Source organism: Danio rerio, chromosome 1 (genome assembly GCF_052040795.2).
Source record: "Danio rerio strain M-AB ecotype USA chromosome 1, GRCz13ab, whole genome shotgun sequence".
NCBI classification, from domain to species: domain Eukaryota; kingdom Metazoa; phylum Chordata; class Actinopteri; order Cypriniformes; family Danionidae; genus Danio; species Danio rerio.
In genome coordinates, this window is record NC_141021.1 from 61,605,035 (window position 1) to 61,667,500 (window position 62,466).

Here is a 62,466-nt window from a genome sequence, read left to right on the forward strand (position 1 = left end):
GGGGCTATCAGACATTTAGGGCAGAGCTATCAGACATTTAGGGCGGAGCTATCATTGATTAAGGGTGAGACTATCACACATTTAGGGCGGAGCTATCAGACATTTAGAGCGGGGCTATCAGACATTTAGAGCGGGGCTATCAGACATTTAGAGCGGGGCTATCAGACATTTAGGGAGGAGCTATCAGTCATTTAGGGCGGAGCTATCAGTGATTTAGGGCAGAGCTATTAGTGATTTAGGGCAGGACTATCACACATTTAGGGCGGAGATATCAATCACTTAGGGTAGGTCTATCAGTAATTTAGGGTGGGGCTATCAGACATTTAGGGCGGAGCTATCAGTGATTTAGGGTGGTATTATCACACATTTAGGGCGGAGCTATCAGTCATTTAGGGTGGGATTATCACACATTTAGGGCGGAGCTATCAGTCATTTAGGGTGTGGATATAAGACATTTACCACGGATCTATCAGTCATTTAGGGTGGAGCTATCAGTGATTTAGGGCAGAACTATCAGTGATTTAGGGCGGGACAATCACACATTTAGGGCAGAGCTATCAGTCATTTAGGGTTGGGCTATGAGTCATTTAGGGTGGGGCTATCAGACATTTAGAGTGGGGCAAGCTATTAGTCATTTAGGGCAGAGAGATTATTTATTTAAGGCGGGGCTATCATTCATTTAGGGTGGGGAAATTATTTATTTAGAGCGGGGCTATCAGACATTTAGAGCGGGGCTATCAGACATTTAGGGCGGAGCTATCAGTAATTTAGGGCAGAGCTATCAGACATTTAGGGCGAAGCTATCAGTCATTTAGGACGGAACTATCAGTCATTTAGGGCGGAGCTATCAGACATTTAGGGCGGAGCTATCAGTCATTTAGGGCAGAGCTATCAGACATTTAGGGCGAAGCTATCAGTCATTTAGGGCGGAGCTATCAGTCATTTAGGGCGGAGCTATCAGACATTTAGGGCGGAGCTATCAGTAATTTAGGGCGGGACTATCATTAATTTGTTGTGGGGCTATCAGTCATATAGGGTGGAGCTATCAGACATTGAGAGTAGGACTATAGTCAATATTCCATCAACTTTTGTTGTTAGCAACAATTCAGTTGATTTAAAGAATGAATCCACTGCTCTTCAGTTTTTCTGATTTCAGCTAAAAAAGGAAAATCTTAACTTCTTGATGGCAACTTTAAGTTGAATAATTAATCTGTGCAGCAATAAATGTTCTGCTCATCTTTAATTTTCAGCCTGAGAATCTGCTCCTGTGTTTGAATTGGCTATTTCTGTTAATGTTAACCTGAGGGTTTCCATAGCAACTGCATTATAATAACCCCTCTTCCTGATAGTTTGCTATGATGGGGTATGCATAATGATGCTCAAAGGTAAGCCCCGCCCCCTACTCAATATTCAGTTTCAGTTGTAAGTACTTCCACATCATGAGGACTACAACACCCCAGGGCAGATCTTCCAGCACTTGGTGAGTTTGTGTGGGCTACTGCTGATAAACACAGAGTGTCCCTCCACAGAGAGATGAGGGTCCGTCACGGCACTGACCCCGTTGCCCTTCGCTCCGTCTTCTCCAGAGGCTCCTCGGGCTCCTGCTGAGCCAGCAGCTCCGGGGGGTCCAGTGTCTCCTTTCTCCCCCTGCTCACCCTTCTCCCCCTGACAACACACACACACACACACACACACACTCACACATGCTGCAGTGGTGATACAGCAATAGATGAACCTCACACAGGAAGTTCAGGAAAGCAGGATGGACTCACTGCGCTGCCAGAAACACCAACTGCTCCAGGATCACCAGACTCGCCATCTTCCCCCTGTCAACCATCATCATCATCATCATCATCATCATCAGCTCATGCTAAACATGCTAACGTCTGGATCATCAGGTGACGTACCTTCTCACCGACTCCACCGGGCTGACCTCGCACTCCAGGACGTCCAGGAGGACCCTGAAACACACGTGTGTAAATGTGCTGTTGCTCACTGCTAGTGATTTACAGACCTCCACACAGCGGTCAGTGGACATGACTCCACCTCTACATTAATCTAATTTGCATATTTAAATTAGACATTTGTCTGATTCAGTCGACTATTAGCTCCTCATTCCCAGATCTGCGTAACTTAAACACAAGATGTGTGTGTTTACCTGTCCACCAGAGGGCCCCTGAGCTCCTCTAGGACCAAACTGACCAGGAGGACCCTGCAAACACACACACACACACACACACACACACACACACTGAAGCTGATATCCTCAACATGAGCTGATCAACACAGACCGATCAATCATGAACTCACCAGCAGACCAGAGTTCCCGCTCTCTCCTTTCTCTCCAGGAGGACCAGGCATTCCCTACACACACACACACACACACACACACACACACACACACACACACACACACACACACACACACACACACACAGGTGAGTTTAGTTTGAGTCTTTAATCAGACAGAGGATCAGTGTTTAGTGCTGGTGTACCTGCAGTCCCCCCGGGCCCCTGGAGCCCTTGAATCCTCGGGCCCCTTCGTCTCCTTTCTGTCCGTACATGCCCTGCTGTCCTGTAGGCCCGACCTCACCATCCACACCCTGACACACACACACACACACATACTTAATCACACACTCCAAACACACGGTGAGGAGATGAAGACGCCCAGTTTCCCCTTATTAAACCCACTCACCGGCGCTCCTGGCTGCCCCTCAGGCCCCTGAGAGCCGACTGGACCTGGAGGCCCCTGAGTGCAGATTCACATCATCAGTGACACTTGGACATGTGTGTGTGTGTGTGTGTGTGTGTGTTTTAGTTCAGTCACTCACTGATTCTCCTTTGTCTCCTTTGCTGCCTTTCTGTCCTGGAGCTCCAGTTTCCCCCTGACACACACACACACACACACACACACACACACACACACACACACACACACACACACAATTAAAAGAATTCAGAAGATCAACATGATCATCACAGCGGTCACCTATCATTGAGCTCGGAAAATATGCAAATATTTATACGGTAGAATCACATCCCTGAGGGTTAAAGGATTGAGGACACCAATATTAGCACTGGGACAAATGAGTTAATAAAACACTACAACAACACTGGATTACAGTAGACCGTCACCTTTCTTTAGGCTGTGTCCACACATATACAGGTCCTGTAATACACTGAGATTTCATCACCTTTGTTTTTAAAATAATCACTGTCCAGATGAAGACGCATGAGCGCACTGTAATGCATGTTAACCAACAGGGGGCGCTGCAACCCTTGTGTGCTGGGCTCACACCAAACGCGGATGCTAGTATGAGTTTGACGTGAGTAAATTGCACATGTCAGTGCAGACCTGAGTACAGAGGAGCATTACCACAACACAGAACACATGAGGTGTATTTCACTGCCGTGTTCTCCTCAATCCTGTCTTCTGTGTTTGCTTTCAGGCAACTTAAACTGCGATATCGTGTGGAGAATCTGTGTGGAAGACATGGGGGTGTTGAAATATGCCTTCATCACCTTGTCTCCATCCTCTCCTGGGGGTCCTGGAGGGCCGGCTGCTCCTGGTAGTCCCACAGGCCCCTGCTCACCATCCTGTCCTGCAGGTCCGATCAGACCTTTGTCTCCCTGACAACACACACACAGTTACACACACACACACACACATACAGGTCTTCAGGTGTGGAGGCGTGCCTTACTGGCTCTCCCTTCTCTCCCATTGGTCCGGGCCCTCCGCTGGTTCCAGGTCGACCAGGCTGACCAATGGCACCAGCCAATCCAGGGGGTCCTCGTTCACCTGTGGGCCCCTGGGAAGAAAAGCAGACCGATTATTTCAGGGAATATATCCATGAGTGTTGAGAGATTACTTAAGATACTGAGATCTGAACACATACAGCAGGTCCTGGGGGCCCGATTGGCCCCGTCCCTCCCTTTAATCCAACTGGCCCCTACACGAGAGAACACAGGTCACATGACAAACCTGGCCAATCAGAAAGCCTGACAGAGGACAGAAGGTGTTCTTAGGTTACCATGGCACCCGGTGCTCCACGACTGCCACGGAAGCCCTTCAGACCTGTGGGACCGTTCTTCCCGGGAGTGCCTTGACCTCCAGGATCCCCCTGATGACCGAACACACCGAAGTTATGACTGAAGGAAGTCATGAGTGCTAAAAAGGGAAGTTCTCAATGCTCAAAAGGATTTTCTCACCTTTGAACCCTCCTTCCCTGCGGCTCCAGGTAAACCTTGCTCTCCAGCAGGTCCTGGGGATCCCGGGTGTCCTCGTTCCCCCATCGGTCCAGTTTCTCCTGTATTACCCTGCAAAAATACAGAATAGAAAATCAGCTGAATAGAAACGAGTCCTAAACTGCACCTCAGACTGCAGCATACGGCTAAAGAGGAGGATGTGAACTGTGACGGCGAGCTCACCTGAGGACCAACGACACCGGTTGGCCCTGGAGGACCCGTCTTGCCTTGGAAACCCTGTTGGAAATCAATCCATCAGTACCGAACAGGTAAACAACAGATCATCAAGCAAACATCACACACTCTCTCAGTCACGGAAACCGTCTTCTGTAGTTTCTGTGTTAGACTCACCGGCTCCCCCCGCTGGCCTGGATGACCCGGCAGCCCGTCCTTCCCTGCGGGCCCCTGAGAAGAATAATGTGCTGAGGATGACCCAGAATATGCTCATATGTGTTGTTTCAGCATGTTCGATGGGTCACTTACATTCGGTCCTTTGGGGCCCATCTCTCCAACACGTCCCTGAGGCCCTTGTGGACCCTGCAGTTCACACGCATGTGCATTACTCACAGTATCAGACGCCTGAGTGAACACATTCCCTTACATCCATCTCATTACTCACAGTAAACAGCATCCTTAGTGTTTATTTCCAGGTTCAGGTGTTCAGTGTGGACTGGAATATGTGACCCTATGCGTCAGGTGTGTGTGTGCTTCAGTGTGAGTGTGTGTGTTGATGCTTCTGTCAGTCTATGTCTCTCCTGTCTCTGTTCATCTAGAACTCCACATCTATAATCCTCTTAGTCTATGCTGACATCATCTTCAGCAGCTCAAACACTCTAATGGCTAATGGACAGACGGCTGCTTCTCACTCAGGCCTGCTGGACATGCTAATGAGATGGAGACTAGTGGGCGGGGCTTTCCCCCTCTTAATGATGACACGTACAAAGGGAAAATGTCAATCACAGTGTTTCAGCATCAAGTCTGATCAGAACAAACTCAGTTCAGTACTGCTGAGCATTAGAGCTGCTGGAGAGACACCCGAGAGGCTGATGTGTGTGTGTCTGTGTGTGACACTTACTCTGTCTCCTGTGGACCCCGGAGGGCCATCGTGTCCTGAAGTCCCCTAAAAACACACACCGTTACCATCATCAGAACAGTAATATGAGGAACACACCGCTCACTGCCGCTCCAGCTCTGACCTTGTCTCCTGATTTACCGGTGGGTCCTCGTGCACCTCTGGCTCCTCGAGCACCCTGACCACACACACACACACACACATATAAGTGAGACTGGACAGGACTCGTGTGGGACTCCTCAGCAGTGTGGATGGAGACACTTACATTGGGGCCCCTCTGACCTGCGGCCCCTGCAGGACCCGGTGGACCCTGAGAAACACACACACACACACACACACACACACACACACACACACACACATCAGTGCACACTGGCAATGCATGCATTAAAGGTCCCGTGAGGAGCTCTGAAATGTGCATTGTTATTGGAAGTTTGACGTAATCTCCACGAATGAAGAGAGGGCGGGACATATAGTAGCTCCGCCCCCTTTTTAAGTTTTCTCACAGCTCTGCCAGTGAGAGAAATTGAGCCTAAGTGCATCAAATAAACAGCCAATGAGAAGAAGGGGGCGGGGCATGTCAGACACTAGAGAGCATTTGATTGGTCAGAAGACTTGATGAGAAACTAAGTATGAGGATATACAAAACAATTACTGCTCCATTTAGGCCAGGGGCGTTCAAACTCGGTCCTGGACGGCCGCCGTCCTGAAGTTTAGCTCCAACTTCCTTCAACACACCTGCCTGGAAGCTTCTAGTACACCTAGAAAGAGCTTGATTAGCTGCTTCAGGTGTGTTGAATTGGAGTTGGACTAAAATAAGCAGGACACCAGCCCTCCAGGACCGAGTTTGGATGCTTTCGTTTAGGCGGAAGAGACGAGCGGCACCCTGTAGATGTTTATATCAGGGGAGTTTTGCCTCCGTTTTGGAGACTCTAGATTAGAGATATCCTTAAGACTGACACACTGATACTAACATCTAAAATAAGAAGTTCACGAGACCTTTAGCACGAGTCCTCACAGTTCTGTGTTGTGTAATCGTGTCTTAATAATCACCTTCTTTCCTTTTTCTCCAGGAACTCCGACAGCTCCAGGAAAACCATCGCCACCCTGAGAGGAGAGCAGCGGTTATTCTCCTTTACTTTAATTAATGATGTCATCTATCATTCATTCCTTCATCGTCTGCTTTTCCTCATCTCACCTTCTGGCCCTGACGTCCTGGATAACCAGGCAGACCCGGGACCCCCAGCTTCCCCTGACAGGAGAGAAACACACAGGGTAAACCAGACAGAGAACACCAGGAGAACACAGAAATCATGCAGATATCCAAACATCCTGAAATCAACACGAGCAGAACATACAGTGCTGTTTCAGACATGAAGAGTCAACATGAAGAGAGATTCTCCATAAAACAACAAAACAATCTGACAAAACTGTGTGTGTGTGTGTGTGTGTGTGTTCAGTACAGGTCTCTTTACTCCTTTCTGTGGATTAATGCATGCTATATCGTCTCAGGTGGTTTCACCTTTTCTCCGGCGATGCCTGCGGGTCCAGGTTCACCCAGAGGGCCACTCTGGCCTTTGGGGCCCTCAGGACCGTCCTCACCACGCATGCCCTGGGCCCCCGCGTCCCCCTGATGGAGACACAGCAGACTCACAGCAACTCTTGTGTGTTTTATAAGTGTACTCTCGTGTGTGTGTGTGTGTGTGTGTCATTACATTGTCTCCTTTAGCTCCCATTTCTCCTTTGGCTCCAGGAAATCCGTCTTCACCCTGAACAACACACACACACACACACACACACACAAACACACACACACACACACACACACACACACACACACACACACACACACACACACACACACACACACATCAGTTGATGAAAGTGTTCTGCACAGTGGTGTTCACTGCACATGATGATCTCAGGGCTGAAACACACACACACACACATAAGCCAAACGGCGAACACTGACGAAACACAACTGTGTTCTCTCTTCGCGTCTGGACCAGAAGCTGCTCGTGAACACACCAGACGGAGGACAGCGCATGAGGAGAGGATCAGTCCTGCAGATCTGCCTGCTCATCTGCTCATCCTCTGCTGACGTCACGCTCGCGTACTGACTCGCTGCTGAATCGACCAATCATGTAGAAGACACCACACAGAATCACTGCACTGACGCTGAGCGATGAACCAGCAAAACTCACCGGTCGACCATCAGCTTATATGTGTGTGTGTGTCAGTAGATGCTACAGATGTGCTGCTGTTTGCAGATGATGACTGACCTTCTCTCCTTTACTGCCCTTCAGTCCTCTGAGCCCATCAGCACCCTACACACACACACACACACACACACACACACAGAGTCAGTGCAAGTACACGCACACACACACACACACACACACACATAACTTGCACAGTAAAAAGAAGTACACGCACACACACAAAGAGTACAGGTGCACACACACACACACACACACACACACACACACAGTGACAGAGCAATCAGTACTTTGACTCCTCTGGCTCCAGGATATCCCACAGGCCCTTGAACTCCTGCTGCACCCTTCAGGACACACACAGTAAGAGTCAGTGAGATGCACACACACACACACACACACACACACACTGACACTCACAAACACAGACTCACCGGCAGACCCTTTTCCCCTGGCGGCCCCTCTCGTCCTGGATGGCCCTGTGTGCAGTGCATGATGAGAACAGCAGAGGGCAGCAAACACACACACACACACACACATCAGCACAGCATGCATTCACACTCACCGGGGGCCCGTCCACTCCAGGCAGACCCTTCATTCCCTTCTTCCCCTGCGGCCCCTGTGGCACAAACACACCTGTATGAGTCTCACACACAAACACACACACACACACGCGCACACGCACACACACACACACACACACACACACACACACACACACGCACACGCACACGCACACGCACACACACACACACACAAACTGCTAGAAATGGATCTACAGGGCCTCTATTGAAGAAATCAAGAACCCAAACCTTTTCTCCTGGCACTCCGACTGGCCCTTGAGGTCCAGGAAATCCCTGCAGAGCAACAGCAAAACATCAGGAGTGTGTGTTTGTGTGTTTATGTGTATGTGTGTGTGTGTGTGTGTGTACCTGGAATCCTGGGTTCCCCTGCTGTCCTGGAGCTCCGGGTTCTCCAGGCGGCCCCTGTGTGAACACAAGAGGGTGATGATGATGTCATGAGTGTGATGATGCCATGAGTGTGATGATGTCATGATGTTGATAATGTTATGATGATGTCCTGAGTGTGATCATGATGATAATGATGATGCCATGATGATGGTTATGATGTCATAAGTGTGATGATGTCATAATGACGATGTCATGATGATGATGTCATAAGTGTGATTATATGATGATGATCTCATAAGTGTGATGATGATGATGTCATTATGATGATGTCATGAGTATGATGATGTCATGATGATGTCATGAGTGTGATGGTGTCATGATGATGATGTCTTAAGTGTGATTATATGATGATGATGTCATAAGTGTGATAAGTTCATTATGAAAATGTCATGAGTGTGATGATGTCATGAGTGTGATGGTGTCATGATGATGATGATGTCATAAGTGTGATGATGTCATGATGATGATGTCATGAGTGTGATGATGTCATGATTATGATGTCATAAGTGTGATGATGTCATGAGGATGATGTCATGTGTTATGGTGTCATGATGATGATGATGTCATGAGTGTGATGATGTAATGATTATGGTTATAATGCCATGAGTGTGATGATGTCATGATGATGTCATAAGTGTGATGATATGATGATGATGTCGTGAGTGATGATGATGTCATGATGATGATGTCATGAGTGTGATGATGTCATGAGGATGATGTCATGAGTGTTATGGTGTCATGATGATGATGATGTCATAAGTGTTATGATGCCATGATGATGAGGATGATGTCATGAGTGTGATGATGTCATGATGATGATGTCATTAGCTCCAGGTTCTCCAGCATCTGTTTGTACTCACCAGGTTCCCCTTTGAGCCCTGAACGCCATCAATCCCACGAATACCCTGACAAACACACAAGATACACATGATGCTGCGTCTCTCACACACACACACACACACACACACACATACACACACACACACACACACACACTGCTAAATGTAGTGGTGCCCGTCTGCTTACCTGCTGTCCTGGAGGACCTGGAAGACCCCTCTGACCCGTCAGCCCCGCCAGACCCTAAGACACACACACACAGTGAGCCTCTAACACACACACACACGCACATACATCAGTGTATCAGTTTTGATGATGATGGAGGTCAATATTCACACACAGGTTCTCCTGATTGACCTCTCGGCCCTGGCTGACCATCAGAACCCTGAGGAAGAGTCAAATAATCACTGTCAGCCTCGTCTCACACACACACACACACACACACAAAGAAAGAATGTGCAAGAAATGTTCACTGACTTTTTCTCCAGGGGCTCCTGGGGGTCCGACTGGCCCTTTCTTGCCTGTATCTCCCTAAACACACACACACACACACACACACACACACACGAGATGAATGTTTCTGAGCTGATGAATATTGAGTGATGATCAGGTTAATGTGTGCTAATGAGTGTTTTACCCGGTGACCCTTGTTTCCAGGCAGACCTGGTAAACCATCAAAGCCTCTGTCCCCCTGATAAACACACACACACACACACACATGAGTTAAACACTGAGATATGATTAAATAAAGTGAAATGGAGTATCGTTCATACAACACAACACAACACACAACACTACACACTAAACAATACTACACACACTATCACATACCTTCACTCCAGTCTCTCCAGGCTCACCTCTGCCTCCATCCATCCCACCACGACCCTGAACACACACACACACACACACACACACACACACACACACACACACACACACACACACGCATCTGCTTGAACAACTGAAATTCACCCATTTGTGTGTGCATGCTTGTGTGTGAGTATGTGTGTGTTTGTGTGTGTGCACATGCATTTGTGTGCTTGTACGTCCGTGGTTCTGTGTGTGTGTGTGTGTGTGCATTTGTGTGTGTGTGTGTGTGTGGTTGTGTGTGTTTGTTTGTGTGCATTTTTTTCTGTGTGTGTGTATGTGTGTGTGTGTTTGTGTGAACTCACATGCATGTTTGTTTGTTTTTCTTCATGTGTGTTTGTGTGTGCTTGTTTGTGTGCATGTGTGTGTGTGTGTGTATGTAGATAATACTCACCCTCTTGCCTGGTTTCCCGTTCTGTCCTGGAGCCCCCAGCACACCTCGGGGACCCTAAATAGTCACACACACACACACACCCACACACACACAAACACACACACAAACACACACACACACACACAGAATGCTCATCAGCACTGCAGTGATGACGCTAGACACTGGTGTAAAGCACACACTCCTGCATATTCACACTGATTGTACACTACAGTGGTGTTTGACACTGGATGGTGTGATGTCGTACCGGCGGTCCTGTGAGTCCATGATCCCCCTTCAGACCCCGCGGCCCCGGAGAGCCCTAACAGAAGTACACACAAACAGAGATACACACATATGCAAACACACATGCTTACACACACAGGCACAAACACACACACACACACACACACAAACAAACACATATGTAATCATGATATTGAACTGTTTGCTATTCATTCAAGCACACTGACCAGTGGTCCCGGACGTCCGGTCAGTCCCAGCGGTCCTGGCGGCCCCTTCAGAGACAGCTGAACACAGGCGTCAGTGTTACAAACACAAACTCAACTGAATGCTGTAGAGTTACTGTAGTAATACTGTAGATGTACTGTAGTAATGCTGTAGAGTTACTGTAGTAATGCTGTAGAGTTACTGTAGTAATGCTGTAGAGTTACTGTAGTAATACTGTAGAGTTACTGTAGTAATGCTGTAGAGTTACTGTAGTAATACTGTAGAGTTACTGTAGTAATGCTGTAGAGTTACTGTACTAATGCTGTAGAGTTACTGTAGTAATACTGTAGAGTTACTGTAGTAATGCTGTAGAGTTACTGTAGTAATGCTGTAGAGTTACTGTAGTAATACTGTAGAGTTACTGTAGTAATACTGTAGAGTTACTGTAGTAATGCTGTAGAGTTACTGTAGTAATGCTGTAGAGTTACTGTAGTAATACTGTAGAGTTACTGTAGTAATGCTGTAGAGTTACTGTAGTAATACTGTAGAGTTACTGTAGTAATGCTGTAGAGTTACTGTAGTAATGTTGTAGAGTTACTGTAGTAATACTGTAGAGTTACTGTAGTAATGCTGTAGAGTTACTGTAGTAATACTGTAGAGTTACTGTAGTAATGCTGTAGAGTTACTGTAGTAATACTGTAGAGTTACTGTAGTAATACTGTAGAGTTACTGTAGTAATGCTGTAGAGTTACTGTAGTAATACTGTAGAGTTACTGTAGTAATACTGTAGAGTTACTGTAGTAATACTGTAGAGTTACTGTAGTAATACTGTAGAGTTACTGTAGTAATACTGTAGAGTTACTGTAGTAATACTGTAGAGTTACTGTAGTAATACTGTAGAGTTACTGTAGTAATACTGTAGAGTTACTGTAGTAATACTGTAGAGCAGTAGTTCTCAAACGTTTTTCATCAAGTAGCACCTCAGAAAAAAATTGTCTTTCCAAGTACCACCAAAATTAGCAGTATTGAAATACAATAGCGCAGTAGGCCCAGTAAAGCAGCTACAGCTCTGCACAGTTATAAAACGTGGCAGATTACCTCAGACATATAGGCTATATGTCATATGACATATTATATACATCATTTTTGATAAATTTTGAAAAGTGTGTAGCATGTACATGACATATTTCATTCCTCCGCGTACCACTAGGAGGAAGCCTGCGTACCACTAGTGGTACACACATCACAGTTTGAGAACCACTGCTGTAGAGTTAGTGTAGGTGCTTCAGCATCAGTAGTGTCAGTGTAGAGTTGGTGTAGAGTCTGACCTTAGTGTGCTGCAGGATAGCTTGAGCCTGAGCTTCTTGAGCTGAGATTACAGGACCCAGACGAGCATCACCACCAGACTGAAACTACACACACACACACACACAGACACACGCGCACACACACACACACACACACACACACACACACACAGTTATAATACAGTAGACATGAGTGTCAGTTGATGTGATGTGGTGTTTGTTATGATTGACAGGTGGTCACACACACACCGGTAGCATCAGCAGGTTTCCTGGAGGACCCGGTATCCCATCAGCCCCTGCTAACCCTTGCCGGCCCTCAGGACCCTAAAAACAGACAGACAGGTGAGGGTGTGTGAAGTGCTGATGATCATGAGGAATGTGTGTGTGTGTGTGTCTCACAAGGTCTCCTGGATCTCCTATTCGTCCTGGGGGTCCCGTCGGGCCACGCTCCCCCTGCGGCCCCTGCAGAAACAAACAAACACTTGTGTGTCACTTGCACACACTGGACACAAAGAAAACACACTTGTGCTGTGTGTGTGAGGAGATGGTACCTCAACACCAGGAAGACCCGGGGGTCCCGTTACCATGGTTCCCTCACCCAGCACTGCCGGCTCACCCTTCTCTCCTTTCTCTGGGCCACGAGACTGAAAGAGGAGACATGGATGAGGACACACACACACAGAGATGTACACAAAAAGACAGAGAGACACACACACACATAGATGGACCAACACAAACACACACACAGAAACACACCTAGACACACACACACACACACACACACAAACACACTGACAGGTACCTGGCTGCTGAAGTGCTGGTCCTGTCTCTCTGCGGGCCGGTACTCGTACTCCACATACTCATCATACTCAGTGTACTCCTTCACATACTCCGTCCCATTCTCTGAGTCCTCATACTCCAACAACTATATACACACATATACACAAACAACAGAAAAACACGTGCACACACGCACACGCACACACACACACGCACACACACACACACGTATGTAAATAGACACAAATACACACTATGAAAAGATCAAAGCAAAAAAACATGAGTAATGAAGGAATGGCAGAAGATATGCAAATAAGATATGTAAATGAGATATGTAAATGAGCGCAGATGCTGACCTCATACTCAGTGCTGTTCTGGTCTGCATTGGGCAGGTCACTGTAGAGGTCACTGTAGAGGTCATCCTCAAACTCCTCCTCCACAGGCTTCCTCTGTGGCCTGTTGACCTGAACACATACAACACTGAGCTCAGAGCAGAGCATGCACACACACACACACACACACACAAAAACACAAACATACACACTCAAAAAAACACACGTTAACACACACACACTTCAACAAACACACTTCTACTCAAACACCTTCATCCATGCTGTATAATGAGCATCACACACTGAGCTGATCTGAGAACAGTGTTTGTCTGCTGTGGCTGTAAATCACACACACACACACACACACACTTTGGCTGCAGGCCTGAACAACATGTTAAACACACACTCGCTCCACAGCCAACACCGCAGGATTGATGACACACTGACAGTCACCGCACGCACGCACACACACACACACACACACACATACACACACACACACACATGCACTGAGGCGGAGTCCAGTGGGCGGAGCCATACCTCCACAGGGTCTAGTGATAGGCTGTTGTAGGTGAGGGCGGAGTCACAGTCAGGAATGTGGGTGTGGCAGTAATCAGCAGCAGCTCCGGGGTCTGGAGAGATTAACAACTGCTGGATCTCACCCTGACACACACACACACACACACACACACACACACACACACACACACACACACACACACACAGATACACATGTCAATATATACAGATACAGTTATAAAACACACACAGACATGAGTGTGTGTTGATGTCTGTATTAATACGTGTTTGTGTAATGATGTTTGTGTGTATTTACACATCAACCCACACATGCTCATCAATACACACGTGTGTGTGTGTGTGTGTTTCTGAATATATGTGTGTGTTTGTTAGTGTGTAGTTTATATTGACGTGTGTGTGTGTGTGTGTGTGTGTGTGTGTGTGTGTCCTCGTCCTGACCTCGAACACCTCCTCATCCAGCAGTCTGGTCCCGAACACCGTCACTCCTGCAGTGCTGACCTTCGGCTCCGGGCCCCTGGGCAGGTCAAGAGTCGCCACCTTCTGACAGTCCAGGTAGAGCGTGACCTTCTGACCCTCCACACTGTACGCCACGCGGTGCCACCTGGAGGTCACAGAGAGGTCACAGTGAGGTCCATGTAGAGCGTGACCCTCTGACCCCCTCGCTGTACATTTACATGAGCTCATTCAGCAGACGATACAGAAGTGCTTCAGCAGCACACACACACACACACACATGAGCTGGCACGCGCCTGATGCTGATTCACTTGATTTCAGCATACAAAGAGCAGAGTCACAGCAAGGTCAAGGTCACAGTGTGGTCAGCGGTCACAGTAAAGTCACAGAGAGGTCAGGGGTCACAACATCGTCAGTGAGGTCACACAGAGGTCAGGGGGTCACAATATGGCCAGTGAGGTCAGGGGGTCACAATATGGTCAGTGAGGACACAGAGAGGTCAGGGGGTCACAATATGGCCAGTGAGGTCACAGAGAGGTCAGGGGGTCACAATATGGTCAGTGAGGTCACAAAGAGGTCAGGGGGTCACAATATGGTCAGTGAGGTCACAAAGAGGTCAGGGGGTCACAATATGGTCAGTGAGGTCACAAAGAGGTCAGGGGGTCACAATATGGTCAGTAAGGTTACAGAAAGGGCAGGGGGTCACAACATGGTCAGTGAATTCAAGGGTCAAAACAAAGTCACCATTAGGTCACAGTAAGGTCATCATAAGGTCAGGTGGGCTACAAGTTCAAGGTCCAGATCACAGCGTGGTCACAGAGAGGTCAAGGGTCACAGAATGGTCAGTGAAGTCAAGGGTCACAGCAAGGTCAACATTAGGTCACAGTGAAGTCATATTTTGGTCAGATAGGTTACAGGAAGTGGTCAGGCAGATCACAGGTCACAGTGTAGTCACCGAAAGGTCAGGGGTCACAGTATGGTCAGTAAGGTCACAGAGAGGTCAGGGGGTCACAATATAGTCAGGGAGGTCAAGGGTCACAGCAAGGTCACCATTAGGTCACAGTGAGGACAGAAAGGTCACAGAGAGGTCATACTGTGGTCAGATAGGTCACAGGGAGTGGTCAGGGAGATCACCTGTCACAGTGTAGTCACCAAGAGGTCAGGAGTCATAGTATGGTCAGTAAGGTCACAGAGAGGTCAGGGGGTCACAGGGTGGTCCATGAGGTCACAGAGAGGTCATACTGCGGTCAGATAGGTCACAGGGAGGGGTCAGGGAGATCACAGTGAGGTCACCATGAGGTCTGACAGGCCACAAGTTGGTCCAGGAGGTCACACTGCAGTCTGATAGATCACAGTGTGGTCACAGAGGGGTCAAGGGTCACAGTATAGTCAGTGAGGTCAAATAGAGGTCAGGGGGTGGTCACAATATGTTCAGTTAATTCAAGGGTCATAACAAGGTCTCCATTAGGTCACAGTGAGGTCAGATAGGTAACAGGGTGGTCTATGAGGTCACAGGGAGGTCATACTGCGGTCACATAGGCCACAGGTAGTGGTGAGGGAGATCACAGTGAGGTCAGAGGTAACAGTGAGGTCAAATAGGCCACAAGTAGGCCCAAGAGGGCACACTGCAGTCTGATAGATCACAGGGTGGTCACTGAGGTCACAGAGAGGTGTGAGAGTACTCCAGGTGTTGAGGGGTGTTTCCAGCGCTCTGTGTTCAGTGTGACGCTCCTCCTGCTGTGCACAGCTCTGTCATGCAGACTCGTCCTCCTCAGCCTCAGCATCAGTGAACCCTCTGCTGGACGTTCCTCATCACCCCTCATCAGTGTTTCACAGAGGAGCCGAAATGACTTCCCCTTATTCATACACTCATGCTTGATGAGCTCCTCTGTAGCATACAGCGGTGTGTGTGTGTGTTTGGACTTGTGTCATCACTCACTTGCCGTCCGCCAGATTGATCTTCTTGAAGATGGGGTAGAGGTCAGGGCTGGGTCGTCCGCTCTGGTCCTCGTAGAGGAATACAGGTGATCGACCCAGCTCCACACCCAGCTGCTGAACGCCCTCGCTGTCATACACCGACAGCAGGAAACACTGAGCCCCGCGCCGCGCTCGCACCGTCAGCAGCACCGAGAAGTCCACCGGGAACTCAGAGTCTGGAACACACACACACACAGAGAAACACACTAATCAACAACACCGTCACACAAACACTAGCAGATATGTCCTCGTGACAGACAGAAGCAGGGCGTGATGTGTGTGTTTATGTTATGTCAATAAACAGTGTCATCTTTGCATTTAACTGAGCGAATGACACTCCAGTTGGTATAAGCATGCTGAAGTCTCATTCATGTGTCATATCATGATTATAAAGGCTTCATGAAAGTCTCCTTCAAGTGAAATGATGGCGAGTTTATCGACCGCTGTGGTGAAGTGAAGCAAAAATCCCCCAACAGGTGAATGTAGAACAGCTGAGGGTCTCGGGTATTCTCAGAGCTGTTATGAGCTGACTGAAGAGCGCTGCTTCATGAGCTGTTCTGCATAACACTCAATAAAATCAGCAGATATAAAATCAGCAAATGACATGAACAAAACACATGGCAGTCACAACAAAATGAGTGCAGAGCAACAGAGAAGCAGCCACAGACACACTGTGATCCGCCGCTGGTGTGTGTAGAGTACTTTACTGCAGCTTAGAATGTGACTCAACCAATCAGAATCAGACGGAAACTGCCCATTTTCTCAAGCATCAGACCCCTGACACACATGTATTTGATCATCTGTGAAGCTGCAGGCTTTGGGTATGTTTGTGTGAGTGTGTGTGTGAGTGTGTGTGTGCTTCATACCTGGGAAGAGCTGGCTGGTTGGCACACTAACTTGGATTTTCTTGTCAATCTTATAAGCCAGATCAGCCTCCTCTGAGCCCCGCCTACTGCTGCAGAGCCCCGCCTCCAAGGACACACCCTCCATGGACTCTGATAGGTCCAGAACCTTCAGCACATCGATGGGATTGGCTGCTGGAGACAACACTATCTGTTACTTTACAGTCTGATGGACAGAAATCAGATCCGCTCTCGTATGTGTGTGTGTGTGTGTGTGTGTGTGTGCGTGTGTAAATATCTGCATGCAGGTCCGGACTGGTCATACGTCTCTTCATATCAGCCCTGGAGCTTGTGAAACACACACATATTAACGTTCTCAGCATGGCTACACACACACACACACACACACACACACAAACACACACACACACAAATGTACTCAGCATTGCTACACACACACAGAGACAAGAAAAGCTGAACTCATTTGGAAAGACTTTCACAACAACCTACAGATCAAAGACACAACAGCAGCTGCAGGGGTGTGTGTGTGTGTGTGTGTGTGTGTGTGTGTGTGTGTGTGTGTGTGTGTGTGTGTGTGTGTGTGTGTCTGGGGGCCAGATGTGAATGAAAACAAGAGTGAATGAAAAAAATACTGTCCAGACAGAGTTTTAATTTGTGTTTTTATGAACACACACACACACACACACACACACACACACACACACACACACACACACACACACAGGTGAACATAAACACAAACACATAGGAGGACAACAAATACACAAACACACATTTGTAGACACGCTCATACACACAGACACACACACACACACACACATACACACACACCCACACCAACGTGCACGCACACACACACACACAAACGTGCACGCACACACGCATCATACACGAGAGGGTGCTCGCTGCAGAGCCATTTGAGGAGAGCTGAGCTCCAGAGAGGGGGAGCATGAGCTGTCGCTCCTCCTCCTGTAAGCTGTTTTAATGCGTACACCAACCCCACCCCTAACCCTACCCCCAGTGACATCACTCGTAGAAGAAGTGCAAAAAAGGTGGAGCTCAAGCTTAAGCTCCCCCTCGCTGGAGCTCAGCTCTCCTCAAATGGCTCTGCAGCGAGCACCACTTGTCATACACAGGCATGCAAACACATACACACACACACTCAAAAACACACAGAGGCACACAAACACACGTGTAATGTTGGTGAACTGCAGGAATGCGTCACAGATGGATATTCTTCAGGAGTGTGTCAGCAGAGTTATTAAAGTGTGTTTCCTCTGACCCCTCTCAGACCCTCACTTTAACCTCTGACCTTTCACTTTCACCCCTGATTCAGCAATCAGGAGCGTTAATGAAGACACAACATAAAAGCCTGACACACACACACACACACACACACACACACACACACACACACACACAGAGAGAGAGAGAGAGACAGTAAGTCTTCACCACAGAGTAAAACAAAGTAAAGCACAGAGTAAAGCACAGAGTAAAGCACAGGGTAAAGCACAAAGTACAACAGAGAGTAAAGCACAGAGTAAAGCACAGAGTAAAGCACAGAGTAAAGCACAGGGTAAAGCACAGGGTAAAGCACAGAGTAAAGCACAGAGTAAAGCACAGGGTAAAGCACAGAGTAAAGCACAGAGTAAAGCACAGGGTAAAGCACAGAGTAAAGCACAGAGTAAAGCACAGAGTAAAGCACAGAGTAAAGCACAGGGTAAAGCACAGGGTAAAGCACAGGGTAAAGCACAGAGTAAAGCACAGAGTAAAGCACAGAGTAAAGCACAGGGTAAAGCACAGGGTAAAGCACAGGGTAAAGCACAGAGTAAAGCACAGAGTAAAGCACAGAGTAAAGCACAGGGTAAAGCACAGGGTAAAGCACAAAGTACAACAGAGAGTAAAGCACAGGGTAAAGCACAGGGTAAAGCACAGAGTAAAGCACAGAGTAAAGCACAGAGTAAAGCACAGAGTACAACAGAGAGTAAAGCACAGGGTAAAGCACAGAGTAAAGCACAGAGTAAAGCACAGGGTAAAGCACAGAGTAAAGCACAGAGTAAAGCACAGAGTAAAGCACAGAGTAAAGCACAGAGTAAAGCACAGAGTAAAGCACAGAGTAAAGCACAAGGTAAAGCACAGAGTACAACACAGAGTAAAGCACAGAGTAAAGCACAGAGTAAAGCACAGAGTAAAGCACAGAGTAAAGCACAGAGTAAAGCACAGGGTAAAGCACAGGGTAAAGCACAAAGTACAACAGAGAGTAAAGCACAGGGTAAAGCACAGGGTAAAGCACAGGGTAAAGCACAGAGTAAAGCACAGAGTAAAGCACAGAGTAAATCACAGAGTAAAGCACAGGGTAAAGCACAGGGTAAAGCACAAAGTACAACAGAGAGTAAAGCACAAGGTAAAGCATAGAGTACAACACAGAGTAAAGCACAGAGTAAAGCACAGAGTAAAGCACAGGGTAAAGCACAGAGTACAACACAGAGTAAAGCACAGAGTAAAGCACAGAGTAAAGCACAGAGTAAAGCACAGAGTAAAGCACAGAGTAAAGCACAGGGTAAAGCACAGAGTACAACACAGAGTAAAGCACAGAGTAAAGCACAGAGTAAAGCACAGAGTAAAGCACAGAGTAAAGCAGAGAGTAAAGCACAAGGTAAAGCATAGAGTACAACACAGAGTAAAGCACAGAGTAAAGCACAGGGTAAAGCACAGGGTAAAGCACAGAGTAAAGCACAGAGTAAAGCACAGAGTAAAGCACAAGGTAAAGCATAGAGTACAACACAGAGTAAAGCACAGAGTAAAGCACAGGGTAAAGCACAGAGTAAAGCACAGGGTAAAGCACAGAGTAAAGCACAGAGTAAAGCACAGAGTACAACACAGAGTAAAGCACAGAGTAAAGCACAGAGTAAAGCACAGGGTAAAGCACAGAGTAAAGCACAGAGTAAAGCACAGAGTACAACACAGAGTAAAGCACAGAGTAAAACACAGAGTAAAGCACAGAGTAAAGCACAGAGTACAACAGAGAGTAAAGCACAGGGTAAAGCACAGAGTACAACAGAGAGTAAAGCACAGAGTAAAGCACAGGATAAAGCACAGAGTAAAGCACAGAGTAAAGCACAGAGTAAAGCACAGGGTAAAGCACAGAGTAAAGCACAGAGTAAAGCACAGAGCAAAGCACAGGGTAAAGCACAGAGTAAAGCACAGAGTAAAGCACAGGGTAAAGCACAGAGTAAAGCACAGGGTAAAGCACAGAGTAAAGCACAGAGTAAAGCACAGAGTAAAGCACAGAGTAAAGCACAGGGTAAAGCACAGAGTAAAGCACAGGGTAAAGCACAGAGCAAAGCACATGGTAAAGCACAGGGTAAAGCACAGAGTAAAGCACAGAGTAAAGCACAGAGCAAAGCACAGGGTAAAGCACAGGGTAAAGCACAGGGTAAAGCACAGAGTAAAGCACAGGGTAAAGCACAGAGTAAAGCACAGAGTAAAGCACAGAGCAAAGCACAGGGTAAAGCACAGAGTAAAGCACAGAGTAAAGCACAGAGCAAAGCACAGGGTAAAGCACAGGGTAAAGCACAGGGTAAAGCACAGGGTAAAGCACAGAGTAAAGCACAGAGTAAAGCACAGAGTAAAGCACAGAGTAAAGCACAGAGTAAAGCACAGGGTAAAGCACAGGGTAAAGCACAGGGTAAAGCACAGAGTAAAGCACAGGGTAAAGCACAGAGTAAAGCACAGAGTAAAGCACAGAGTAAAGCACAGAGTAAAGCACAGGGTAAAGCACAGGGTAAAGCACAGAGTAAAGCACAGAGTAAAGCACAGGGTAAAGCACAGAGTAAAGCACAGAGTAAAGCACAGAGTAAAGCACAGGGTAAAGCACAGGGTAAAGCACAGGGTAAAGCACAGAGTAAAGCACAGAGTAAAGCACAGGGTAAAGCACAGGGTAAAGCACAGGGTAAAGCACAGAGTAAAGCACAGGGTAAAGCACAGGGTAAAGCACAGGGTAAAGCACAGGGTAAAGCACAGGGTAAAGCAGAACTCTTGGATTGTTCAGTCGATGCTTCTCAGCTGAGCACAACACAATAAACTGTAGATTAGGAGTAACAGAAGACCCTGAGGTCTACAGATGATCAGTTGTGTTTTGCTGTAGGTGAAACTGATGCAGCTCATCCAGAATCTCTGTGTTTCATTTGAGGGGCAGACAGAACTGTGTGTCATCAGCACAACAATGGAACACGCGGCACTGGTTAATAACAGAACCGAGAGGCAGCATGTGAAGAGGAAACAGCACTCGGGCCCAGACAGAGCCCTGAGGAGCCCCCCTGGATGCAACACAGTGCGTGTAAAGCAAAGTTCTTATACTGTGTGAATTACAGCAGACTGAAGCTGCAGATCAGAGCTGTAGAGGAGCAGGGTTATCCTGCGCTGCATCACTCATTTGTGCAGCAGACGGAGCAGCAGAAAGCGTTTAGCGCAGCGCTCTGGAACGCCGGACAGCTTCAGACGTGTTGGGAATGTGTGGAAAAGCCCAGCGCCCTCATTCTTCCTCTGCAGATCTGAGAGTTGATGAACACACACCTGATGCCCCTGAGAGCCTGCGCTGAGATCTGAACATCTGCCTTCAGGACGGTCCAGACACAAGGACAGTCTCAGCATCACTGTGTGTGTGTATATGAGTGTGTGTGGAGATGCATGAGCTCACAGAAACATGCAGACGCAGAGACAGAATGAGAAACAGCTGCAACAGAAGATCAGTTCCAGACCAGCAGAACTAGAGCTGAGCTAATGAAGCTAGAACCCACACACACACACACACACACACACACACACACACACACACACACACACCGCAAAGAGAGTCTACTGTACAGCCAATATACAGGACTCATACTCGACTATCTGATATCATGCTCGACCATCTGTCTGTCTATCTGTTTATCTATATAAATGTCTATCTATCTATCTATCTATCTATCTATCTATCTATCTATCTATCTATCTATCTATCTATCTATCTATCTATCTATCTATCTATCTATCTATCTATCTATCTATCTATCTATCCATCCAGTTTTACAAATAAATGAATAATCTCACTTAGAACATCCTATTGACATAATATGAGTTCCCTGAACTGTACTTTATGATATGCATAACTCTTTAAACTATCTTTATCATCAGAGGAACAGACTGGAAAAATGTTCAGGCAAAGATTCACTAATATTCAGTAATATTATGCTGACCATCATTTCACTGCAACATCATATTTACATGTAGTTACTGTAATTCTGCAGTGTGATGATCAGCACTGTGAGGAGACACATGTTAACTAACAGCAATTAAACAGACATCTAAACACTGCCATCTTGACTAAAACAAGACTCAATTCAGGATATCAGTGAAAATCTAACAGACGTATAGAAGAACAGCCCAAACACTCAGATCATCAGATCCACAGATCACACATGCAGTCATTCAGTCCTGTCCATCTCATCACATTAGGGCAAGTTTTGTCTGTTAAATCTTCACTGACAGTCCACATTTTGCCTGGTTTTAGATGAGACGCCTATGTTTAAACATCTATTAGACATCTATTTTTAAATGTCTGTGCTCCTGGTGTCTGAGCTGAGGACTGTAGAGCTGTGCTGTACCTGCTAGTGTTGTGTTCTGCAGGAATAAAGCCATCAGCAGCGAGGAGACTCCAGTAATCCGGTAACTCTTCATCTTCATCCCGTTAGCAGCAGCGCACTGCTCGGCGCCCGTGTGTGTGTGCGCACCTGAAGAGAACAAAAAAACCAGGAGGAAAGAAAGAAAAAAAGTCCAACACCTTCATCCACCGACAGACTGAGCGACTGGAGCAGCTCCGCACCGCCTCACCTCATCCCCCCCCCCCCCTCTCTCCCTCTCTCTCTCTCTCTCTGTCTCAGGGTATTTCATGATATCTGAGAATGTGGCTCCTTCACGGCGGCTCTTCTATGAAAGTCCTCTGCATTAATGAATGCTCATTGGGAAGTTTAATTGGAATGCTGGGTGCTGTTTTCAATAATGCACTGTGTATCTGCGGGTGTGAATGTTCTGCTGAACACAGAGAGGTGTACTGCTGTTGGTCCATTTGGTAAACGTGCAGAGAGGCTACTGATTGGGAATGATGGAGACTTTGACACTGTTATTGACTTGTTTAAATGAAGCATTAATTGGAATATAAACGGTGTCAGCTCTCAGGAAATGTACGTCAATCTAAACTGAAATGGTGTGTGAATGAAGCTTTGTGTACGTTGTGTGAAGAGAACACGCTATATTTCGACTGGTGATGTTTGATGATCGGATGCTTTTGTGACATTGTGTAAAATGTGTCTTTGCCTTTCAAGATTTAATGTAAACTAAAGAGGTTTCAAGAGTTGACCCTCAGCTGATGATTGACTATAAAGCGTGTTTGGCATGCTGTCCTGGTAGAGAGACCTGAGGTCATAAGATCCTCGAGCCTGGGGCTCCCTCCCGTTTGCAAGGCGAGAGGGGAGTTTGATCTCAGGCAAATCTGGAGAACTTCCTGCTGTAGTAGTTAATGAACAGATAGTGATCGCTCTTAAGAGATAACTACTGACTAGCAGCATGTCTATGTGCTGATTTGGATTAGTCAATTAACTTAAGCTGCATGTTTTTGGACGGTGGGAGGAAACCGGTGAACCCTGGGGAAACCCACGTGAGCACGCGGAGAACATGTTAACTCCACACAGAAATGTCGGCTGGGTAATGACTAGAACCAGTGACGTTCTTGCTGTGAGGCAACAGCGCTAACCACTGGGCCACCGTGCCACTCATCTAGAAGAGAAGGAGGAGTAGAGGAGGAAGGGGGGATTCTTCAAGATGAAGAAGGCTGTGATATGGAGCTCAGGCTATTTACAGTGGCTTAGGAATCGTCTGATTGGTCAATCATGAATTGGATAATGCAGCACCAGCTGTGATCAATCATAAGCACATGATCCTCTCGACATTACTTTATAAATAAACTTCACTTAAAAAGTAAAAACTAAGTCTCTTCACTCTCTGTCTCTCTACAGCAATGCTGAGGAAGAGCTGAGCTGCTGATTCCTCATACACATCACTCCTTATGAAATAATACTGTAGTATTGCACAGTAAACAGAATCATACTATAGTAAAACACTCCATCATGCTGCAGCATTAACTACAGTGAACTGATGAACTCTGGTAATTACTTTAGTTTTACTACAGTAAGCTGTGTTGTACTGCAGTTTAATATTGAAAACTACAGCATGACATCATCTGTTTATATGACTGTAGTTGTTGTGTTGTGTAACACTGCTAAATTATTTGATGACATTTGCTTTAACGTTTACTATCACTAAATGTGCATCAATCAGGAAATCTGCATATAAATCTGTCCTCTTAGTGACTTTTAAACAGATGTCAGTCACACGTTTAGCATATAAAAGTGCATCAAGCATCACTGCTTTTACTATCTACCATAAATTCAACATAGTTCTGAAAATGTAGCCCCGTATACATTTCTGGAGATCCAGAATTATGTAGCCAGAGGTGCGTATGGCTGCATTACATCTTTAAAGCAAACGCTACGGGGCGGTATGATGCAGCTGCTTTTCCCACTTACCAGCTGAACGCTTACCTTCGTATAGACGGCTTTACCGCTGTTCCCAGATAGTCCCGTTAGCTCGCCATGCACATCCGTGGACTTAAGACGCAGAGAGGACTTGACTACGACAGGGTTCTACTCTGGTGAAGAACGGTTCTAGAAAACAGGTAAGACAAAAACAGAAAATGTGGTAAAAACAGAATGTGGTAAAATCTGAAAACGTGGTAAAAATCAGGCGAGGGCTTTTCTCTTTCTGGATTGCTTTTTAAAATTGTTGGTTAGGTTTAGGAAAGTGGATTTACGGGTGAATCAATACAATAGACTGGGTTTAGGGAAGGAGGAGGTTGGGTCAGTCGATCGGTTAGTCACTCAGTCAGTCGGCAGCGGCCTCTGGTGGATTTATGTGAGAACAGCAGGCGCGAATGACACTCGCGAGAGAAGTTTGAGATCTCGAAAAGCGCACACAGCAGGCTCTGGTGGATTCACAAAGACAAAAACTGCAAAAAATGTAGCTCCTGGGACGTATTTGGCGCTCTTCAGAGATATATATAGATGTACATTTTCAGAATGAGCTTGAAATTCCTACTTTTGCAGTGCAGAAATGCAGTGGGTTACGTTGGGAAATGCTGTGGTTTTGTTTGATTCACTTCTTTTATCACAATTTAGAGAAACTATTAGACTTTCTCTTTATAATTCACATTCAAATGAGCTTTACTGGCTTGAGTTTCAGTATTGCTAAAGCAATAGACACTGCATGAACAGTGAATAAAATACACGTGTAATAAATGAACACAAATGTAATGTGTTCATAAATTAAATATGAAACGTCTTCACATTATTGTCTTATTTTACGTGGAATATTTATTTTGGCGTAGAGATGTACTTAACTGTCATGAAGTCGTCACATTCTGTGTAGTTTATTCTTATTTCAGCTGTGTCTTGATTTCAGAAAGACTTTTGATGTCAATAGTCTCTCAGTGTATTCAGAGGTGTAGAGCTCAGACAATAGTTCATTTGTTTCTTAATGTTTGAAAGTCTTTCAGTAAATCTCAGTTGGTCTCTGATTTTAGCTCGTCTTTCTGTTTTATTTCATTGAGTTTTTCCTCTGTAGAACTTTGAGATTTCACTTCAAATGTAAATTGCTTTATAAATAATACTTATTATCATAAGGGACTAAGCCGAAAAGAAAATGAATGAATTAAATATTATCATTAATAAATGACGTGTTTATAATGAAACATACCAACTGTAACTCGTCTAACCGCACACCAGATCACCAGCCGCCTCACACACACACATCAACATGCTTGAACAAGATGTCGAGCTGCCCAACTAATAAAATAAAATGTGCTCTGGCAGATTCCAAATTCCTGCTTGAACTGAGCCTTAGGGTGTGCGCGCACACACACACACACACACACACACTCCATCACAGTGATGAGCCTCTCTTTGGCTGCTTTCTCCAAGAAATGCCAAAATAGTGTGATTCTGTAAGGGCGGGGTCAAGGGTCAACCCCTGCAGCTGACCCTGATCTTGACCTGTGCTCTGCTCACCTGCTCCAGCAGCAGATTTAGCGTGCAGAGAAAGACAAGCTGTTACAGCGGTGAATGAGTGATGTGATGATGTGAACGCATGTAAACTTTTATTGAAGCCTGAGTGAGATCAGCATGTCCCAGCAGCACCGCTCTCGCTCTCAGTGTTTCGCTGCTTTAGCGAGTGTAAGGATGTTCTTCAGGTCTTGATATACTATCTGCTTTACTTTCATTAACGGGTTATTCATTTACAAGGCAGGTTTTTATTATGGGTTTTAAAGAGGCTCTATCATGCATTATAAAGGTCATGGTTTGGTTTTGGGGTCTCCAACAACAGGCTGACACGCACACAAGAACAAAAAACACTTTGTTAATATGCAGTTATCTTGCAGACCTCATTATCCTAACGACTGCCATATGATCTGTTCAGCCAGTCACTTTACCCAAACCCCTGATGCTAATCTGTTGTGATTGGTCTGATGACCCGGTCTGTTGTGATTGGTCTGATGACCCAGTCTGTTGTGATTGGTTAGCTGCATTCATTGTGAGGTGGACAGGAAGTATATGCAGAGTATATAGCTATGGAGTAGACAAAATATTCATTCATTCATTTTCGTTTCAGCTTAGTCCCTTTATTAATCCAGAGTCGCCACAGCGGAATGAACCGCCAACTATTCCAGCACGTTTTTACGCAGCGGATGCCCTTCTAGCTGCAACCCATCTCTGGGAAACATACACACACACTCATTCACACTCATACACTACGGACAATTTAGCCTACCCAATTCACCTGTACCACAAGTGTTTGGACTGTGGGGGAAAACTGGAGAACCCGGAGGAAACCCACACAAACGCAGGGATAACATGCAAACTCCACAAAGAAATGCCAACTGACCCAGCGAACTTCTTGATGTGAGGCAACAGCACTACCTATTGCACCACCAAAATAATCATGTCTTTCCTTTTGACATAAGATTATAACTCTGCTTACACCACTGGCAGATTATTTTGCTCGTTTTCAGGAAAAACATACTTCATTTTGACTATTTTTTGCCGAAAACAACACAATAATTGTGCTTGTTACTTTTTGACTTGAGAATTTTTTTACTATTTGGACTAGAAACATTCCAGATTTTGCTTAAAGTTTGTCACTAAACATTAGACTGGAATGGTTACATCCTGATGTGTGATGATTTGAAAGGATCATCAAGTGTGTTGAAGTGAAGTGTGGCGTTGCGTGCACTGCTGTGTTCGGCCGCTGGGTGGCGCTCCATTCACTCTCACTCTACATTACACTCAGGGTGGAATTATACGCCGATCATCAGAGGGGTCCATCATCTTTACGGCAATGTTAGTTCGTATAATATGCCTCAGTGAATCACATTTACATATTTAATTAAATTGTAAATCATAGCTGTTGAGGTTTTCAGTGGTGTGAGGGATATTGAGTGTATTCTGTCCTGTCTGGTCGGCTATTTGTGTGGACATTATTGATATAAAACCAGCGGTGACACTTGCATTCCTGCACCAACAGACGGATGAGCTTTTACTTATTTATAATTTACTGTTTAACTTCCATGATCAAGCACATGTTTAATAATATAATCTATGCAGCTAGTTTTAGGATACTTTAAAGCCATATAAGCTATACACCGATTTTAAACGACATTTTGTGAACATTTACTCTGTCTGCAGATCAGGCCGCTGAATGACTGAATATTTTCCCGCATAAACTGATTGGCGCGATTATTCATTCATAATGGTATGAACCGTTATAGGGGTGGTCAGATGTATATTACATTATCTATTATCTAATTTAATTTAATAATTAACATTATGTAATGTTTAAAAAAGCAAACTATTTCTTAACAGTTTGAAGCACTGACCCCTCCATCTTGTTTTGACGTCCTTCAGGGGGGATAGTGTTAATTAGGGGATCTAATCCCCCCCCCCCCCCCCCCCCCCAATCCTTCCTGTAATTCGCACCCTGATTGCACTACAGGTCTGATGGTCAATTCCGACTGTGTGACTGTGTCTGATTTTTGTCCATCACTGTACAGTGACTCGTTTCTGATGACTGTATTTATATTGCACATACAAAAAATGACTGTTCTGACAACATGAGTTCTCCATTACTGTATTTAATCTGTTTGCAGGGTTTAATCTTTATTTTGACAAGTTGTTTTTCTATAGTTTATGACAAAAAAGTAATCATTTGGCCATTATCTGTCAATCTAGGATTTTCAAAATCAGTAATTATGTGTGATTTATGTAGGTGATGCAATAGATTCAGTCATTTATTTGCTTTTCCGCTTACTCCCCTTTATTAATCAGGGCTCATCACATCAGAATGAACCGTCAACTATTCCAGGTTAAGTTTTACAGCCAGTTAGTGTTTCTGTGTGGAGTTTGCATGTTCTCTCCGTGTTGGCGTGGGTTTCCTCCAAATGCTTCACTTTCCCCCACAGTCCAAACACATGCACTATAGGGGAATTGGGCAAGGTAAGTTGTCCGCAGTGTATGTGTGTGAATGAGTTTATGGGTGTTACCCAGTGATGAGTTGCAGCTGGAAGGGCATCCGCTGCGTGAAAGATATGCTGGATAAGTTGGCAGTTCATTCCGCTGAGGTGACCACAGGTAAACTAAGCCAAAATTAAAATTAATAAATGAATGAATGTCTTGTTAGAATTGAATATTCTTTGTTTTCTCCATTAAAGATGAAATTAAACGATTTTTAATTATTATTTGTTCAAAGGAAAAAATAGTGAGAGTGTAAATCGGCAGTAGTAATAAGGTTAAATTTATAATTTTACAGAAAGTTAAATGGACCTTCCCGACAAAAAGCCACATTACAGACACCTCATAGACGGTTATTATGTTTTTTATGAGTTTTTAAGATTTAAACATGTCTGTATATGTTTATACATGTCTATATAGGGTTAAACACGTCTGTATAGGTTTAAACAAACCTAATATAAAAACAGTGGAGGATTTAAGAAGCTGACGAGCGTGAAACGCGTCATCACCGACCGTCTTGAAGTAAAGCCCGCGGCTCTTCAGTCAGGATAATCCGTGCGCGTTCGCGTGCCGTGTCCTCCTGCGCGCTCCCGCCTGCTGATTGAGGCTCCGGTTCTCCGGTCAGTTCCCCGGTTCAGCGATGGCGAGCGCGGGGCAAAAAGTAGTGCTGATCACCGGCTGCTCCTCCGGCATCGGGCTCGGGATCGCCGTGATGCTCGCCAGAGACAAGCAGCAGCGCTATTACGGTGAGTTATTAATTAACGGTTATTAACGGACTTCTGTTTGTGAACAGCGCGGAGCCTGAACTGCAGCTATGATGAGCCTGTAAACATACTGCTTTACTGGAATAATGCTAATGATGATGAAGTAAATGAAGGAGGCAGCGTTTTGCAGAACACGCAGGACACATGTCTCGATACTCAGAACACTTCAGCAGAACTCTGGACACTGTGAGCACAGCAGAGCTCTCTGTGGGCTAAACTGAGGATCGATGATCACTGTGTTTCGGCATTAAAATACATTCATGACTACATCTGTCAAATCTCATCAAGTCTTTTCTCACTCAGACACAACAACTGCCAAAACATTACATTCAGGACATCTAGCACAGGCTCACACACTGATCTCAGAACTGTTCAACGCCAGGTCATCATGCAGAACTGAAGAAGACAGCACAATTCTACAGCAGTATTTACTGAAACACATTTACACCTAAAAGCGCAGTTTAAGCAGCCAGATCAGCATTACTGTTGTGTCTGCATCTGTGGATGTGTGTAGACAAACTCCTGTATTGTGGAATTTAATAAATAAATAAAGGACATAAAAGATTGAGGAGTTCTGCATCATGCCTGATTGATTCCAGTAACACATGCTGCAGTTATAAACAGAGACCTGTGCTTGTTTTACACAGGAAAACACTTGTGTGTTTAGCTCATTGTTTTGTGGGTGACAGTGTGTGTGTGTGTGTGTGTGTGTGTGGGCTGTCAGCCTTTGCTAGTGTTCTGGAAGAATGACTTTATATATAGAATTGTGTGAAGAGTTCTGCAAAAGTGACCCGAGTATTGAGAAATGTGTCCCAGCGCCTGTAAAGCACCGTAATAAACGATGCTGATATAATAACCACTGATGACTGAAGGCCTTTCAGAACAGTTTGATTGCACAGAAAACTATATGAGTGCTCTTATATGTGTTATTATTGTTCATTTGACTGCTGATAGATCAGGTCAGATCTGACTAATGACAGTACTTCACTGACATATGAGTGTGTGTGTGTGTGTGTGTTTGTAAGAATGTGTGTGTGGATGCATGGTTGTACACGTGTGAGAGAGTCTGTGAAAGGGGTGTATGTGTGTTTACGTGTATAAAAGAGTGAGTGTGTATGTGTGTTTACATGTGTAAGAGAGTGTTTATGTAAGTGTACATGTGTTAGAGATAGAGTGGGTGTGCATGTGTGTGTGTTTACATGATATTAACTGTGATTTTACACAGAGAACAGATGAAATCTCAGGAGGCTCAGCTGTAAAGGCTGAATATGAGTGATAATAATGCTCATCATCAGGCTGACAGGAAGATTTGTGAAAACACAGATGAAGACGATGATGTCAAACGTGTAGAGCAGCGGGCAGCAATAAAGACCCCCTTATAATCTAAAATCATCTCTGATCTGAATATCAGCAGAGTGCACATATAAACTAGTGTCAGTGTGTGTGTGTGTGTGTGTGTGTGTCCACTGCTGTTGTTTTGATGCTTGAGAGCATTGTTGGTTTGACCCGTGTGTCTTCTGAGCTGCCCTCTATCCCTGATTATAGCATTGAGTGAGTGTAACACACGTCAGCACATTACACACACGCACACACACACACACACACACACACACACACACACACTCACACAGACACTCGTTACATCATGTCACGAGAGTGATTATGGGTTTATGGATCATCACTGTCAGAGTCTTAATCTGTCAGTCGTCATCTGCTGAACTTACTGAACCTACAGTACATGTGTGTCACTGTGTGTGTGTGTGTGTGTATCAGTGAGTGGTGTGTGTGTCAATAAGAGGTGTGTACAGTGCACCTGGAGTGTATTGAAAGCACTTCACTTTCTCCACATGTGTTCATGTTACAGCCTTATTCCTAAATGGAGTAAATTGATTGATTTCCTCAACATTCTACACACAATCTCCCATAATGACCATGTGGAGAAAGAGTTTCTGAATTTATTGCAGATTTATTAAGAATAAAAGCTGTTAAATCACCTGTACATCAGTGTTCACAGTGTTTGGTGTGAAGCTCTAAACTGAGCTCAGCTATTCTGTCTCCACTGGTCATTCTGGAGATGTTCCAGCAGCTTCATTGGAGTTCGCCTGTGCTCAATTCAGCTGATGGACATGATCTGAAAAGGCTACAGCTGTCTATATAAGGGTCCAGGGTTAACAGTGCATGTCAAAGCATAAACCAAGCATGAAGACAAAGGAACTGTCTGTAGACCGCTGAGACAGGATTGTCTGGAGGCAGAAGGCTGGGGAAGGTGACAGAAACATTTCTGCTGCTCTGAAAGCTCCACTGAGCACAGCGGCCTCCATCATCCGTCAGTGGAAGATGTTTAACCAGCAGGACTCTTCCTAGAGCTGGCCGGACATCTAAGCTGAGTGATCAGGGGAGAAGAGCCTCAGTCAGGGAGGTGATCAATAACCCGATGGTCACTCTGTCTGATCTCCAGCGCTCTTCTGTGGAGAGAGGAGAACCTTACAGAAGGACAACCATCTGTGCAGCAATCCACCAATCAGGCGTCTGTATGGTAGAGCGGGCAGACGGAAGACACTCCCCGCCTGGAGTTTACCATCTGAAGGACTCTCAGAGCATCAGAAACTAAACTCTCTGCTCTGATGAGACTCAAACTGAACTGTTTGGAGTGAACGCCAGGCGTTACGTTTGGAGAACAGCAGGCGGCGCTCATCAGCAGGCTAACAGCATCCCTACAGTGAAGCATGGTGGTGTTGGCATCATGCTGTGGGCGACGCCTCATCTTCCAGCAGGACAATGACCCAAAGCACACTGTCAAAATATCGTATATCATATCATATAATTGAGTGGCCCAGCCAGAGCCCAGATCTAAATCCTATTGAGCATCTCTGGAGAGATCTGTAAATGGCTGTACACCGTCGCTTCCCATCCAACCTGATAGAGCTTGAGAGGAACTGCAAAGAGGAATAGGTAAAAGCTCCCAAAGACAGGTGTGCAGAGCTTGTAACATTATATTCAGAAAGTCTTGTGAACACTGATGTACATGTGATTTTACAGCTTTTTATTTTTAATTAATTTGCAACAATTTCTAAAACATTGTCATTGTCTCCACATTGTCATTATGGGGGATTGTGTGTAGAATGTTGAGGAAATCAAGCAATTTAATTCATTTTAGAATAAGACTGCAACATAAAGAGATGTGGAAAAAGTCGAGCGCTATCAAGACTTTCCAGATGCACTGTATGTGGATCAGTCAGTGGTGTGTGTGTGTGTGTATCAGTCTCTAATCCAGCAGTGTGTGTGTGTGTGTTCAGTCATTGCTACGATGCGTGACCTGAAGCGTCAGGAGAAGCTGGTGTGTGCTGCGGGAGACACTTACGGGAAAACACTGACGGTGTGCACACTGGACGTCTGCAGCAACGAGTCCGTCAGACAGTGTGTGGACAGCGTCAAAGACCGACATATAGACATTCTGAGTGAGTGAAACACACACACACACACACACACACAAGCACACACACACACACACACACACACACACACGCACGCACGCACACACAGCCTCCAGTGGATTGTGCTCATCCATGCTTAGGTTAGGATCACAGAATTAGAGATTTAGTGTTCAGGTTGACAGTTAATCTGAGCCACAGAAGGCAGACGCTCAGCTGCACCAGCAGGGGTCGCCACACACACTTCCTCCAAACAGTCCATCAGTTTGTGAAGCTATCGGTTCAGATAATCTACAGTTGTGCTGTGTGTGTGTGTGTGTGTGCTGTTACTAACCAGCCGCTGATCCTGATCTGTGTGTGTGTAGTCAATAACGCTGGTGTGGGTCTGGTGGGCCCGGTGGAGGGTCTCAGTCTGGATGATATGATGAAGGTGTTCGAGACTAACTTCTTCGGTGCGGTGCGCATGATTAAAGAGGTGATGCCGGACATGAAGAAGCGGCGCTCAGGACACATCATCGTCATCAGCAGCGTGATGGGCCTGCAGGGTGAGCACACACACACACACGCTCAGTGTTCAGAGCTCATAAACACTCAGCCCTGTGCTGCTCTTCTTCTCAGGTGTGGCCTTTAATGACGTTTATGCCGCGTCGAAGTTCGCCATCGAGGGCTTCTGTGAGAGTCTGGCCGTGCAGCTGCTCAAGTTCAACGTCACGTGAGTCAGATCTCAGCATGGGTTCACACACACCTGCATCACAGTGACCTGCACATTGACAGAGTGTGTGTGATGAAGACGAGGGTGTGTCTTCATGCTGAACAGATTTGAGGGCTGGATATAGATCGATCTGCTTTGTTTTAGAGGGTTAGTGAAGGCCCTCAGGCTGGACACAGAATGACAGACAGCAGGAGGGATGCAGTGTGTTCTCCACTTCCTCTGGAGGAGACCCAGAGCGGATGAGCTTGCATGTTTACTCCTGTACTTACAGTGATCTGATTGTGGACAGATGGATGACACTTATCTAAGCAGCAGTGTGTGTCTGGTCTCTGCACACTGACGGCCCAAACTTTCATGTGTTTTCATATTCAAATCTGAAACATTAGTCACGCACACAAACCCTGCACACCGGGTCTAAAATAATGCACAAAACAACACAAAATCTGGGGTAGGGAAGATGATGTTGTCCTCCAGCTTAATGAAAGAGGAAATCTGGGGTCCATCCCATCCTCCCATCATTATCAAAGAGCTGCGGGATCATCCAGACACATGCAGCTGTTATTTCAGGATGGCCACGGCTCAGCTTGTATACTTCGCTAGCGATGCCAGGACCACCTATTAAGAAAGAAGATCACCAAATTCTGTCAACCGATTGATCCTGTGCAGAGGCTGGCAGTTTGTCTAAGGTACCCAGACACACTTGTATGCCGTGTCTTTATATCCCATACTTTGCTTTTCATGAAAGACTTTGTATTGCGAGAGCAGGTAGACTAGTTCTCCAGCGCCATTTTGGATATTGCCTTTCACATGTACAGCAGCCCTGAAAACTCCTCTCAAAACGTCTTTTTAGGGAACAAAAACCTGGAAAAAAAGAAGACAAATGTAACCCGATTCTGATTTGTTTATGAGTTTCAGAGGCAGTCTGGCAGTATGATTGACATACAGTGGCATAGTGGACAGGCCTGCAGGGCACGCACTGCAGGGGGCCTGCGTGATTAGGGGACCCACATCGTCGCGATTTTCAATAATTGAAAATCCGGCAACCGCAATAATCAAACTCTTGGGAACAACTGTGGTCGGAACCAAAGTTCACAGGTCTGTACGTGTTCTCTGAACTCCTCTCAAGCGCTGGACTACTTAATTCCGATTGCTTACCGCCGAACCGCGTCATACCATAAGGTTGACTTGATTTCAACTCTCCTCGACGCCCACACGGGAGAAGATGCGCCGCGCTGTTCCTCGCCGCCGGTTCTCGTTAAAAATGAATGACTTCTGGCTACTTTGACGCTCTCACCGCTTTCGGTTGTGATCGCTCCTCAGTTTGTGAAGGCTTCCTCGCGTTGTTGCTCTGCCCCGCCCCTTTCCCCACTCCTCAATTTGTGATCACTTCCTGCTCCCCCTCAGTGATCCCTGCAGGGGGCCTCCGCATTTTGTGCTACGCCGCTGTTGACATAATGTGAGGTTAAATTTATTTTTTAACATGCAAACATTACAGACAAATATTTCAGATTCAGTGTGCAATAACCTTCAGCCTCAGACGTCACGCCGAGCACTGCACAGACCTGTGGCTAACGCCCTATTCACACGAGGCGTCAGCATCAACCATTCACATGAATAGGGGACGTCAGGCGTTGCCGAACTGCATTGTGAATCCGTCAGCGCTGCTTCAGAGGCGTTGCTCACTGCAGAAGTTGGGACATTCCCAACTTTTCAAGCGCTGACGGAAGCGTCAGCCAATCAGATCACTGTATGCTAAAACACCAGCTCAGACAGTTGTCGATTGCTGACTAATTTAATTGGCTGACCCTGCTATGACGATCGCGTCAGCCCAAACTTCAGACACGCCCTCTGTCACACTTTTCTGGATAACACAGATCCTCAGTCGTCCTCTGATTGGTTTAAAGATACAGGATTTCTGTAAGTCCAGTGTGCAGCGATCTTCATCAGCCTGTCTGGAAACACATTTGAGTGTATAAACAAGCTGAGATGTTGATATTGATAACAGTGTTCATGAATAAACATAACTTTCTGAGAGATTAGAGAATGAATGATGTGAAGCGGCGTCTCAGACTGTGATTCTGTAGACATTTACACAACATAAACACGGCATGGGATGATAACTGTTTCAAGGTATACCGCGGTTTGGTGAAGTCAAGGCTTTAAAACTGCCAAAAATTTCTGTAATTCCGTTCCTAAGGTATGAGTACCGTTTCATTTATCTGCTCTTTTTGCTTTTTTGTTGTTTTTTAGTATAGCAGTATCTCCAGCAGAAAAAATCTCTAAAGATGCTGTTTTAAATTGTAATGAAATCAGTGTTTTAGAAACTAATGAAGACAGCAGAAGACTATCATTTAACTATTTAGCCTGACACATTTACTGCTCCAAAATACTTTAAATGTTTCTCAAAATAAAATATTTTGTTTTTGAGTTTTTAGTGGTTTCTTGAAGACAGCGAGTGACTCTGCTGTTCTGATGCAGTTAGGGAGTTCATTCCACCAACTGGGCAGATTGAGCGTGAGCGTGAGCGAAAGTGATTTCTTCCCTCTTTGGGATGGAACCACGAGGCGACGTTCATTCACAGAACGCAAGTTTCTGGAGGACACATACATCTGCAGAAGTGAGAGCAGATAAGAAGGAGCAAAGCCAGAAGTCGCTTTGTAAGCAAACATCAGAGCTTTGAATTTGATGCGAGCAGCAACTGGCAGCCAGTGCAAACGGATGAGCAGCGGAGTGACATGTGCTCTTTTAGCTTCATTAAAGACCACTCGTGCTGCTGCGTACTAAAGAGGTTTGATAGAGTTAGCTGGAAGCCCGGCTAGTAGAGAGTTGCAATAGTCCAGTCTGGAGAGAACAAGAGCTTGAACAAGGAGTTGAGCTGCATGTGCAGTGGACGGTTCTTGACCATTCAAAGCTCCTTCAGCCTGAGCTCTGTCTAAGAGAGTCTAGTGTGTATCTCTCTCTCTCTGTGTGTCAGCATGTCGATGATCGAGCCCGGGCCTGTACACACTGAGTTTGAGATGAAGATGTATGATGACGTCTCCAAGAAGGAGTATCCCAACACTGACCCAGAGACGATGCACCACTTCAGGACCTGCTATCTGCCCACCTCAGTCAACATTTTCCAGGGCCTGGGACAAACGCCAGAGGACATCGCCAAGGTCAGAAAGCACAAACAACTCTCCATTATATCCACAAACACAACAGCAGACACACACAGCTGGAGCAACACGAGATTATTCATTTGGAAAGTTCTAGTAACCAGAGTTGGGGAAAGTTACAGATAAAAACAGTGTAAAGACTTTTCCACATTCTAAAACACCAGTCTATCATATTTTCTCATTTTACTCTGGGAGTAAAATGGGACCCCCCCTCTGTGGACTTGATTGGTAACTATTAATCTATTTACCGTCACCAACAGATTAGATTTTGCACCTAAAATCATAAAGTTAAGCTTTACAGCCCTAATTACGTGCCCTCCCAATATCAACCTTCTTCTGAAAGTAAATAAACTTATTTCTACCCCCTCCTGGGAGTGGATCATTTTAGCTAGCCAAATGTAATAAAAGGTATTGATCTCAGCCATACGCCAGGGACTTTAACCCCCGTAGCATTACTTTATATGGTCAGTAATCCATTACGTTACTTTGAGTTACTTTCCCTTACCTGGCTGAGGCTTAATCTCCTACACTCACTTTTAAAAAGTAACTCAAATACTATTACTACTATTTTTAAGTTATGCATTACTCATTACTTAGTAAAGTGTAGACGTAACTGGTGTTACTGTAATGCGTTCCCCCAACACTGGATATAACTGTATTATATCTGTATAGCGAATAACAGTGCGCTGATGATGTGACTGAAATCTCACCGTCTTTGAAGGTCACGAAGAAGGTGATCGAGTCTCCGCGTCCGCCGTTCCGCAGCCTGACCAACCCTCTGTACACACCCATCGTGGCGCTGAAGTACGCAGACGACTCCGGCGACCTGTCCTTACACACCTTCTACCACATGCTGTACAACCTGGGCGGAGTCATGCACGTCAGCGTGAGGATCATGAAGGTGCTGAGCTTCAGCTGGATGAGGAGACGAGCCGTATCCCCTGACTAACACACACACACACACACACACACACACACACTCATCTGTGGATGCTGGAGGAGAGAGCTGTATCACCCGACTAACACACACACACACACACACACACACACATCTGTGGATGCTGGACAGTACGAGCCGTATCCCCTGACTAACACTCACACACACCTGCGGATACTGGAGGAGGTGAGCTGTATCCCCTGACTAACAGACACAGTTTCATTTAGTTTATAAAGCACTATATTAGTGTATATTTTAGGCAGATGAGACTTAGGACCAGATGATTTATAAAGTCTGTGTGAAATCTAAATTCACAATATATATTTGCTAGAGCATATTAGCTGTGTTTCCATCCAAAGATGTGAATTAGACATTATTAAACTGAAATATCTGCTCATCATCAGTGATAAATCAGCATCTCCATGAGTGCTGCACAGTAGAGCATCATCTCCTCAGCTGACTGAATTCAGTAAACCTGTTCTCATTGTCGTTTATACACATTTTCTATTGGATAAACGTTGATGCTACTCTGTTGTGCGCATAATCTTTTTGAATGTGCATTTTGGCGTTTCCAGCAAGCATTTTTAATGCACATATCCAAAATGAGCATAAACATGAGGGGATGGAAACAGCTGATGTTGTTCTGCAGGTTAACGATGAGCACAAGTGAATCCACTGAAACTGAAATGTTCGCTTTGGTCATCTTCAACCTGAGCATCTGCTTGGATTTGCTTTGTGACGTCAGCTTGACTACAGACAAAATATTCGTAGCCACGCCCCTCTTACCACTAGTTTACTACGACTCCGCCCCCAACTCAATAACATTCCAGTTGGAAATATGTCAGCATAATGAAGCAAACATCTCAGCAACTCCTGATTCACTTTAAAGTCAAACTCATGTTCCTGTCATATAAAGCTGTTGATAAGCTCAGTGAGACTTCATAAAGCTGAGGAAGACTGTCTAGTGAAGCAGCAGTAGATCCTGAAGAACAGCGTGATAAACAGCTGATCTGTAGAACTGTCAATACATCAAATCAACATGAAGACAAATAAAGACGACTTGGCTTGAATTTCTCCTTGTTATCATGTCACTTCACGGCTAAGGGCTAGTTATGATCTGTACATGACCTTTTAACTAAAGAATTATTTATTATTTCCCCACCAAACGTTTTGTCACGAAAAATACAAGGTTCGCTTTGAGGAAGCACGTCCACACTGCAGTGGTGTTAAACTCCTAATAACGCATTTAACATCCAACATAAAACCACACATTCACCATTTACATTTCTATTAGGGGAAACGCAGCTCGTCTTACCTGTAACCGCCGATTAAATTTTATTATTTTACTATATAATAACATTTTAGAAGCCGTTTATCGCAAAAGTTCATTCATGAGAGCTCCTGTCAGACTTCCCGCGCGCGCGCGCTCCGTGATGATTGACAGTTAACGGTTTTTTACGCCACGGCTAAATTATCTTGTTTACATACATTAAATATTAAAATTAACCACAATTTGCTGAAAGCGAAATGTGTAGTGAGCGATCGCCGGTCATTTGGTGAAGGGTTATTCTCTTGATTTTGCTAAGCTTCCTAATTAGGTGCAATTCTAGTTTCCATACTAACAATCCTTTTGGTAAAAAATAATTCTTTAAACACTTTTTTTGTATGTAATTCTATAACATGCACACAATGTCAATGTCATTTTTGTTTCTAAAAAGCCTTTATTTATTGTTTATTAAATTATTTCAGTGGTGCTAGTGCACAATACACCAATTTTGACTAGCAGAGTGTAAAAGTTCAGTTATTGATGATCACATCATTAATCATTTAACCCTCAATATCTGATAGACATCAAGAAATCCCTGAATACTGAATCCATGATTATGAAAAAATAGATTATTTGAACATACAGAAAAATACTGAACAGTGTTTCACTGAAATCATTCATCTTTATAAAGTCCATGTGCTGATGAGAACATCAAATATCCTTCCAGAAGGTTCAGATGTCCTCATGTTATGAATCTACAGGACATGTCCAGCTTCACCACCACAAACACCTTCATTGACTTATTTCCATTATAACTAAACATAAACACACATTATTATAATGCAGAAACAAATCTCACTCTCAGGACTAATGTCAAAGTATTTCTCAATAATTCCCATTTTCCATGATGAAGTGTATTGAAATAAAATACAGGTCTACATCTAAATGTACTTCATTACTTTAGTGCAGCGCTTAAACGAAAATCAAATGATGAGAATGAGATCATTTACAGGGATAACCCACCCAAAACTATCGTCATTTATTAACCCATTACCTGTTCCAAACACGGTCTTGCAGATTATCATTACATTCTTCATAACATCTTCTTGAGTGTTCAATAGAAGAAACTCTTCAACCCTTGAGGAAGAGTAAACGGTGAGTAAATGTTGATTATTGGCTGAGCGATCCCTTTAAACGTCTGATTAATAAAACAAACAAAAAACATCTGCTTAAACTGATGATTGATCATGAGGTGGAGTAAGCCCTGGACGTGTGCTGGAGAACAACATGAGCTGTGGTCAGGAAGACTCATCCTCTGCATGTGTGTTTTCATCATGTTCGTCTGTTGCCTGTCTGTGGTCTGTTGCCTGTCTGTCTTCTGTTGCCTGTCTGTGGTCTGTTGTCTGTCTGTGGTCCGCGTCGCTCAGCGCGGTCAGCAGCACCTTCAGCAGTGTGTTCTCCTTCAGCAGCTCCTCGGAGGCGTCCGCCAGCTCCTGCAGTCTGTGAACAGTGTGTGTGAGCTGGTGTGTTTTCTCCCGGTACAGCGCCTCCAGCTGGTGGATCTGCGCCTGCAGCTCTTGGTTCTGGCTCTGCAGTGTGTGCGTGTGCAGCGTGAGCCGCCGGTTCTCCCGCCACAGCACATCCAGCTGCTGGGACACACGCTCTCGAACCCGGTGCAGAGAGAACACTTCCTGCTGCAGCGCCCGGAGCTCCGCCCCCAGCAGAGACACTGACTCCTCCCCTCTAACGGACTCCTCCCCTTCTCCCGACTGCTGCTCCTCCCATGGGGCGTGGCCTGTGTGCTGCAGAACGAAGCGCAGCAGGTTTGGAACAGTCATGGGTGTGTTTTCTGGAAACTTCACACTCATCTGCTTCCTGCGGACATACAGAGCGCACACACACACACACACACACACACGCACACTAGCTATAGTCCAGACAGTTATATTAATGTGAATGTTGGGTTATCGCATAAAAGAATGCAGGATGCAAAATTAATGGAAGAGAGTTTCTCCATAACCTCTGCTCACTGATGAAGTGATGCATGCAATAATGCAATAAGAATGTAAACAACAGCTGCTTCCTCCAGCTTATTATGTGACGTGCTGTAGTTTGTGCTGATCAGTTGATCTGACGGATATAAATGTGTGTGTGTGTGTGTGTAAATGTGAAACTGAACCTGTGTCTGGGGAAGAAGAGCACGGTGGGCAGATGATCCACCATGAACTCCCAGGGCAGATCATTACGGCCCACATTGACTCTGAAAACAACACAAACACAGACTCAGTGATGACGGCGGTTTCAGAGATCTAAACACAACTGATTTACCTCAGCAAATGTCCAGAACAGCAATATTATTAGAGCTGCATTCACCAGTAGAGCTGTGATGATAGACCAACACATGACTCTGCAGCGATGCTCAGATATTCCTGATGCTTTATTAATCTCTCTTTAATCAAGTCTGAGCTTAGTGTTTATCAACAGGTGGCGCTGTAAGCTTTACACACAGTCTCTGATTCCATGCACACATTAATCACATTACATTAACCTCAAAGTGCAAGATTTGATAACGTAGAGGGCAGAGTGCTGTTAAACACTAGCATTTACTGTAGCACCACCTGCTGTTGAAAATGAGAGTACAGCGCCCTCTACTGATTAATGTAGTCCATTCAGAAATTACTGACTAAACTAATAATTATATTTGTGACTTTATGTAACTGACTTACTGCTAGATGAACCTGAAACACTGTTTATTGTAGTATTACCTCTGCTATATTGTATTTCATTCATTCATTCATTTTATTTTCGGCTTAGACCCTTTATTAATTTGGGATTGCCACAGTGGAATGAACCGACAACTTATCCAGCATATGTTTTACACAGCGGATGTCCTTTCAGATGCAACCCAGTACTGGGAAACACCCATAAACACTCATTCTCACTCATACACTATAGACAATTAAGCCTACCCAATTCCCCTATAGCGCATGTGTTTGGACTGTGGGCGAAACCGGAGCACCCGGAGGAAACCCACGCCAACACGGAGAGAACATGCAAACTCCACACAGAAACACCAACTGACCCAGCTAGGACCAGCAACCTTCTTGCTGTGAGGCGATTGTGCTGCCCACTGCGCCACCGTGCCGCCCTATATTGTATTTCATTTGTAAGGTATTCTTACTTTAATATTCACTTGACGGTGCTTCTTTAATTAACTTATTAGAAACTGTGACCCGTGAGAGATCTGCACTGCTGCAGCTCTACATGATCACCCATTACCTGGCCACCGTGAGCGCCCTGTTCCCCCGGAAGAGGCGACCCAGCTGGAGAAACACGTGATTGAGAACAGAGCAGAATCCACACCAGGCTGAGTAATACAGCAGCAGCACGTCCTGCGGAGACACAACACAGCCTTCAGCAACAGTCAACGCCGTCCAGCTTCATTAGCGCAGCGCTTACACACTCCAGATCAGCTTCAGAAAAGGTGCACATCATTACACTACAGTCTCCATCACAAAAGCTGAGGGGTTGTCTATAGAGCAGACAGCAGGGCTGCGTCTGAAACTGCATACTTCCGTAGTATATAGTACTCTAAAAACAGCATGTGAGACGAATAGTCTGAATTCATAGAGTTGGAAAATCAGTATGCGATCAGTAGCACTTATCTACAGTGGAGGAGGTAAGTATTGAACAGAACACATTACTGAAGGTGCGGTTGCCTTGAAATTCTATCTAGATTCTTTAGAAATGAAGTCATGTGTAATAAAAAGAAATAAAGAACTAAAAAAAAAGTATTGAACACATGAAGAAAGGGAGGTGTATTTGTGCAGTGAAGGCCCAGACAGCAGCTGAAATCTCTCAGTAGTTCTCCAGTAACCCTCCACCCTTCCTCAGTGTAATTGAAGATCAGCTGCTTCAGTCCAACATCTACATCAGCAGGAGGATGAAGATCAAGCTATTTCAGCAAGACATGATCCAAAACACAGCCAAGGAGACTCTTAGATGCTTTCAGAGAAAGAAAGTCAAGCTGTAGAATGGCCCAGCCAATCACCTGAGCCGAATCCAAAAGAGAATACAGAATACAGCTCAGATTTGATAGATGAGACCCACAGAAGCGTCAAGATTCTGACAGTCTGTCGAAGTCTGTGAGAAACTCACCCCTGAGCACTGCATGAGGCTTCAGTCTCCATATGAGAGGCGTCTTTAAGCTGCCGTCAATAATAAAGCCTTTATATAAAGTATAAACACAGTTTAGCTCTTTCTCCCTCTGTCAGTCCATTATTATTCCACAGAACTCATCATTCAGATGTATTTTATGTTTATGTTTAAGTTGCTTGGGTTTATAGCAAACTCTGGCTCAGTTCCAGTTCAGCAGCTCCTCTAGAGAGACCACTCCCCCGCTGTGGGCGTGGCTATCCTGCAGTGTTTACAGTGTGGTATCTGTGTGTATAACTAGGGTTGAAAGGGGCGGGACATTTACATGGGAACTAGGGTTGGGTCAATAGAGGATGCCATCATCCATCGCCGATGGCTAATAGACAACACGATGCTGAGCCGGCATCGCCCATCCTCCGCCTGACCCCTAATCGCAAACCCGCTCGCGAAAACTACACACTCAGAGGCCGATCACACCGAACCCACATTAACGTTCCGTAAACGCAAGGCGCACCACAGTGCCGATTTTGTTGACAAGAAAAAAAGGAGAGCGTGCACTTTTTATGTCGCTAGGCAACGACTGAATCAGCAGGATATTGTGCGAGAGTGTTGCTGCTGATATTAATATAACTGTAATATCGAATAATAACGTGATATTCAAGATTTGTGAAGTCATGCAGCTCTGGATAACACAAGTCTCTCATCCATCCTCAATAGTCTCCCTTGTTGTCTTGACAACATAAACACTGCAGGCACCTCAACGGAAACCCCGCCTCTGCTTTCATTTGATTGGAGAATGAAACAGACGAGACTGACGTAACGCGCTTTTTCCGCTCAGAGTTGACTCTTTTCAAATGCGTGCGCACGGCACTCAAGAGCACAAACGCAAGGCATGCATCGAGCATAAGGAGCGCGCAAAACCCTCGCGACCGTGAGTAAACCATTCAAAAGAGGCGCCTCTTAACGAACAGCGCATTAGGTGTGATCGGCCCTGTTTACACTGATACGGCTCGCGTTAAAATGGCATTTAAGAAGGAAAATGATCCACATCCACAGAACAATGGCCATGCGGGTCAGCTAGTGGAAACGGTAGGCTACAAATAATTAAATCATTAAGGATTAATTAATTGAATTCATGATGATGCCATCGTCCATCACGATGTTTCACATTAGACATCACGATGCCAAATTGGTCGACATCGCCCGACCCTAATGGCAACATTCAGATCTGTCTAAAGCCGAGCTGATCTCACCCTTTGCGAGTCCATGACCGTCTGCAGGAAGCTGTCTGAGGTCACTTCCTGTACGAGGCTCTGTGTCTGCTGAGGTGCTTCCTGTCCCACTAGATGTCTGCGCAGTGGGCTGTAGGGAACGCTGAAGTTCTGGATGAAGCCTTCTGCTCCACACACAAACAGAGGAACAACAGGTTCATCCGCTAATCAGAGGCTAACAGTGTCCATCACACAACACCTGTTCAGACGCAGAATCCGTGTGTGTCCATCAGCCTGCTGGTGTGCGTGTGCATGTGTGTGCGTGTGTGTGTGTGTCTATGTATGTGTGTAAGTGTGTGTGTGTGTGTGTTACCCAGAGTGCCGCTGGGCTCCAGCACGTGGTGTGTCTCGTCTCTGAGGTTGATGATGGTGATGAAGGGCCGGTGGAGTCCCCCGCGGGCCCCCAGTCTGTGAGCCAGGGGCCGGTGCAGCTCTGCGTCCAGCATGTAGAAGCGCAGCGTGCGGTTGGAGCGGCACTGCAGCCCGCTGATGGAGGCCCCACTGCACACACTCGCCCCGCCGCGGCACACACTCGCTCCGCAACACACACTCAGCCGGCCGGACGGTGTGTATGAGCTCTGGACGCTCCAGCAGGAGGCGCTGGACTGCAGACGCTGGAGGCTCTGGTGGAGCCCGGAGCAGCCGGAGCGCTGGACACACACCTCACACACACCAGAGCTCGCACACACCGGCACACACTGACAGCAGAGACGCGGAGCAGACGAGCCACAGCCAGACTGATAGAGCAGAGCCACAGCGGACACCTGACACACACACACAGACACACACACACACACACACACACACACAGACACACAGACACACACAGACAGACACACAGATTAATAACACACACACAGTCTGCCGGTGTTGTTATACCGCAGTAAACACTCTCCAGGCTCCGGCTGCATGTACCTGATCGAGCAGCTGATTGGCTGTGAGGGGATTGTGTGGGAGGAAGGTCAGGAGGGCAGGGCCTTTCTGTAGCTCCGCCTCCAGTGAGTAACTCTTGGCTCTGGTTGGTTGAATCCAGTAGACGACGCTCTCTTTGTTCTCCAGCACCCAATCAGAGACGGCCTGTGCGGTGAAGTTCCTCTGCGCTCGCGGGAACACCTGAAACACCACAGCAGGGTCACACCCCGCCCGCTCTCTCAGTGTGAGTGTGTGTGTGTGTGTGTGTGTGAGAGAGAGAGAGAGAGACTCACCAGCGAGCTGTTCAAACGGCGGTGCAAATACACACTTTCATCTTCCCTGAGAGACACGCCCTCTGCCACCGCCTGATTGGTCACCACAGCGAAGCGCACCGCCCCCTGGTGATCTGCACCAATCAGAAAGCAGTGTGTCAGAGCTCACAGGTGAGCATGAGTGATGTGTGTGTGTGTGTGTGTGTGTACCTCGTCGTAGAGCGTGCAGAGCAGACAACAGAAAGGTGAGGTAACCTGCCGGCTGAGGAGACCAGCTAAACCTGAAATAACCCACCACACCCTGCTGGAGCACACGCACGCACGCACGCACGCACGCACGCACGCACGCACGCACGCACGCACGCACGCACGCACGCACGCACGCACGCACGCACGCACGCACGCACGCACACACACACACACACACACACACACACACACACACACACACACACACACACAATAAACAGTTTTACGGTGAATCACTACAATGAACATCAGCATAGAGTGTGTGTGTATATCAAATGATAGATGTGTGTGTGTGTGTGTGTGTGTGTGTGTGTGTGTGTGTGTGTGTACCTGGTGCTGTGTGAGAAAGGAGTGCAGGGCTCCAGCCGTGGGCAGGTACACAAGCGGAGCACAAACCCTGAGGATGAAGCTCTCCAAATAATCGGAGCGAACCGGACCCCTGTACTCGATCGGCCCGAACCTGTGACACACAAACACACACACAAATAAACAAACAAACAAACAAAAAACATGCACACACATGCACACAAAGAAACACACACACAAACACAGACAAACACACAGGCTCACACGCACGCACACAAATGAACAAAATACACACAGACACACACACACATACACACACACACACACAGTATTATTGAGTTAAATTGAAACATTGAAAAAATATAATTTTAATAAGTAATAAAAATATTATTGTGCATTTGTAGTCAAGGTGCTGTGTGTGTGTGTGTGTGTGTGTGTGTGTGTGTGTGTTGTACCTCCTGTAGTACAGATGAATGACGGGATACTGGAAGAAGCTCTTCTGCTTCCTGCAGCGGCCCTGATGCCACCAGCAGTTCACAGCCAGGAACTGCACCTGCCAGGACACGCATCATCATCATCGTCATCATCATATACGATGATCAATAGATCTGAATTATGAGTATATATCTGTATATTGAGTATATATCTGTATATTGAGTATATATCTGTATATTGAGTATATATCTGTATATTGAGTATATATCTGTATATTGAGTATATATCTGTATATTGAGTATATATCTGTATATTGAGTATAGATCTGTATATTGAGTATATATCTGTATATTGAGTATATATCTGTATATTGAGTATAGATCTGTATATTGAGTATAGATCTGTATATTGAGTATATATCTGTATATTGAGTATATATCTGTATATTGAGTATAGATCTGGATGTTGAGTATAGATCTGGATGATGAGTATGGATCTGATGTTGAGTATAGATCTGAAAGCTGAGTATAGATCTGTCCAACTCTTTCTATTTTTCCTTTCATTTTATTATTGTTTTATTTTAAAACTGGTTTTATATACGTAACTTTCGTCAGTGTAAATCATGTAAACAGAGCACACACTCACCTGGTCGGCCAGACGCAGCGCCACCTGCTGGACGTGTTGCCGTGCTGTGATGGAGTGAGCACACCAGGGGGCGTAGAAGAAGAGCACCGACACATCCGCTTCCTCCCGCAGCCGATCCGCTTCCTCCAGCTGACCCAGGAACAGATCCAGAACTGGTGCCTCCGCGGGGAAGAACCGCATCGGCGGACGGGCCGGAGACACTACACTCTTCACACGACTGACAGCACAAACACACACTGTACACTATAATCACACTGACAGGTGCAGCTCCGCTGGAGAGCTCTGGAATCTGCATTTTCATTTGATGTTTGACATAATCTCAACTGAAACATGAAGAGGGGGCAGGGCATAAAGAAGCCCCTCCCTCTTACAAAACAGCCAATAGCGTGTAGTTTTTCTCATAGCTCGGCCAGTGGGAGTGGTTAAGCACAAGTGCATCAAACGAACAGCCAATGAGAAGAAGGGGGCGGGGCATGTCAGACACGAGAGAATTTAGACATTGTTTTGGAGAATCTACATTATAGAAATCAATGCTGAGACTCACATCTACATCATGTGTTATGATCAGCAGTATATGATATAATATTGATATTCATCAGTGTATTTACCCACAGGTGAGTGTTATGATCAGCAGTATATGATATAATATTGATATTCATCAGTGTATTTACCCACAGGTGAGTGTTATGATCAGTAGTATATGATATAATATTGATATTCATCAGTGTATTTACCCGCAGGTGAGTGTTATGATCAGCAGTATATGATATAATATTGATATTCATCAGTGTATTTACCCGCAGGTGAGTGTTATGATCAGTAGTATATGATATAATATTGATATTCATCAGTGTATTTACCCACAGGTGAGTGTTATGATCAGCAGTATATGATATAATATTGATATTCATCAGTGTATTTACCCGCAGGTGTGTGTTATGATCAGTAGTATATGATATAATATTGATATTCATCAGTGTATTTACCCGCAGGTGAGTGTTATGGGCAGTAGTATATGATATAATATTGATATTCATCAGTGTATTTACCCGCAGGTGTGTGTTATGATCAGTAGTATATGATATAATATTGATATTCATCAGTGTATTTACCCGCAGGTGTGTGTTATGATCAGTAGTATATGATATAATATTGATATTCATCAGTGTATTTACCCGCAGGTGTGTGTTATGATCAGTAGTATATGATATAATATTGATATTCATCAGTGTATTTACCCGCAGGTGAGTGTTATGGGCAGCAGGAGCGCGCAGGTCAGCAGTACGGCACCGCAGCACAGTATCTTTACGGGTCTTCTCGCCATCTGATTCACCGCCTGCCGGAGCTCAGCCCGAACCCGCCGCAGCATCACCGACCGCTACAGACAGCAGCTCATCCCGGTGAACCGAACACAGCTGAACAGGAGCGGTGGAACTGAGCACCAACCGCTTAAACACACGTCACACTTCCGCCTCACAGGCTGAGGAAGCGTCGACAAACTGCACACGCATAACGCGCCGTTCATTTCAATAATGCTTCAGAAGAGTAGATTAACATGCGTACAGTGTTCAGGGGGTCTTCGTTAAGGATGTCTTTATGTATAAAGCGCATTTACTGCGCGTGTTCGGTGTTTGAGGTCGAATGAGGAGCGCGATTGACGGTTTATTTCTGAGAAAACAGCGACGCTACCTGACGCATCGTGGCCACGCCCACCGAGACCCCGCGCCAAAGATGATTTCTCCATTATTTTGTATTTATTGTCAACATAATGGATTGCTTGATTCATTATGAGTGACGAGCTGTCATAATAAATGTTTTAAATCAAAGTAAAAAAACTAGTAGTTCTAATACTAGATGTAAATGTTAGTGTTTATGAATTGTGTAGCATTGGTGTTTGTTATTGCAGTGTATCTTCATTATCAAGGTGTTTTTATTCTGAATCCATTTACTTTTACAGGTTTTTTCCAACCGCTCACACAGATAATCTTTTCATGTCAAACTATTTCTGAAACATCTCACTCAAACTGCATTACTACACCCCAAATCCCCCAAACCATGAGCTGTTCAGCCTCGAGCTCAGCTTCCTGTAGCATCAGACACCTTTAACCTTTCTAATCCGACCCGACAGCTCGAGCCTGAAATCATCATGATCTAGTTGAGAGATATCTGTGAATAAATGTTATCACAAATACCGCTTACTGTTGTGTTTCTAAAGGAAAAGATATCTTATCTCCAATACTCTCAAGACCATTAAACAGAGGCAGAGACTCCCATTATTAATCTCTAATATTTTATATTATTTCATAAATCAACATGGTTTTACTTTAAGGGAATTTGTAGGATCTAAAAAAATGTATTAATCTAAGATATTAATTTAGATTTATTTATAGACTTATTAATTTATTTGTATATTTTTTATTAAAATAAAAGTCCTTTTTGAAGCTACCTCTTTGGATAATCGGTTGACATTTAATTTATAACTTGATCCGTTTATATTTCCATAGTGTGAATTAATTATTTGTATTGTGAATATGAAATGATTTCATAATTACAGTCTCCGTAATATTCCCACCGTGAGCCGCAGAGCGCCACCTGCAGGAATGGACAGGGAGCGGAAGTGCGTGCGAGCGTTTCCGGCGGCCGGGGTTAAAGCTTCCAGTGTGTGTGTTTGTGTGTATCGCAGCTTTGGAGGATGGAGGTCACGAGACAGAGTAAGAGCAGCAGATTACTGAGATGCTTCACCGTAAAACACACACACAAACGAACACCGCATCTGTAACGCGACTGTGCGCGCGCCCGCGGTGTTCGTGTGCAAGTGTGTGTGTGTGTGTGCGTGCGTGTGTGTGTGCGTGTGTGTGTGTGTGCGTGCGTGTGTGTGTGCGTGTGTGTGTGTGTGTGTGTGTGTGTGTGTGTGATAATCGTGTAATTGTGTTTGTGTGATGTGCAGATTTTAAGGAGGTTCTTCCAGAGGTGTGTAACGCGGTGCAGGAGGCGGATTTCATCTCTATCGACGGAGAGTTCACAGGTGTGTGTGTGTGTGTGTGTGTGTGTGTGTGTGTGTGTGTGTGTGTGTGTGTGTGTGTGTAGTGTAGTTGTATAGTTGTGTTCTTTTGTTAGTGTTCATGTTTTGTGTGAGTGTGTTGAGGTAACATGTGTGTGTGTGTGTGTGTGTGTGTGTGTGTGTGTGTGTTGTAGGAATCAGTGATGGGCCGTCTGTCAGTGCTCTGACCAATGGACTGGACACTCCAGAGGAGAGATACACCAAACTGAGGAAGGTAAAGAACACACACACACACACACACACACACACACACAGCCCAGTCCTGCAGTGTGTGTTGGGTTGTTTTGGAGCTGATGATGATCTCTGGTTTCCTGCAGCACTCCATGAACTTCCTGCTGTTCCAGTTCGGCGTCTGCACCTTCAGATACGACCAGAACCAGTCGACGTGAGTGACCCGCTCAGATCAGCTGATTAGCCTGTAGTATTTAACGAGCCCCTGATATGGGTTTAATATGAGTGTGTGCTGCAGCTCTGTGATGAACCCGTCCGGCTGAGGGTGCAGTCTGACTCCGCACCCTATTTAACTATTGATCCGCTCAAAAGAGTCGACTCTGAGTCAAATGAATGATTCCTCTTGTCAGGCCGGCGCCAGGGTGTCACAGCTGAGGGGGCATTTTAATCAGATAGGGGGCACTGGACCTGCTGATTTCAGTCCCTCTGGTTCCTTTTAGGCCATTTATTCACATTTACCATTTCTTTGATTTGTTTCTGACTTGAGGCAGTCATATACTTCTTTATAGTAATAATACTGATATTTTTATCGATGTAGGTAATGCAGCGATACCGTTTACTAATGCAGACAGATCATGACTTCAGCGCCAAACCAGTGAATTAAATCCTGTTATTCTCCTTATTACTTTCAATTTTATTTCAAATAACAGGCCTATGAATGTTTAAAGTTTTAGTGAAGACGTCACACTATGCCCACACATGCAGCTGACCCACATCAGACTATCCGTATAACTATAGTAAATAAATATAGTGAAACCAGCATAACCCAGTCATCACGCTTCATTACACGACCAACATCAGTGCCTAAAGCGAAACGTTACAGTCTGATGCCATTTAAACAATCATTTAATACATTAAGGCATTAGTATAGCCAGAGAAATACCTCAAAAGATAGCTAAATTCACAGCTATTAGCGGGGAAACTTGTTCAATTTGGCATGGATAACACGGCTCGTTGGGCTATATAGCTTTTTTTCATCATTGTGAAGGTAAAAATAAAGATTGATGTTGGGCTATCATAAGCAGGGTGTTTCCCTGTGATATTGTCCGGTTGGCAATTATAAAAACACCATCATAAACCATTAGGGCACTAGCCCTGCCCGTCATTATATTCATTCAGCCTATTTTAATATCTTGTTTTCAGGTTATTTTCATTTCGTAGGGCCATGAGCTACAAGTCAAAACAAACTCCGTTAACTACATTATATCTGTTAAAATAGGCCTACAGTATGAGCAAATAGCAGTGTAGCCTCAATTACATATATTTAAAGATCATCATTCAGCCTACCTGCAGCACATGTGAGAGGTGGATCTGCGGCAAATCCACGTCCTCGCGCACTATATACCCGATTCATTTATAACTGTCAACTTGATTAGCAGGCTGATCATCTATAAACGCAAAAGGCATTAAGTGTCCTAACTGGAGACTGCTGCTGCATTATGGGATGTTTCTCTACACCACTGTAAAAGTGGTTTATTTTAGCTTAATTTGAATATTATAATGATAATAATGAATATAGTAAATGTGAAAATTAGTTGTAGTGTAGATTACTGTGGGACTGTGCAGTGACTGAACTGTTTTATTAGTCTGCATATCCCGGCAAATTTTTTTTTGCGTTTTTTTTTTTTTTTTTTTTTTTTTCTCCCTTTAGAGCTCGAGTTGTTTTAAAGAATTAGTTAACCAAAACATGTATTGAATTAAGCTGCTCGCCTCATGTCATCCACTAGTGCAGTTTTAATGGCTATACACGGGCGCACCTGACCTGACGCGGGACCAGATCTCTGGACTATAGGACTAGCTTAAATCTCACGATTTTCATAATTGAATTGCTTTTTCATATAATTCTATATCTACATGTGTGTTCTGAAGGTTGGGATGACGGGAGTGTTGGTAACTAATAACAGAGTTTTCAGTTTAGAGTGAACAATCCTTGATGAACACTGGGTGGGGGGCACAAATTCTTTCTGAGGGGCAATGCCCCCCTTTGAGTTTAATTGAAGCATTAATAAACTATCATGCCTCAGATAGTGGTGGCAAAGTGAGGCTTCATGAAACACTGAAACAGTCGAAGCAAATGTGTCAGCTTCGAAACGTTTCTAAACCCCACTCTACGGTGACACCTAGTGGTCATTTTTTATATGTTGCACTGAAACAGCTTCAGCAAGAACATTTTAGCAAATTGAGGTATTGAACCCCACTTTGTAGAGGTGTCTATTCAAGAGATTTAGTGGAGCAGATAAGGTTTCTGACTTCCATGTGGGGATAGTGGGTTCAGATCCAGGCTGATACGGCTATTCTGAAGTGCTTTAATACCAGTTGGTAATGCTCTTTCTTGTTTCGTTTTGTTTCAGCATTGGTCTGACATCCGAATAAACACTTTGTGAATAAACATGTCTTGTTTTGGTATTAAAACAGGGTTGTTGCTAGATCAGACACAGTTGTGGCCAGAAGGTATCAAGAATTATTTATAATATTCATTAAATTTCCCATTTTATTGTATTTCATTAACGTATATCCAAACCCTAAACCCAACCATCAGTACTGTAAAAATGTTAATTATTGTTTTAGTGTTACATAAATGATGCTTTATTGATGGCGTATCCGCAGCTGTAATCTATTTAGGCTACACCATAAAACAGAAACATGATTAAAATACATAAGACCATGATTTGGGAGTATTTGTACAAGTCGGGAATCGAACCCAAAAGTGATTGGAAGGATGGTAACAGCAAGTACAGGCACAGTTACCAGGCCATATGAGACATTGGAACATATGATATTGGAACTGACCCCAGCAGTTACATGGAGATTCGGCAGGTCTCAAATCGCTTCTTAACTGATCGATGCTTTGAATCACTTTAGTCACGTGACTTGGGTGTTTCGAAACACTTGCGCTTCGGGATCTCAAAACTGTGCAGAAACGTCAGTTTCACGTCAGCCATCCCTAGCCTCAGAGGTGTGTGTGTTGTGGCCAGTATGTGTGTGATAATCAGGATAAAGTTCATCCAGCCGGTTGTTTTCTCAGAATAACTCCTTCAGTCTCTTGCAGCAGTGCTGCGCTTCACATCTGCTTCTGATCCACCTGTCCGGCTCTACTCTGATGTGTGTGTGTGTGTGTGTGTGTGTGTGTGTGTGTGTGTGTGTGTGTGTGTGTGTGTGTGTGTGTGTGTGTGTGTGTGTGTGTGTGTGTGTGTGTGTGTGTGTGTGTGTGTGTGTGTGTGTGTGTGTGTGTGTGTGTGTGTGTGTGTGTGTGTGTGTGTGTGTGTGTGTGTGTGTTTCTGCAGGTACATCACTAAAGCCTTCAACTTCTACATCTTCCCCAAACCCTTCAGCCGCACGTCTCCAGATATAAAGTTCATCTGTCAGGTGAGAGACGCTCGCTGCTGCTGCTGTTGATCATCTCCTGAATCTTCAGCTCTTCTTCATCTTCATCCTTCTCTTCCAGAGCTCCAGTATTGACTTTCTGGCCAGTCAGGGCTTCGACTTCAACAAGGTCTTCCGCAGCGGTCAGTGCGCACTCTCTCTCTTCCCCTCACGTGATTGGTTGCTGGTGTCTCTGTGTGTGTGTGTGTTTGATTGACAGCTGTGGTTGCCGTAGGGATCCCATACCTGACTCAGGAGGAGGAGTGTCAGCTGAGGGAGCAGTATGAGGAGAGGCGGGGTCAGATGAATGGGGCGGGCCCAGTCTCATACACACCCCCTTCAGGCACTGGTGTGTGTAACGTGCCGGAGGACCAGAGAGAGTTCATCAGGAGTGTGGAGTGAGGAACACACACACACACACACACGCATGCACTAGCTTGTGAGGAGCATTATGGGAAATGGTGACTGTGTGTGTGTGTGTGTTTTCAGGGAAAAGGTTGAAGCTCTACTAAAGAACACTGATCAGACCCTGGATCTGGAGCCCTGCACCGGGTCAGACACGCATGCGCACACACACACACATACACACACACTGTCATGACCCAGTGTGTTCTTAATGTGTTCATATGCTGTGTGTCTCTCAGGTTTCAGAGGAAGCTCATCTATCAGACACTCAACTCAAAGTAAGTGTGTGTGTGTGTGTGTGTGTGTGTGTGTGTGTGTGTCTACAGATGAGTGAACGTCTTTATTCATCAGGTGTTTTTATTTCTCCAGGTATTCTAAAGGTCTTCATGTGGAGACGCTGGAGACTGAGAAGGTACGAACACACACGCACAGGAATACACACTATATAAAAACACACTCTTGTGCTCAGGGTGTGTGTGTGTTTGTGATTTCAGAAGGAGCGTTTCATCCAGATCAGTAAAGTGGATGATGAGGAGAGGAGGAGGAGAGAGCAGCAGAAACAGCAGAGAGAGCAGGTACACACACGCGCACACACACGTGCACACACACACACACACACACACACACACACACACACACACTTTGTCAATCAGTCAGTCACATGACTCGCATCTGTGTGTGTGTGTTTCAGGAGGAGCTGAATGATGCTGTGGGTTTCTCCAGGGTTATCAGAGCCATCTCCAAATCTGTGGGTCTCTCTCACACACACACACACACACACACACACACACACACTGAATGTTGTTAGTGAGGTGTGTGTGTGTGTGTGATCATCCCTCTGTCTGCAGGGTAAGCTGGTGGTGGGCCACAACATGCTGCTGGACGTCATGCACACCATACACCAGTTCTGCGGGCCGCTGCCGGAGGTACAGGAGAACACAGGTGCATTGTGGGAATGTGTGTGCTCATCTCTCTAATGTGTGTGTGTGTGTGTGTGTGTGTGTGTGTGTGTGTGTTTCAGGAGCTGGATGACTTCAAGGAGGTGGCCATGACTGTGTTTCCCAGGTAAACTCTGATCATGTCGTGTGTGTGTGTGTTCATGTGTTAGGAAACTTAATGTGTGTGTGTGTGTGTGTGTGTGTGTGTGTGTGTTTTAGGTTGCTAGACACCAAGCTGATGGCGTCCACACAACCGTTCAAGGTGGGTCGTGCGTGTGTGTGCACATTTGTGTGTGTGTGCGCGTGTGTGTGTGTGTGTGCGTGTGTGTGTGTTTAATGCTTGTGTTTGTGTGACAGGAGATCATCCACAACACCTCACTGGCTGAACTACACAAACAGCTGAGACAGAAACCCTTCAGACCACCCACCACTGGTACACACACACACACACACACACACACACACACACACACACACACACACACTCCAGATCACCCACCACTGGTACACAAACACACACTCGAGATCACTCACCACCAGTATACACACACTCTTCAGGTCACTATGGCAAACTGATACACACTCAGTCGTGTGTGTGTGTGTGTGTGTGTATATATATAGAGTGTCCTGAAGGCCTCCAGAGTTACGACACCTCCACCGAGCAGCTTCATGAAGCTGGATATGACGCCTTCATCACCGGACTCTGCTTCATCTCCATGGCCAACTACCTGGGTGAGTGTGTGTGTGTGTGTGTCATAAGTGTCAGGAAGTGTTCATCAGTCCCATGATGCTCTGCAGACGATCACAGCAGAACTCAAGTGTTTGTGTTTCTCCTCAGGCTCTTTCCTCACGCCGCCCAAGAGCCACATCTCTGCCCGCTCCAAACTGCTGGAGCCCTTCTACAACAAGTGAGACACACACACTCATATACACACACACACACACACACACACACACTTCTAAACCTGTCTTCACGTGTGTGTTTCAGATTATTCCTGATGAGGGTCATCGACATTCCCTACCTGAACATGAGCGGACCTGACTGTAAGAAACACACAAACACACACACACACACACACACACACACACACACTAATACAGCATTTCTGACCTCAAGCTTTTGATCCATATTTGTAATAATTAGTGTGTGTGTGTGTGTGTGTGTGTGTGTGTGTGTGTGTGTGTGTGTTCAGTGCAGCCCAAGAGAGATCATGTCCTGTACGTCACGTTCCCTAAAGAGTGGAAGACCAGTGACCTGTACCAGCTGTTCAGCGCCTTCGGTAACTCTCACACACTTGTCTGATCTGTGTGTTAATATATGTGTATGTTTGTGTGCTTTATTATATATGTGTGTGTGTGTGTCTCAGGGAACATCCAGGTGTCGTGGGTGGACGACACGTCAGCGTTCGTGTCTCTCAGTCAGACGGAGCAGGTTCAGATCGGTAAGAAGCTCATCTGCTGTTCTCCAGCCTCCACCAACACCTCGCTCAGTGTGTGTGTGTGTGTGTGTGTGTGTGTGTGTGTGTGTGTGTGTGTGTGTGTGTGTGTGTGTGTGTGTGTGTGTGTGTGTGTGTGTGTGTGTGTGTGTGTGTGTGTGTGTGTGTGTGTGTGTGTGTGTGTGTGTGTGTGTGTGTGTGTGTGTGTGTGTGTGTGTGTGTGTGTGTGTGTGTGTGTGTGTGTGTGTGTGTGTGTGTGTGTGTGTGTGTGTGTGTAGCCATGAACACCAGCCGATACGCTGAGAGCTACCGCATCCAGACCTATGCGGAGTACCTGCAGTCCCGGCAGAAGAACACGCACTCCAGCAGGAAGTGGGCCAGCGATGGGTGGGCGGATACTTCCTACCCCAGTGTCACCATGACAACCGCATCCGGCTACAGCCACACCGACAACCGGTGAGTCGACGTCCATCTCTCTCACACACATGGCTTCTGTCTGTCAGTCACATGACCGTGTGTGTGCAGGCATCAGGCGGTCAAGCGCAGCATCAGTCCGTCTCTGGATGAGCAGAATCACGGCGCTGACAGCAGCTGGACGAACTACAGCGTCAAGAAGATCAAGACTGAGGGTCAGTGATGCAACACACACACAAAAACACACACACACACACACAAGCATTCAGTCTGAATCCACACCGCAGCAGTAGTGCGTGAACAATAACTGCAGACGAGACTCAACACGTTCAAGAGCACAGCTGCTGGCGGAGGAATACAGACATGCAGACCATTCACAACTCCTCTCTGCATACACGCAGACATGTAAAATGTCTTTTCATATATATATATATATATACACACAACATCGTCTGGTTCTCAAAATATATCACGGCTATCAGCCAATCAGATTTAAGTAATATCAGCACCCATACAGTCTCTTTACCCTTTGTGTATTACTCCACCCACATACAGCCAGCAGAAAGCAGACACTCCAGATCTACAGTGTAAGAGATGCTTGCTCAGCTGTTTAACTGTCAGCTTATGATTTGACTCCAACGCGGAAGAAAGTAGTTCCTCATACAAAAGGGTTTTTGAGGCTCTCCATGTTTGATTTTGTTTTTATATACACAATTATGCCGTCAAACTGTTGTATAAACGCAAAATTACATGAGTAGCAGTGGGATATGGCTGTATATCGGCACTGGTGGGGGCACTAAGCAACGCACACCTCCCACCAGTGCCGATATACAGCCATATCGCACTGCTACTCGTGTAATATGCATTTATACAACAGTTTGACGGCATAATTGTGTGTATATATACTAGTGTTTTAGTTTTAAAACGACGTTTTAGATCAAAAACGATCCGCGTCCACACTAGCGTTTCACCTAGCGTCTCTGAACATATCTCCGTCCACACTGCGCCACCAAACACGTACATCACGTGACCATTCACACACTCTGGGCATGAGTGTTCGAGTATAAACAGGAAGCATGCGTCTCGCTCTGCATTTGGTTATTGTTAGTCAACAAACACCGGTTAACATTAAACATGATGGCGACGAGAGCAAGAGAGGTATATTTGTGGACAGACGACGAGGTGGAGTTACTAAACGTAACAGATGAATAACTGCACAATGCTGCCTAAAACAGACACTAGAGCAAACAGCGCTCCCATTTCTGTGTGCATGCTGTTGTTTACAGTGAAGGCTGGTCTGCTGTCTCCCGGTAGCGTTAAAGCCATGTGTTAGTCATGTGATAGGGGCTTGACGAATGAGGGAAGGATACGCAATGACACAAAGCCCCAATCAGCTATTGAATCTCAGCAGCGCCGCCTCCGTGTTCAGATGTCTCCGTTTTCCCTCATCCACACTGAGACGCAGCAGCAGCGCTTCAGAATGAACACGGCCTCTCCAGCGTTTCCAAAACACTCCGCTTTCGGTGCTTGAACTCCTCCGGCGTAGAGTGGACGGATGGCGTAACCGTAGCAAAACTTCTGCGTTTTCAAACTAAAACATTAGTGTAAACGCGGCCTCACTCTAGTGAACTGCGTCCATGTGAGCACGTCACGTTTGGTGTGGTCACTTCACAGTTAGAATACACACAGGTTCGAAGACTCGTTCTCGCCCCCTACAGTGCAATTCAGGAAGGTATAAATGCGCACTAAAATATCAAGGTGAAAGTCATCATAGCTAGTGTTGAATAGACCCAGTCCAACCCAACTCTGAGAATAGATTAACAGCAATATTGTTTTAAAATTGCCTGATAAGAGTCTCTCGTTAACACGGCACATTAATGCGGATAACGGCTCAGCGCTAATGTGTATGTCAATGTTTATTTGCGGTATTCTCAATATCATTCTGTGTAAATCTGCAGGTTTTTGTGCACCTTCTGTGCTGACATATCAGCCTCTGTCTGGCCTCAGCACTACAGTAATAATGCTTCACAATCAGCAGCGATCTCTGCATCTGCAGACTTCTGTAATGAGCAAACTGAGCTTCAGCAGAATCATGCCAGCAGTTATTATACTGAGCGTTATTATTCGCAGTGTTTCCATCATCAGGATCAGCTCCTGTTCGCCGTTACATTATAATAGTGACGCTTGTTGTTGATCTTCATCTTCCGTATCGCAGGAAGCTGCACGCAGACCTACGCTGACGTCGCCGGCTCCTGTGATTGGCCTAGACTGCAGTAAGTGCACCGCCCCTTTCACTCACCCACATGATGTCATGCCTCTGATTGGCTGTTTCTTGTTTAGGGCTGATGAAGGCGGAGCCTCTGTGAGCCCAGTGGCAGAGGAGGCGGAGCTCGATGAGTTCTCAGCCAATCAGAGTCAAGGTAAAAGGAGCCGCAAGCACAAGAAGAGGAAGTCAGACGGTGAGCGTTTATCTTAGCATGCGCAGATTAGCCGGTAGCCTGCTGAACACCTGCGTTTGTTTGTTTTGTTGCACAGCTTCTGAAACTACACCGCCAGCGCTCTTCGACGTCCCTCAGGTTTGGTAGCCCGCAGAAGCCAATCAGAACCCCCGCTCAGTCCGAGTGTAATCAACAGCCAATCAGAAGAAAGCACTTAACTCCTGACGCCCAGCGTGTGACTTCCTGTGACCTCTCCTCACGAAAACAGAGCATTTTAAAGGTGCTGGAGTTACTGAGCCATTTCGTGTGTGTGTGCGCGCGTGAGCGCTAAAGTGTGTGTGTGTGTGTGTGTGTGTGTAACTTGTATTTTAAGACTGTTTCCGCAAGCGTTCCCTCTTTTTAAACGTGCTGAGTGTCCTGCAGGTCTATTTATTCCTCGCGAGGGACTATTATTGTGTTTGAGTTCCTTCAGATAAATGTTGAGAGAAAAAAAAAAAAGAATCGTGTCGAATGTCTGCTCATCACTGCGAATGTCGTTCATGTGTTTTGTATAATATGTTCAAATGTTCCCTTTTCCGGGGAGATGAAATTAAAGAGTCTTTCTTAGTATGTCTGTGTCCGCCTGTTCACTAACACACCGTTCACTTCAGGTGATTGAGTTGAAGCACTTTGGTGTGGAACAGAGCGCGATTGCCCTGTTCACATATGCCAAACGAACCGCGCTAACTCTGCAAACGAGACGGGTTCCGAAACACAAGTGTAGGTGTGAAAGCAGCCTGAGACTCGTGCACTCTGTCACAGGCTGATCTGCTTCGGTTATCTTGTCAGTTGACTGAAGTCGTTTTCCCGTTAACTGTCAACATTACAATTCCAACACAAATGTCAGGTGTCACCATTGTCCACTTACTGAACGCCACGTGATGCGACTCGTTTAGTTTGGTAGAGTTTTAATCCTGGATTGTGAGAGGCTGGACGGTTCAAACCACACTAAAACAGAAAAAGAAGTTCCGGTCAATTTAATCTGTCCGCCTCAGCTGCTGAAAAATCCAGCATAAACCAGCCTAGGCTGGTTGTAGCTGCTCGACCAGGCGGGTTTTAGAGGGGTTTTGGCCATTTCCAGGCTGGTTTCCAGCTATTTCCAGGCTGGGAGATGACCAGCTTGACCAGCCTAGCCAAGCTGGGAGTCCAGCTTAAACCAGGCTGGTCAAGCTGGTTTTAGCTGGATTTAGCTGGTCATTTTCCAGCCTGACCAGCTGAGACCAGGCTGGAAATGGCCAAAACCAGTCTAAAACCAGCCTGGTCAACCAGCCAACCAACTTAGGCTGGTTTAAGCTGGATTTTTCAGCAGGGTCAGCTGAGCTCATACTTGACGTGTAGCGTATCGGTCAGATACTTCGGTCTCTGCATATTCCTCAGATCCCTGAAGTAATTCTGCAATCCTTCATCCAGCAGGTGTTGATGAGGCGTGAACCCCACAGACAGGTAATAAATGCAGGGAGTGTCGCAGATGTAGCGGGCTGATTACATCCCAAAAACTAATCTGAAACCCAAAGAGCACCGCCCAACAATCTGTAGACTAATAACCTAGAGCGGCTGAGCAGTGAGAAATCTCTACCCGCCTGTCAGTTTTACCCGCAAAAACAAGTTGAAAACCGCCCAATCCGGCCACAGAGCGGCGGTATGGGCTTCAGTGTGAATATAACCCCAGCTCTAATCTCATATGCACCGCATTAAACCCAGACCGTGATGGAGAAAAGTTTAATTCTTTTATGAAGGTTGTAAGTATTTGTCTATGGAAATATTTGACACATTAACACATACTGTAAGTTACAGTAAACAAGATTTTGGTGAAGTTTTTTAATGCACTATAGTGCAATATACAGTACTGCATATCACAACTGACTGATCCAGCATCCTGCTGTAATGACTACAGGAAATAAACAGTGATTAATACTGTAATACACTACGTTTCAACAGTTCTGTTAACGTGTATTACTTATAGCTGTTAACAAGTATAGAATTACCGCAGTATGGGTCAAAAACACTACAGTATTTACTGTTCTCATCTACTGAAAGCTGATTTTCTGTTCCTGTACAAATAATAAAGTACACTGACTAAAACAAGGAGAATAATGCTCATGTCCTGCGTGCTGTAATGGACACTGCTGTCATGTTCTGAATGCTTGTAGCCTGTAATGTGTGTTTTCTGTAAAGGGCTCATGAAATTAAAACAGGCTGATTTAGACGATGTTAGTATCAGTGTTGCTAGTTTTGAGGATATCTATAAGCTAGTGCGCACCATAACAGGGACAGAATGTGCATTTAGAAGATGTAAAGCTGATATAAACATGTAGTTTGTTGCTTCCACCTAACTGGATCAAAGATGGATCAAAGGCTGACAGCAGGCGTCTGCAGTTGGCATTAAAGCAGTGTGCTGTACGCTCAAATTAACCTGTCCTATCAATTCTGGCATCCTACCACACAACAGGACATGTTTGCTATTGCAACCGCTATGTGCGATTGAACCCGTGTGATGTCATGAGTGATGTAGGTTGGTAATTCCCCTATAGGCTGTTTTTAAAAGGGGGAGGGGCTGCACTATGCCCCACCCTCTCTTAGTGTTTGGGTTGAGTATAAATGCCCATTCAGAACTCTGCAGCTCTGGGTATTCTGAGCTGGACAAACACAACACAGCAGCTCATTCAGCTTCATTTACAGCTTTATTC

General features: G+C 45.4%; 5 protein-coding genes and 2 long non-coding RNA genes across 16 annotated transcripts in view; 3 read left to right on the forward strand and 4 right to left on the reverse strand.

The window, feature by feature from the left end:
• Nucleotides 1-1,704, forward strand: part of LOC147847119 (uncharacterized) — a 1,885-nt gene extending 181 nt beyond the window's left edge. The window contains exons 1-3 of the long non-coding RNA XR_015477286.1: nucleotides 1-208; nucleotides 474-684; nucleotides 860-1,704. The exon at nucleotides 1-208 is cut by the window's left edge and continues 181 nt beyond it. This is a non-coding gene — a long non-coding RNA (uncharacterized LOC147847119). The remainder of the gene's footprint in view (nucleotides 209-473; nucleotides 685-859) is intronic.
• col5a3b (collagen, type V, alpha 3b) overlaps nucleotides 1-23,134 on the reverse strand; it is a 33,997-nt gene extending 10,863 nt beyond the window's left edge. Inside the window, exons 1-49 of one of the 2 annotated variants that reach the window (XM_087234978.1) lie at nucleotides 22,932-23,134; nucleotides 17,287-17,457; nucleotides 16,383-16,596; nucleotides 14,429-14,591; nucleotides 13,991-14,113; nucleotides 13,475-13,582; nucleotides 13,141-13,263; nucleotides 12,890-12,982; nucleotides 12,738-12,800; nucleotides 12,588-12,662; nucleotides 12,360-12,443; nucleotides 11,055-11,111; nucleotides 10,850-10,903; nucleotides 10,606-10,659; nucleotides 10,176-10,229; nucleotides 9,982-10,035; nucleotides 9,822-9,875; nucleotides 9,685-9,729; nucleotides 9,534-9,587; nucleotides 9,368-9,412; nucleotides 8,469-8,522; nucleotides 8,349-8,393; nucleotides 8,102-8,155; nucleotides 7,971-8,015; nucleotides 7,830-7,883; nucleotides 7,603-7,647; nucleotides 7,036-7,089; nucleotides 6,843-6,950; nucleotides 6,519-6,572; nucleotides 6,374-6,427; nucleotides 5,586-5,630; nucleotides 5,445-5,498; nucleotides 5,324-5,368; nucleotides 4,732-4,785; nucleotides 4,600-4,653; nucleotides 4,432-4,485; nucleotides 4,213-4,320; nucleotides 4,035-4,124; nucleotides 3,900-3,953; nucleotides 3,705-3,812; nucleotides 3,526-3,633; nucleotides 2,835-2,888; nucleotides 2,699-2,752; nucleotides 2,496-2,603; nucleotides 2,311-2,364; nucleotides 2,159-2,212; nucleotides 1,908-1,961; nucleotides 1,773-1,826; nucleotides 1,558-1,665 (exon numbers count right to left, since the gene is read on the reverse strand). In XM_087234978.1, coding sequence (XP_087091104.1) covers nucleotides 1,558-1,665; nucleotides 1,773-1,826; nucleotides 1,908-1,961; nucleotides 2,159-2,212; nucleotides 2,311-2,364; nucleotides 2,496-2,603; nucleotides 2,699-2,752; nucleotides 2,835-2,888; nucleotides 3,526-3,633; nucleotides 3,705-3,812; nucleotides 3,900-3,953; nucleotides 4,035-4,124; nucleotides 4,213-4,320; nucleotides 4,432-4,485; nucleotides 4,600-4,653; nucleotides 4,732-4,785; nucleotides 5,324-5,368; nucleotides 5,445-5,498; nucleotides 5,586-5,630; nucleotides 6,374-6,427; nucleotides 6,519-6,572; nucleotides 6,843-6,950; nucleotides 7,036-7,089; nucleotides 7,603-7,647; nucleotides 7,830-7,883; nucleotides 7,971-8,015; nucleotides 8,102-8,155; nucleotides 8,349-8,393; nucleotides 8,469-8,522; nucleotides 9,368-9,412; nucleotides 9,534-9,587; nucleotides 9,685-9,729; nucleotides 9,822-9,875; nucleotides 9,982-10,035; nucleotides 10,176-10,229; nucleotides 10,606-10,659; nucleotides 10,850-10,903; nucleotides 11,055-11,111; nucleotides 12,360-12,443; nucleotides 12,588-12,662; nucleotides 12,738-12,800; nucleotides 12,890-12,982; nucleotides 13,141-13,263; nucleotides 13,475-13,582; nucleotides 13,991-14,113; nucleotides 14,429-14,591; nucleotides 16,383-16,596; nucleotides 17,287-17,457; nucleotides 22,932-23,010 — 3,648 coding nt within the window. In that variant the 5' untranslated portion in view covers nucleotides 23,011-23,134. 2 annotated transcript variants of the gene reach the window in all.
• Nucleotides 23,135-29,504: 6,370 nt separating this feature from the next.
• Nucleotides 29,505-39,012, forward strand: rdh8b (retinol dehydrogenase 8b). The gene is given in 6 exon segments (NM_200788.2): nucleotides 29,505-29,686; nucleotides 33,001-33,162; nucleotides 33,501-33,680; nucleotides 33,754-33,847; nucleotides 36,822-37,005; nucleotides 37,727-39,012. Coding segments are annotated over 6 exon segments (954 nt in total). The 5' UTR covers nucleotides 29,505-29,580; the 3' UTR covers nucleotides 37,955-39,012.
• LOC147837596 (uncharacterized) lies at nucleotides 36,042-39,384 on the reverse strand. Its single transcript, XR_015477251.1, has 3 exons — nucleotides 39,258-39,384; nucleotides 36,760-37,950; nucleotides 36,042-36,226 (listed from the first exon to the last, which is right to left on the reverse strand). It is a non-coding gene; the product is annotated as an uncharacterized LOC147837596 (long non-coding RNA).
• A 259-nt stretch (nucleotides 39,385-39,643) lies between these two features.
• Nucleotides 39,644-49,158, reverse strand: txndc11 (thioredoxin domain containing 11). 5 transcript variants are annotated; one of them, XR_015475462.1, is made up of 12 exons: nucleotides 48,693-48,878; nucleotides 47,455-47,671; nucleotides 46,830-46,927; nucleotides 46,399-46,528; nucleotides 46,030-46,123; nucleotides 45,841-45,953; nucleotides 45,551-45,748; nucleotides 44,949-45,399; nucleotides 43,368-44,760; nucleotides 42,489-43,260; nucleotides 41,389-41,469; nucleotides 39,644-41,084 (listed from the first exon to the last, which is right to left on the reverse strand). XR_015475462.1 is itself a non-coding variant. In NM_001326705.1 (12 exon segments), coding segments are annotated over 12 exon segments (2,346 nt in total). In that variant the 5' UTR covers nucleotides 48,824-49,158; the 3' UTR covers nucleotides 39,644-40,507.
• Nucleotides 49,159-50,071: 913 nt separating this feature from the next.
• Nucleotides 50,072-60,350, forward strand: parn (poly(A)-specific ribonuclease (deadenylation nuclease)). Of its 4 annotated transcripts, none has more exon segments than NM_001320404.2 (26): nucleotides 50,072-50,165; nucleotides 50,402-50,479; nucleotides 50,650-50,729; nucleotides 50,833-50,900; nucleotides 54,031-54,112; nucleotides 54,192-54,252; nucleotides 54,345-54,507; nucleotides 54,599-54,661; nucleotides 54,754-54,792; nucleotides 54,884-54,926; nucleotides 55,009-55,089; nucleotides 55,206-55,262; nucleotides 55,363-55,440; nucleotides 55,536-55,579; nucleotides 55,672-55,714; nucleotides 55,810-55,885; nucleotides 56,074-56,184; nucleotides 56,291-56,360; nucleotides 56,441-56,496; nucleotides 56,646-56,732; nucleotides 56,820-56,894; nucleotides 57,167-57,344; nucleotides 57,414-57,517; nucleotides 59,518-59,575; nucleotides 59,643-59,761; nucleotides 59,838-60,350. In NM_001320404.2, coding segments are annotated over 26 exon segments (1,983 nt in total). In that variant the 5' UTR covers nucleotides 50,072-50,146; the 3' UTR covers nucleotides 59,888-60,350.
• A 2,091-nt stretch (nucleotides 60,351-62,441) lies between these two features.
• The window catches only part of rexo5 (RNA exonuclease 5), a 7,182-nt gene continuing 7,157 nt past the window's right edge, over nucleotides 62,442-62,466 (reverse strand). For both annotated transcript variants that reach the window (XR_015477102.1, XM_087237971.1), the window contains exon 19: nucleotides 62,442-62,466. This exon is cut by the window's right edge and continues 139 nt beyond it. The gene's annotated coding sequence lies outside the window, so the exon portion shown is untranslated.

Coding starts and splice junctions, on each gene's coding strand:
- txndc11 (XM_087234966.1), bottom strand. CDS start 48,823: ATGCTGCGGCGGGTTCGGGCTGAGCTCCGGCAGGCGGTGAATCAGATG. Junction 47,672..48,692: donor CCCATAACACTCACCTGCGG/GTAAATACACTG, acceptor TTGTGCTGTCAG/TCGTGTGAAGAGTGTAGTGT. Junction 45,954..46,029: donor TCTGCACGCTCTACGACGAG/GTACACACACAC, acceptor TGATTGGTGCAG/ATCACCAGGGGGCGGTGCGC.
- parn (XM_087236401.1), top strand. CDS start 55,387: ATGCTGCTGGACGTCATGCACACCATACACCAGTTCTGCGGGCCGCTG. Junction 55,580..55,671: donor GCCATGACTGTGTTTCCCAG/GTAAACTCTGAT, acceptor TGTGTGTTTTAG/GTTGCTAGACACCAAGCTGA. Junction 59,576..59,642: donor TGTGATTGGCCTAGACTGCA/GTAAGTGCACCG, acceptor TTTCTTGTTTAG/GGCTGATGAAGGCGGAGCCT.